Source organism: Trematomus bernacchii, unplaced genomic scaffold, assembly GCF_902827165.1.
Source record: "Trematomus bernacchii unplaced genomic scaffold, fTreBer1.1, whole genome shotgun sequence".
In the NCBI taxonomy this organism is placed as follows: domain Eukaryota; kingdom Metazoa; phylum Chordata; class Actinopteri; order Perciformes; family Nototheniidae; genus Trematomus; species Trematomus bernacchii.
Window position 1 is genome coordinate 204,949 of NW_022987675.1, and position 72,089 is coordinate 277,037.

The 72,089-nt window shown below is 41.6% G+C and overlaps 2 protein-coding genes and 1 pseudogene across 2 annotated transcripts; 1 reads left to right on the top strand and 2 right to left on the bottom strand.

The window, feature by feature from the left end:
• Nucleotides 1-8,351: 8,351 nt before the first annotated feature.
• Nucleotides 8,352-11,805, bottom strand: LOC117487598 (annotated as a pseudogene).
• Nucleotides 11,806-46,508: 34,703 nt separating this feature from the next.
• On the top strand, nucleotides 46,509-54,721 carry LOC117487601 (nuclear GTPase SLIP-GC-like). The gene is made up of 5 exons (XM_034136221.1): nucleotides 46,509-46,613; nucleotides 53,322-53,522; nucleotides 53,602-53,777; nucleotides 54,179-54,272; nucleotides 54,579-54,721. The coding sequence occupies exons 1-5, from the start codon at nucleotides 46,509-46,511 to the stop codon at nucleotides 54,717-54,719; spliced, it is 717 nt and encodes a 238-aa protein (XP_033992112.1). The 3' UTR covers nucleotides 54,720-54,721.
• A 10,323-nt stretch (nucleotides 54,722-65,044) lies between these two features.
• On the bottom strand, nucleotides 65,045-68,516 carry LOC117487599 (tubulin alpha-1B chain-like). The gene is made up of 4 exons (XM_034136220.1): nucleotides 68,406-68,516; nucleotides 66,802-67,027; nucleotides 66,556-66,704; nucleotides 65,045-66,040 (listed from the first exon to the last, which is right to left on the bottom strand). The coding sequence occupies exons 1-4, from the start codon at nucleotides 68,406-68,408 to the stop codon at nucleotides 65,060-65,062; spliced, it is 1,359 nt and encodes a 452-aa protein (XP_033992111.1). The 5' UTR covers nucleotides 68,409-68,516; the 3' UTR covers nucleotides 65,045-65,059.
• Nucleotides 68,517-72,089: the final 3,573 nt, after the last annotated feature.

Sequence of the window (72,089 nt, forward strand, 5' to 3'; positions counted from 1 at the left end):
GCGCCGCCGCTGCGGTGTGAACAGGAAAAACCGGAGCTGGAAAAGCGCCGGTATGAAAGGGGCATTTCAGTAGTTCTTCCCTCTCCGACCCATTTCACCATGATGGCTTTCCTGGCCAGCATTCAGACTGAACAACATCCTCATGATGTTTTAGAGCAGTGGTAATTTATTTCATTCTTCCCTTGAAAAAATAACAAAAATCAAAATACTGTTAAAGAACCGGATCGATAAGCAGTATTTCTAATTGTTTCAATTAGGCCTCATTATTTCACAGTGGCACACGATCATCTGCCAATACAAGCACTTCTGTTCATGTTCAATCCATAATAAAATGTATAATGATATATATTTTTGTCTCGTTATTAGCAAAGAAAATGTAATGTTCGTACAACTATATACAATGAATTCTAACAATCTAAGTGGGAACAGGGTTAGGGGGGACTCGAAAATATTTCCAATCACCCAAGGGGGGCCTGACTGAAAAAGGTTGGGAACCACTGTTTTATGGCGCAGTTCCACTGCAGCGCGGAGCTCGCTTTAAGCGTGCCGTGTCGTGCCGTCCCCTTTTTTGGTTGTGCTTCCACTAGGCCAATTACCGGCGCGGCACGGCGCGGGGCCACTTTTTCACCTCTTTTCTGGCCCTAGAAAATTGTGGTTCTATCGGGGCCAACAAACAGGGCTGAGTCGGGCTGAGTATGCTAAACTAGAGAGAGGAGCGCTGGCAAGAGGGCTAGAACTACAACAAGATGGACATATTTGACCGTGATTTAATTGTAATACACGTTTCAAAATGATGCCGAAGTAACAACATACTGATACCGGTTAGTAAAAACCATGAATTAATGCTTTGTCAAGTCTGCAGACAGACGGCAGGCGAAAAACCTTTTAAAATTCGTGTTTTTCTAGATGGAGATTGGCTAAGCTAACGCAGTATATGCCCCGACCGTCCACACTCACAACAACGGCCTATACAGACATAAATAAAGCAGCGACTGTATTCACCATGACACAGGCAGTCTGTGGTTTGTACTTGTTTAACTTTTGTCGAGTTTCTGAACATATATAAGGAGCTGTGAGCTCTGAGTGCTCACAGCTAACGGCTGTGTTGTGTTTCTGGATTTCTCATTGAAGATGACGTCACGGCTCCGCCTACACTGCGTTACTATAGTAGCTACCCCAGTTCCTAAACTGTAATGGAAGCGCAGCATGAAGTGAGTCGGCCCTGTTAAGGCCCAACGCGGCCAAGCCGTACCGAGCCGTACCGAGTGTGGGCGAGGCCGACCGTGTAGTGGAAATGCGCCATTAGAGTACTAGGGCCATATCCAAGCAGACACAATAGAGGTTCTACTGACACCTGTTGACCGATTGCTGTAGTGATGTTTGCACATGTCGCCCTCCAAAATACTTGAGTTTTGCTGCATTCCTTCATTGCAATGCAGCCTAGTCCCTACATGAGTCTCATATATTGGACAATTCTGTGAGGTCCCCGTCTTATACTTACTATAGATATAAGGAGAATATTATAACTCTTTATATCTGTTCCAAATTGAAATGTTGGAAGGTAGCTTCAAGATATGAACCCAGATACCATCATGCATCACACAGTTAAGCAGAGTACACCAAGATGTTCTCAACCCTCCAAGTTGGTCTGCATTTAGATTGAACATTTCCGAGTTGAATTTGACCAAAACTGATTTTTTCTTTTGTGTAATAAATCAGAGTTCTTACTTAAATCTCAGATCTATGAAGAAAGTTCTGAAGGTTGTCATGAAAATAAATAAAATATATTTTTAAGAAAAATCTGATTTCTGAGATTTTCTTGAAAAAAAAAATAGAAAATCTGAAAAAAAGGTTTAATTTTTTTATCAGAATTCTGACTTTCACTAGTAAAGAAAAAGTTGAGGTCTGACCAAAGTGATTTTTATCTGACTTTAAGTTTCACATGTTCCCACATGTTCCTAACCCTCTTCCATAGACTCTTCTTCCTCTCCATTCTTTGGTGTAAATAAATGCACTTGTGTTCACTTCCCCCCCGACTCTCTCAATGTTATTTGTTGTTGTGTGTTACTGTATCCATTGTTGTCCTAGAGCTTATTGGGGACGTAGCAGTAAAAAAAGAACTACATGCATTTAAAATTCATCTCAACTTAGTGCAGCTTCACTGGAGAGGAGAGGTCATTCATTTTAAGATTGAAAACTAAATAATGAGATTTTCTCTTGCGTCCTCTTAGCTCTTTTATTAACAAGAAAAACTCCAAAATTGTATTTACAGACATGTAAATGTGGCACTCATCTCACATCTTGAAAATAGAAACACAATTTATAACAAACTCAACCTGTTAGCTTTTCTTTTTTATCACTTTTCTTTGAATGTGTTTTCTTTCCTTTTTCAAACTTTCATTAATGCATTCAACACTTTGAGACTTAGTCAAAACTAAAAGACCTATTCAACAAATATTTAGAGCAAAGTTTACATTTTCATGCAGAGAAATCTCAGTTGAGGTTAACAGAAATCCTCCTGAGCAGTGACAGCCTCCATGGCTACACAGACCCAGGAAGGAGCCGGAAGAAAGTCCAACATCTACAGAACAACTCATGAGAAGATGTTCAAGCCCCACCCATCATGTTTGATTGACAGCTGATCTCTGCACAGTGAAGACATGAACAATCAGCTCTGATGGACACACGGTGAGTTTAAGAAGTAGAAGAGTTCCTCCAATGACTTCAGGCTATTTGAGTTTACAAAACTCAGCAGTGTCTCCATCATCACAATCAAGCTGAAGTCCAGCATGTAGTGGCTGAGTGAATGTGGTCTGCACTCTGTGGAGGAGAGTCATGGTTTCAGAGACGCTGTAGAAGGACAGAACACCTGCTCTGTGATCCAGGTACACTCCTACTCTGGAGGACAGAGGACCTGAGACGAGAGTGAGGATTCTGTTGTAAAGAAATGAATAGGGACCACGATTTGTCATTGTATCCAAAGAAACATTCACCCCCTGCTCTGCTGATATTCTTGTTTGCGACTGCTACATCAACTCCTGTCCCTCTCCACTCCACCTCCCAGTAACAACGTCCAGTCAGACTCTCTCTACTCAGAACCTGAAGATAATCAGTGAATCTGTCTGAGTGACTAGTAGTCACTAGTAGTTTGTCTCTGACTGCTGACAGGGCCGCCGTCACGTCCTCAAAGTAGCGCAGAGGACGGATGTTGATGCTGGAGGAGTGTGTAGGTTCACTGAGGGCTGACAGTGAGGGGTAGCTGTGCAGAAACTGGTTGTGATCCTCTGTGTGAGACAGCAGCTTCAGCTCAGAGATCTCCTGCTCCAGCTTCTCCTGAAGCTCTTTGACTCGACTCACTTCTCTCTTCTGCTGGGATCTGAGCTGCTGCTTCACATCAGAGCTTCTTTTCTCCATGAGACGGATCAGCTCAGTGAACATCTTCGTTTTTGTAAAACTACAGTAACAAACTTTCAATGGCCACCAATCTGCAGATCACACACATCCATTTGACAAAAGATGTAACAAAGATGTTTACACTGCCGACAGTCATTATTTTAAACACTATGAACACATTTAACGCAGAATGCTTGCTCATTCATTTGTTTCCCTCCACCACGATGGTTGCCATCTGATGGTCAGATCCTGGGTTGGACCGGCCACTGATGATGGCGATATTCATCACAAGTTGTCCATCAAGGCCTGCCTCGAACTCTTTTGTGTCATTTTGAAGCAAATGAAATGATAGGTTAGCGCATAAGAGATAATGAATTAGGTCGTTGCATACTTTTTAAACTGTCACTCTAATTCAGAGGCATTATTACCAGCTGCTAAAGCCACGCTGCTATTGTTTTCACCTTGTGAGTCTGCGTGTGTGTCATCATGGCAATGTGGTCCTGAAGACACACAGAGGTGCTTTGAGTACTTTGCCTAGTGTTCAAATGCATGTGGACAGATTTATGCAAGTTTTAGTGTTCCTTCTCATCTTTTTTGCAGGTTCCATATAATATTTGAACTGGTTCAGTGAAGAGCACAAGCTACTTGTCAAATTTTACAAAAAATAAAATAAATCACAATAGTAACCAAAGTATTTGTACAATACAAATACCATACCTAACAGGTCTTCCTGCAGGTTTTTCTAGATATAAAACACTGCATGAAATGAGCAACTCTCTGCCTCTACTGCTGTGTTCCCTCTCACAGAACTATCCACAGTTCAAAGGATGCTCCTTTTGGTCAAACTTCAAGGTTTCAGTGAAATATCTCGAGCCAAGAAGATTTACATTCAGAATGTATTCTGCTCATCAAAAACACAATTGGGATTAAAACAAACTAAAAAAGGTGTTGTTTTGTATTCCTTGATGAGAAATGGAGAGATCTAGATGATGGCTTCTCTGGGTCCTTGTTAGTTATTCTTTTGTTCCCACACTAAGTTCTTATTGCATAGATGTCTTTGATGTGGTAAACACTCCAATACCCCTTTCACACCAACGGTGTTTCAGGGCCGGTTCGGTGCTGGTGCTTGAAAAGCACCGGGTTTTCCTGTTCACACCGCAGCGGAGCAGCCTCTAAGCTCCGGAATCCGGTTCGTTTCGAGCACCAAAAAGTTGTCCGTGTAGAAGCAAGAACCGCATACGTCACGCTTACGTCGGAGGGGGGCGAGATTAACCTGAGCTAACACTTAAGGCGAGTACGGCAAATAAAAGTTGTAACAAGCAGTAGTGCTGAGCAAAGTGACTAGAACGCAACCACACACTTGTTAAAAAAACACACTTTATAAAGTCAGGCAACACTAACCAGGCTTCGTGTGATTCTGTTTATTTGTACCTTACTTTGACCATCCGTTCGCTGTTATTGATCATTGTGGAGAGCAGGCAGACGTTTTGTTTGTTATTATAGCAGCTATCGGATGGAATCAATACATGGGCTGCACAGGTTGTCATGTCCGACTATCACAAGTAGAATCATAATGAAAAATACGTCGGTAAAAAGTGCCTGTAGAAAACTGCTTAGCAAGTAGTCAGTTTAGCTTCGGTTGCTATGCTAACATCACCCATGTTATACCAGAGAAACTTTCATAACAGCGTTGTGATGCCAAACAGCGTCAATTCAGACTGACACACATTCACTTAAGGGGAACTGGGGATATGTATCAGCTGCTTGTGTGACAGTCAGACAGTGAATACTTTAGAGCCGTGTGAGCTAACCCGGAGCTAACGGGAGAATACACTCGTGGAAGAGCAGCCGGCACTGCAGCGGTCGGTAAATGCCGCTGACACACATTAATAAACAATGAACCACGGCACTCTGGAGAAAAGTATAAGGTTGGAGAAGTCGTTATTTAATTTAATCTGGCTTCGTATGATTAAAAGCAACACGATCATCGACCCGACGCAGTCCCCGGCCCGTTGTTGTTGTGAGGTGAGCTCCGGCGTTGGAGAGAAACTCAGCGACGTAAACTGTGACGTCATGACGCAGCAGCGGCAGCACCAGTCGGGCTCTGAGCGGTGTGAAAAGAGCCGGCGCTAAACCGAAGAACCGGTTCTGAACCAGAAAAGCTCTAGCACGGAGCTTGAACCGGAGTTGCGTTGGTGTGAAAGGGGCACAAGAAACCAATACAATTCACTTTGATGGTTCATCAAAGGATCTCTCTGCTCTAGATCTTTGCTAACATACATTTATATTGTTAGATAATCAAATGATTTTCCATTTGCTCTTCCTGCCAAACAGGTTCAGGTCTAGGGTGCATCTTTTGAAATGTATAAGGAGTAGTCATTGAGTCGGTATGCTTTGTAATGTCACCAAGGTGCTATTTACTGATTGGTCCCAAAGTGTACCACCCTTATAGAGACCTCATGTTTCAGAATGCTGTGAGTTGCTTCACATTTTAAACTTCTTCATTCTACCTTAAAAGGTAAGAATTATACAAAGACTTGACCTCAAAATACCCACATGATGAGAGGAAAGGACAACTTGAACAGGGAATAGGATTATGGCAAAGGGTTTACATTTCAGACACAAATGCAGTTCAGATTGCATTAAAGAAAAGAAGCATTACATAAATAAAGTAGAGAATGCATTTCCTGCTGAGAATGCTGAGAGATGTCAGCTAGACAAGCAGAGATGCGTGCGACGACCTGGGTCTCTGAGCGGGGAAAGGACAGAATGAATTGGGTGTCGTCAGCGTAGCAGTGGTATAAAAACCATGCGGACTAATGACAGATCCGAGCGAGTTTGTGTACAAGGAGAAGAGGAGGGGACCAAGAACAGAGCCCTGAGGGACACCTGTAGTTAATTGACAAGGGTCGGACTCTCTCCAAGTTACCCTGTAGGTACGGTCTTTGAGGTATGAGGTGAGGAGGGAAAGTGCAGAGCCTGAAACTCCAAGTTCTTGGAGAGTGCGAAGGAGGATCTGATGGTTCACCGTGTCGAATGCAGCAGACAGGTCCAACAGGATGATGACAGAGGAGAGGGAGGCTGCTTTAGCCGTGTGCAGTTCCTCAGAGACAGCAAGGAGAGCAGTTTCTGTGGAGTGACCTGCCTTGAAACCAGACTGGTGCGGATCCACAAGATGGTAAACTGCCTTCCCTGCCCTCATGTCTCATGGTTACCTCTCTTGAAGGGCCCAAACACCATAATGATATGCATGGTCATCCTTCTCAACATTGGCCTGGCCATTCTCTTCGTACACATTTTGTCATGAGACATCGTCCACCTCAGGTCATTAATAAACAAATCAAATGTGATTAAAATAACACAGTATACAAACTTGAGGGAATAGGGAGTCTACTCAAATACAAATGGTGTTTTAATCTGCAGGTCACCACTCTGCAGAAGTGTTGGGAGAGAGACGCCTCGTCCTCAGTTAGGACCAGAGATAAGAAAAGAAGAAGAAGAAGCCTCACGCAGATGGCCGCAGCTTTTCTAAAGGTTGTTGCTGGTGTGACTGTGAGGCTATGTGAAGCTCCTCTCTTTCCAGAGGATTGACAAACTGAAGGACATGAACCTGATTCAGAACGTCTGAATATGAAGATGTTTGCATGTTAAAGTCGGGGCTGGATGGTAGAGTATGTCCTCCGTGCTTACACTGGAGAAGCAGCGCTAAAGAAGTCACATCTTTGCAAAAGAAAAGGATTTTGAACCCTTCATTGGCACACACTGGCTGATTAGACCTGAACGATCATTACACTTTGTCACAAGACGTGTTTGTATTATGAAGAATGTTAATAACATACAAACTGAATATTCTCTCCACTGTGCCTTAAACTTAATTGAGACACTGCAGCAGACGTGTGAAGATTACTGGTATTATTGTTTTAATATCTGCAAGTTTCAACAGAAAACTGCAATCCAACATTAAGCCAGTCTTTTTGTTTTCATCTTGCTGCTGCTCTGTCTCTTCAGACTCCAAAGCATGTCCAGTTACATTTCAGCTAATTGCATTTGAGACTGTGGTGTACTACACTGTGGAACTTTCTCTTTTCACTGGGATTTATATGCATTATTGTCAATTAGCTGCTTTGGTTTGGGAGCTGTAGAAAAGGGGGCAATAGGAAGCTTATGAGAGTCACAGTACTGTATGTTCCTGTTGGGTTTTAAATGAGAGCTGTGTATGTTTTTGTATTGTAGAATCCATTTTGTTTTTCTGTTTTAATGACATTAAATATCTGCTTAATGTCAAGAAAAAGCATTTATTTGTAACCGAACATGGTGAATGATTACAGAACTGAAAATAAAAAAACGTTTACAACACCTGTGAAAACACTCATCTCCTTACAACACTATGTAGCCCTTTTCAATGTTGGCTTTACATGGTTCCTAATGTGTTGCTTTCAGTTTCATTCATTTTCCAGTCTGGGAACAGCAGAACTAAGTCTTTTGAAACACCACCTGTCTGCCAGCATGAGAGCCCCACCCCCCGCCTCACTACTATCCCTCCCTTGGGACAGAGTGAATACCACACCCTATTTGAGATCAGGCCGGGGTTAGGACTCTGTTCTTCTCACGTAAAGCACAAATCCAATCTTAAATAAGTCAATGTAAGATATGCAAATGGTACTCTTGAATCATCTGATGTTGAGAAATCATGTAGTGATTAATCTAGCATTTAACTAGATTGCCATGCCTGGTGTGTTCAGAGAACAGATATATACGTGTTAAACACCACTGCCTCCAAGTGACTGAATTGAGCAATAGCATCTGTGTGAAAACATTTTTGATTGAACTGAGCAAGTGAATACATACAACCCATCTAGGCAGATAGGTCATGTTTAACAGTGTATTCATTGACGAGAGGAAAGCATAGGTTCAGGTTCAGTCAATGAACAACTTTATATTCTTGACATTAATAAAACAGCATGGATCAGAGATCAATAAAGCTCCTCTCCTTCCTCATCCTCATCTTCCAGGCTATCAGCTCCAACCTCCTCGAAATCTTTCTCCAGAGCGGCCATGTCCTCCCTGGCCTCAGAGAACTCTCCCTCCTCCATACCCTCACCCACACACCAGTGCACAAAGGCACGCTTAGCGTACATCAGATCAAACTTGTGGTCCAGCCGAGCCCAGGCCTCTGCAATAGCAGTGGTGTTGCTCAGCATGCACACAGCCCTCTGGACCTTGGACAGGTCTCCACCAGGAACTACAGTGGGCGGCTGGTAGTTGATGCCCACCTTGAAACCAGTGGGGCACCAGTCCACAAACTGGATGGAGCACTTGGTTTTGATGGTGGCAATGGCAGCGTTCACGTCTTTGGGAACGACATCACCACGATACAAAAGGCAGCAGGCCATGTATTTACCGTGGCGTGGGTCGCATTTCACCAACTGATTGGCTGGCTCGAAGCAGGAATTAGTGATTTCTGCCACCGAGAGCTGCTCATGGTAAGCTTTCTCTGCAGAAATAACAGGGGCATAGGTGGCCAGAGGGAAGTGGATACGGGGGTAGGGCACCAAGTTGGTCTGGAACTCTGTCAGATCAACATTGAGGGCACCATCAAAACGAAGGGAGGCAGTGATGGAGGACACAAGTTGACTCATCAACCTGTTCAGGTGTGTGTAAGAGGGACGCTCGATATCAAGGTTTCTACGGCAGATATCATAAATAGCCTCATTATCAACCATGAAGGCACAGTCAGAGTGCTCCAGGGTGGTGTGGGTGGTCAGGATGGCGTTGTAGGGCTCCACCACAGCGGTGGACACCTGGGGAGCTGGGTAGACGGAGAACTCCAGTTTGGACTTCTTGCCGTAGTCGACGGACAGACGCTCCATCAGCAGGGAGGTGAAACCAGAGCCGGTGCCCCCTCCGAAGCTGTGGAACACCAGGAAACCCTGAAGACCGGTGCACTGGTCGGACTGAAAGAAAAAGAGAAAATCATGAAATAATAATAATAAATGTATTTATATAATACAAAGACAGCAGTGCCAAGGGTTCACAGCTAATGATAAAAAAGCGTATTAGTGCACAGCATGTAAACATATAGATTCAATGAAAACAGATCAGAGATAAGAGGGTGCCATACCATGGAGGGCTTTGAATGCGATCAGGAGGATCTTAAACTGAATTCTGCAGGGTGGAGGAAGCCGATGCAAGTGGGCCAGAATCGGGGAAATATGCTCACTTTGAAAGAGTGATACCAGATTGTTATGTCTTGTGTTTGTCTAAAACACTGTACAGCTCTACATTTTAAAACATATACTTCACATATTTATTATTAGTTATGACACTTGGCTTTTGCAATACTTATTTTTGCCATTGACCACAATATGATTGCATACTCCTTGTATGTGAAAACCTACTTAGCAATAAACTGATTCATCTCCATTTAATACTCTTCAGCAAAATTGACTTCTGTTCTAAATGTACTGACCAGCTTTCGGATTCTGTCCATCACCAGGTCGATGACCTCCTTGCCGATGGTGTAGTGTCCTCGGGCGTAGTTGTTGGCAGCATCCTCCTTGCCAGTGATCAGCTGCTCAGGGTGGAACAGCTGGCGGTAAGTCCCCCGTGCGCACCTCATCTAAGGGTAATGAGCATTAGATTATTGAAGGTTTTGAATGACAGAGGGGGGAAAAGGTTTATGATACTTTTATCATTTATAATTAATGAGAATGTACCGATGACAGTGGGCTCCAGGTCAACAAACACTGCTCTGGGGACGTGCTTTCCAGCTCCAGTCTCACTGAAGAAGGTGTTGTAGGAATCGTCCACTCCTCCTGAGATGTTCTGGTCACCAGGCTTCCTGCCGTCCGGCTGGATCCCATGTTCCAGGCAGTAAAGCTCCCAGCAGGCATTGCCAATCTGCACACCAGCCTGACCAACGTGGATTGAGAGGCACTCGCGCTGTAAAAGGGAAAAAAGGTTGTTAAGAAACTATCATAAAAGGAAGCCTAGTGGCTGATTATTGTGCAAAAACATGTGTGTAACATACATTCTAGTGGCATATCATCACATGTGGGAGGACTGCTCTATTACTATTTTAATAAGAACCAAACATCATATCATGATTTAAGTCACCTGACGCACACATTTGTCATCTGAACAGAAAGACAGTTATAATTAAAAACAAAAAGAGGCTAAATACTGTTTATACGTCAAATACCGAAAGCACAATGACGCAGTTGTTGGCAGACAGGTGTCACGATTGGACGTGAATGTGGGCCAGTGTTAAGAGAGGAGACTACGCAATTACATTTTCTGCAACTGTCTCACACGGATTGCGCCACTGCCACACCCCTTTAGGAGACTAGTGGCGTGGCAGGCCAGAACGTAAACACACATAATAATCATCTAATTCGACCTAAATAAAGTAAAAATTGGAACCATGTCTCTCATCTCTCTAATGTGAAGACATTAGAGAAAACACGTCGGTTTGCTATCCTGGCTCCAAAATGGTGGAATGAGCTCCCCATTGACATCAGGACAGCAGAAAGCTTACACATCTTCCGGCGCAGACTGAAAACTCATCTCTTTCGACTCCACTTTGAGCAATAACATTACTAACAAAGCACTTACTAACAAAGGACTGGCTTATCTAAAGCCAGTTGAGTAGCACTTGAAATGTGCTGGCTCTATGAAACCTGATGTACTTATAGGATTCTGTTTTCTTCAAGTTTGTATCTTCTTGGTCGAATGCACTTATTGTAAGTCGCTTTGGATAAAAGCGTCAGCTAAATGCGATGTAATGTAAAGACACTAAACCGAGGTCGACACAAATCCGTCGCAGGAAAAAGAACTCTCGCGAGATTTGGGAAGACAGAGCGTTCATTTTATTTAAATGTCGGCAGCGAGTAATCATTTCAGACAGTACGTTGGAAAAACGCCCTGGTTCACTGAAATTCGGGAAAAAATGTTTTATCTGTGTTAATATCATGTTTTAAATATGAAACCATTAAACCTGGCCACTAATGAGACAGGAAGTATATGTATTTCCAACAATTCGCGCCGATTGTAAATGCTTCACTTCAACATCTTGACTGTGCCGTCGAGTTACACTTAATTTACCAACACCACAGTTAAAACGACTTATTAATGACGAAGCTTGATTTACCAGCTTACACCGCAACATTTTTGTTTCACTATAAAAATGATGAGTCTTCTTTAAAGAGTAAGCGGTTAAAAAACGTTAAGCTGGTTACGTTTTCGCATGATGACAGACGTTCAGAGCGCTGCATTTGGTTAAATACACATCCTCTAAGTGGAGAAAAGCTGTACTATCGTACTCACCATTTTTCTGAAGATGTGAAGACAGAGGGTTTCGATAAAGAAGAGGAAAAGGCAAAGTTATCTCTCACAGCAGGGCCTGTATGAGTCAGTAGCGTGGCGTGGGGAAAAATGTAGGGGAAGCCCATTTTTTTGGGTTGGGTTAATTTATGCAGACACGATTTGTGTTGCTGCACTATCAGGTCCAGAGGGCACCACTGCACTACTTCATCACAACATTGCATCTTTACCTTTGCCCTCTTGCTCGATAAAGTATTGTGGGTCAGAATAGCCATATACATATGCTGGCTTCCATACTGCAATATGCAGTAGGGCAGACTTGTAGGTTTTGCTTAATGACTTAATCTGTTTCTGGCATACCAAATAGTACAGTTGTATGGGTAAGGGAACCCACAGTAATCTCATTGTTCTCCATTGTATTCTGTCCAGTTTTTTGTGTAGTACTTTTAACTGCTGCTTAATAAAGCATGTAATCATAATCCATCCTCATCACAGCCCAGTATATGTGTAATGATGTGTTTTTTAAAGCTTACCATTCAAAACCAAAGAAACACCTTACAAAATGAAGCACATTTAATGTCAATATTATATATATATATACTGTATATAATGTAATTTCTCCTGTACATCAACCAACCAATATATTTAAATAGGATTATTCGATCCATGGACTTGGTTTGTAGTGATAACCCCTGGCAATGACCTAATATTTCATTTTAGTGACCAGCACATATTATGATTTTCCTCTACTGACATTTTGAATCCACAACTCAATATTGATGATTGCTTTCTGTTTACATTTGAATACACAGGGGCAATCCATCATCTGTGTTTACACATCACATACATGTTCGGAACATGATGTTCCTGTTTTATTTGAATCAAAAAGTACTTTTAGAGCATCTTCAGGGCAAGCAGCACTACGTCACATCCTGCCCAAAATGACGGCCCCGCCCACTGAAGAGTGAAAACAAAGCATCAGCGCATCATGTCTAAAAGCTGATATGCACTTAGAAAACTCTGTCAGATCAACATTGAGGGCACCATCAAAACGAAGGGAGGCAGTGATGACCACCACACACTGGATGAACTGGCTTCTGACACATTTGGGTGACAAATGGCGAATGGCATGATCATTGTATCCATGGGAGTAAATGAACAGCTAATTAAAACGCAGCAAAAAAGAGTGAGTAAGGGGGAAACCAAAATCCTAAATCACAAAGCAAGTCCACAGTCCACTGATAAAACCTGAGCGATAATCCCTCTACCCTCCCTCCCTCCACGTCTCGCGCACAGCGGTGCGGACATCGGCAGTCACTTCAGACAGACAGGTAGCAGCACCTCCCACTTTACTGTCCCTTCAGACAGACAGGTAGCAGCACCTCCCACTTTACTGTCCCTTCAGACAGACAGGAAGCAGCACCTCCCACCTTACAGTCCCTTCAGACAGACAGGTAGCAGCACCTCCCACCTTACAGTCCCTTCAGACAGACAGGAAGCAGCACCTCCCACTTTACTGTCCCTTCAGACAGACAGGTAGCAGGACATCCCACCTTACTGTCCCTTCAGACAGACAGGTAGCAGCACCTCCCACTTTACTGTCCCTTCAGACAGACAGGAAGCAGCACCTCCCACCTTACAGTCCCTTCAGACAGACAGGTAGCAGCACCTCCCACCTTACAGTCCCTTCAGACAGACAGGAAGCAGCACCTCCCACTTTACTGTCCCTTCAGACAGACAGGTAGCAGCACCTCCCACCTTACAGTCCCTTCAGACAGACAGGAAGCAGCACCTCCCACTTTACTGTCCCTTCAGACAGACAGGAAGCAGCACCTCCCACTTTACTGTCCCTTCAGACAGACAGGTAGCAGCACCTCCCACTTTACAGTCCCTTCAGACAGACAGGTAGCAGCACCTCCCACCTTACAGTCCCTTCAGACAGACAGGGAGCAGCACCTCCCACTTTACAGTCCCTTCAGACAGACAGGTAGCAGCACCTCCCACTTTACAGTCCCTTCAGACAGACAGGTAGCAGCACCTCCCACTTTACTGTCCCTTCAGACAGACAGGTAGCAGCACCTCCCACCTTACAGTCCCTTCAGACAGACAGGTAGCAGCACCTCCCACTTTACAGTCCCTTCAGACAGACAGGTAGCAGCACCTCCCACTTTACTGTCCCTTCAGACAGACAGGTAGCAGCACCTCCCACCTTACAGTCCCTTCAGACAGACAGGTAGCAGCACCTCCCACTTTACTGTCCCTTCAGACAGACAGGTAGCAGCACCTCCCACCTTACAGTCCCTTCAGACAGACAGGTAGCAGCACCTCCCACCTTACAGTCACTTCAGACAGACAGGTAGCAGCACCTCCCACCTTACAGTCCCTTCAGACAGACAGGTAGCAGCACCTCCCACCTTACAGTCCCTTCAGACAGACAGGTAGCAGCACCTCCCACTTTACTGTCCCTTCAGACAGACAGGTAGCAGCACCTCCCACCTTACAGTCCCTTCAGACAGACAGGAAGCAGCACCTCCCACTTTACTGTCCCTTCAGACAGACAGGTAGCAGCACCTCCCACTTTACAGTCCCTTCAGACAGACAGGTAGCAGCACCTCCCACTTTACTGTCCCTTCAGACAGACAGGTAGCAGCACCTCCCACTTTACTGTCCCTTCAGACAGACAGGTAGCAGCACCTCCCACCTTACAGTCACTTCAGACAGACAGGTAGCAGCACCTCACACCTTACTGTCCCTTCAAACAGACAGGTAGCAGCACCTCCCACCTTACTGTCCCTTCAGACAGACAGGTAGCAGCACCTCCCACCTTACAGTCCCTTCAGACAGACAGGTAGCAGCACCTCCCACTTTACTGTCCCATGTCATGCCGGCTTTTCTTGGCTTGTTTGAAGCTGAGTGGTGATGAACAAATGACTAAACTGCCAGTGCCTCGAGTTTACAGCTAATTAGCCAAAAGACAAAAACAAATATAGCCTAGTTAACTAAGGTAGGCTACTAGCTAATTGATAAGTTAGCTCAAGGTTTAGCTAAGGCAATGTATCATGGGCATACAGGCTAATGTAGCCTACTGTGCTTAAGGGTAGACACTAAAGGTGAATACACTAAAATGTGTATCTAATAACGTCATCACAATTACCATATTGATATGCAAATTAGGCGTTAACTAGTACACTAGTAATAAAGTACCATCTCATTTCTTATCTTATCTTAATTAAAATGGGCTAATTTGCATGCAGTTACCAAGGCATTGCAGGTTAAAAGGATAAAACTAAAAACAAACAAAAAAACATATCAAACTGTACTCTTGTTTATTAACAACTTCTTTTCAAGGTCATATAGTATTTTATACCTGTTTACTTTATTCTCTAGTGTTTTTATAACTATAATGATCATATAAAGATGTGCCTTTACCTCACTGGTTGGAGAAAAAGCTTCTTATATTCGTTAGCATAGCTAGCTAACCAGATGCTAATAACAACAAAGTTATTGACTGTATGTGGCTCCTTCCTGTCTTCCTACTGGGTCTCTCTTGGCTTTGTTCTGGCTATCTTCTAGCTCTATTCAGGTTTTTGGAGTTTTTTTCTAGCTCTATCCCTGATCACTTTCAGAACCTGAAGGCTCTATACGGACTATCTTCTGGTTCTCCTCTGGATCCATCCACTATCTCTTGTCTCTGTCCAGTGAATTACACTTTTGTTACTGGAGCAGGTAAAGCATACAACAGATACTTTCAGCATTATCGGAGCACGAAGTGGACGCTTGGATGAAACACAGCGGACTTCTAAACAATGAACACCCGCAACTTGGAAGAAATAAAGTTGGGTTTTATGCGTTCTAATATTGCAATGCAAACCCATGATGTAATGACAGTAATTAAGAATAATTTAGTCATTGAATGCTCATTTCAGTAGATTTAATCAAACAAAACATAAACATATTGGACATGGCCTCAAGACTGTAACCTCTTCACATTCTGTTCAAATAGTCAATTACTAGCCATATCTCACACATTGCTGTTTTGAATCACTAATATGTGGATGACAGTTGAACTGGATGATGTAACATGTATGCCATCTGCTGGAAAGAAGACGTATCGCTCTGTTGGCGTTGTTTAGACAACAAAAACAGAATGAAGCTCTCATACCATAAACAATCTTTGAGTCCAGACCCCGTCCTGCAGAGAGCACACAACCCAACAGCACGTTGATGGTCTAGCATCACTTTACAAAACGTTTGCATTAAGACACTAAGACTAGCTGGTCCCTTGTAAAGGTGAGTCCACCTTAAATGAGCAGTGGGTGATCAGCAGGTGAAGGGCAGGACACGGGAACTTGGTCCTGAGGAGATGTAACGATTATTAAACAAGAAATAGTCGAGTCAAGGGGTCGAAGAAATGAACATTTGTGATTATTAGCGAGTCGGTTGCAGGTGGGTGAAAACAGGCTTAGGGAGTAACGTATTACATGTAACGGCATCAGGTCATCAGGATACAAAATAGACAAATGTATTCTCTTACCAACACTCTTGTGTCTTTTTCAATGATTACGCCATTTAAATCTTTTGTCACAAACTTTGCAGATCTATTTTTCCTCTCCTGTGTGGATTCTCATGTGTCTCTTTAAATTTCCACTATGTGAAAAAGCTTTCTTACAGACTGAGCAGCTGTGTGGTTTCTCTCGTGTGTGGATTCTCATGTGTTCGTTTAAATTTCCACTATGTGAAAAAGCTTTCTTACAGACTGAGCAGCTGTGTGGTTTCTCTCCTGTGTGGATTCTCATGTGTCTCTTTAAAATTCCACTCTGTGAAAAAGCTTTCTTACAGACTGAGCAGCTGTGTGGTTCCTCTCCTGTGTGGTATCTCATGTGTTCCTTTAAATGTCCACTCTGTGAAAAAGCTTTCTTACAGACTGAGCAGCTGTGTGGTTTCTCTCCTGTGTGGATTCTCATGTGTCTCTTTAAACATCCACTCCGTGAAAAAGCTTTCTTACAGACTGAGCAGCTGTGTGGTTCCTCTCCTGTGTGGATTCTCATGTGTCTCTTTAAACATCCACTCCGTGAAAAAGCTTTCTTACAGACTGAGCAGCTGAATGGTTTCTTTTCAGCACTACGTCGTGGATCACTGACAGATTCTTGTCTATTTTTCAGTGAGTTTGAGCCTGATGCAGGTTCTGTGGACTCCTTCCAATCAGCACTGTCTTCAGTGTCAGGTTCAGAAGAGTCTCCAGTGTCAGGTTCAGAAGAGTCTTCAGTGTCAGGTTCAGAAGAGTCTTCAGTGTCAGGTTCAGAAGAGTCTTCAGTGTCGTCCTCAGTCTTTGGTTGTAAACTGCTCTCTGGATCTGAGCTCCTGGCTGGTTCTGGTCCTCCACAGTCCTCTCCATCAGCTTCTGTTTCCATGTGTTCAGTTTGTCTTTGATGAGGCTGAAAGGACTGAGGTTTCTCTTTATCATCTTCACTCTTCACAGGGTCAGGAATGAAAGTGGACTTGGTGATATCAGCCTCCTCCAGCTCCTGAAGCTGCTCTCCCTCCTGACTGATCCTGAGTTCCTCCTGTTCCTGCTTAATGTGTGGGGGGGGCTCTGGGTCCTCCTGGTCCAGACTGGTGCTCAACTCCTGCTGGTCAGGGAGAAGCTCTTCTTTAACCACCACCAGCTGCTGGACGTCTGCAGGAAACAGGAAACACACAGTCAGAACAAACTGTTAAGTGTTAGCATTTAAAAATCTCATCACCATTACAATGGGAGACATTTTGCAGCCCAAATGAATGCCTTTGTTTTTATATTTTTACATTATCTTTCTTAGTCCCACCTATTGTGTATTTGTGTTGGCTCAAGTCACCTCATGTAGCCCAGCCCCTTTCCACTTCCAGTTCAAAATGAAAAAGGGTTTTTTCTTCTGGCGTAGCACTAGCTGCAATGTAAACAAGGAATTGTATTTGGGATCGTTCACAGATACACTACGCCTACAGTATAGAATTACAATACTCTGTTACAAATTTAAATCCTGCATTCAAACCTTATTTAAAGTGGACCTATCATGCTATATTTGAATAATATAGTGTAGGACCATACCTATATAAGGCATATTTATACTTTTCTTTTTTTTAAATACCAAACAGATCATGCATTTTAGCCATGCCTCATTTCGCTCAATTTGTAAAATGTTAGCTCTGTTTTTGCAAGGGCTGATTCTGTGAGAACAGCACCATCTACAGGCCTGGCATATGTACTACAGCGTCTCCAGTGCTTTCGAACGGCAATGGCCGTGGCTGTCTCCTCCTGATTGGTGGAGTTGGCCCAATAGCCGTAGCGCCACCGTCCTGACGTCAGGACAGTGTTCAAATCTGGATCAGTTTTTATCAGATCTGTTGCAGCCCCTTTTTTTTAGAGATTTGGGTATGGAGGAAAATAGAGAGGGTTGTGTTTTCTGACACTTGGTGAGTTCCCTGGAACACCGGGGACACATCTTCATGTATAAAAGACGTACCAAAGTGCATTTTGCATGATAGGTCCCCTTTAAGTAAAAGTATGCAAGTATTAACAGAACATTTGACGGCACCTTCTTATGTAAAAGTAATGACGGTGCAGTAAAATGTTCCCTGTGAGTATTTCATTTATGTTGTTTCTTGATTATTGTGTATGTTGCATTTTACTGCTGTACATGTTCAAAGTTGCGCTTGTATAAATGATTATAGATGAGGGAACCTGCTCAATATTAAAATATGTGTGTTTTTTATATACAGTACCAGTGTGCAAAAAAGTGCCCGTCCCACCGTCCGGGACGTGTTATTCACAACATCGGACAAGTAGATATTTCAATTGACTTGTCCGACGGACAAGTGACGTTTTTCGCCGCTATTTATTGACAAATCATTGATAAATTGATAAAATAACTCATTCGCAAATTTTCCGTGTCTGTCACTACCTGATCTGCCGCCCTGCCCTATCTGCAGTGCGCATGTGCGAGATGGTCCGCGATATTGCACAACTCCGTACGGCAACCCAACTAGGACACTTGACACAGTGGCATTTGGCAAAGCACATAAAGAAAACTCAGAAAACCGAGAGAGATGAGTTATTGTTGTAACAGAAGTTAAATCCATTTCTCACTTATTCTGACAATGTACTTAAACCCAAATAAAAGAACCCAATAAAAAGAGTTGTTAAATAATAGTGAAGTCACGTTGTAATAACAATAACTCATCTCTCTCGGTGCTTTTCTGTAGTGACAGTGTCCGCCGTTGTTGTTTGCGACCGCTTTACGTTTCCTTTTTGCTCACTTACGTTGTGTCGTAAAACTGTGAAAATGTAAAATACGATGGCGAAGAAGAAGGTTCTAGTGGCCCCAAGAGGGCAACAGAAGATTTCTTTCTTTTCTAAGAAGGTTTGTACACATAATTCTCACAGTTGTAAAATGGTGTGTTAAGTTAACAAGGAAAATAATTGAAATAACTTCTGTCAGAAAATAGTGGATTAAGGGCTTGAAAGGGGGCTCTACAATTTAAGATAAAATAAGATGGACTTTTATTAATCCCTGTGGGGAAATTCAGTAGGCCTAGTTCAAACAGCAACAGGGTAAGGGTGAAAAACAGGACAGCACAGGTTGATAAAATAAAAAATAAAATCGAAGATGCAAATAAAAATAATGAAAAACTATGAAATAAGAAATTAATAAAAAATAATAATAAAAAAGGGGTAGGCCTATGTAAAACACTTTTTTAAAGGGGGGGATTGAAAGGGGGGTCTTTATGTACCAAGGGGCTTGAAAGGGGGCATATCAAATTATTTCAGAAAAAAAACCCAAAAAATGCAGAAAGGTTTGTGGGGAGTCTACGAGTACCTAAAATTCATGTTGACAAAAATCTATAATTTGTCTGCAAGAACAGGAGTCTGAACAAAAGACTGAACATGCTGAAACGAGTCCTCAGAAATGCCCAGAGTGTGAGCAGAACGATGATCCCCCCAGTCACGAGAAAGCCTCTGCTAAAAGGCCATGTTCCGTTATCTCACCAATGGCTGGTCCATCTAAAAAGGCCAAGAGTGACATCGCCCTGACACCCAAGAGGAAAAGAACATTTATTGAGACTTGGAAAACCCAGTTTCCGTGGGTAAGATGTGTGGACGACATCATGTTCTGTGAGGTCTGCAGAGAATATCCATCCATTGCTGACCACAACAGTAAACTGTACGAGGGTGTCACAGGGTCAAAACGCATTGAGACACTTCAGTCACACGAGTCCAGCAAATATCACCTTCTCTGCATTAAAAGGAAAGAGGTCACAGAGAAAGGCACAGGGCCAATGTTTGTGGCTCTCAAGAAGCAGGCAGAACATATGGACGACCAATTGAAACCCATGTTCAACACAGCGTTTTATGTTGCCAAACCAAAGCTGCTTTTCCGTTCGTTTGAGGGCCTCATCGAACTTCAAGAGAAGAATGGCATTAAAATGCCGACACAGTACCGGAACGACAAGGGGTGCAAGGCATTTGTGCAGGCCATTGCAGAAGTCGAGAAGGACAGAGTTTCTGAAGACCTCAAGACTTCAAGATTCTTCGCTCTGATGGGAGATGGATCCACGGATATATCTGTGACAGAACAGGAGAATGTATATGTTAGGTAATTATTATTTTTAATTCTTTTGTAAGTGCATATATTGTCTTTAAGTTACATTTTATCTCCAAAAGGGCCTTTTGTTTATTAATTCACAATCATTTTATTAGTTTTAATTTTCAGTTAACTTAAAAGTTTGTAACAGGTAAAGTATATAAATAAATTGTTTAAAGCAAATGAAGGCGAAGTTGCTTTTTAGTGTTCTTAGTCTTAAAAAAAGGTGAAGGCAACACTGGTGTGGGAAGGTTTATATAAGCCAAATCATTTAAAAAAAAATGTATTGCACTTTATTGATGTACTTTATTTATTTTCTATCTTCAGGTATGTCAAAGATGGACTTCCAACCACAGAGTTCATTGACATCATGGCTGTAAAGTCAGCTGATGCTAATGGTGTGCTGGCAGCCCTCCTCGAGGCACTACATCATGTCGACCTAACAGATGGAGACATAAAGAAGAACATAATAGCCTGCACATTTGATGGTGCCAGCGTTAACCAAGGTGCCAAGGGAGGAGTTATTGTGAAGTTGCGGGAATGGTTGGGGCATGTGCTCATTTCGATTTGGTGTGCTCCACATAAGCTGGAGCTGTCGCTCCTAGATGCCACCAAAGCCACTGACTTCATTGACATCGTAGAGAAAGGAGTGGACCCCATCTACAGATTCTACTATGGATCTGGTAAACGTAGGAGGGAGGTGAATGCCATATCAGCCGTTATAGACGAGGATCCTGTCTATTTCTCAGCACCCTGTGGCACTAGGTGGATGGCGTCAAGACTCCGGGCATACAAGGCTGTAATAAAAAATTACAACTCCGTCATCCTACACATGGAAGAGGCTTCAAACAGAAAAACAGAAGAAGGAGCTAAGTGTGTGGGGTACTTGAAGGTACTGAAGTCTGCAAAGTTTGTTGATGGGCTCCACTTTATGGTAGATGGCTTAGAAGTGTTGGCCAACGTGAGTCTGGCATTCCAGAGTAATGATCTGTTCATTTATGATGTTGATGTAAAGTTGTGTGAGGCCAAGATCAAGTTGGAAGGCCTTAAGCATAATAGAGGTGATGTCTACACTGCCTACATGGCAACCTGCAAGGATGGCAAGTTTGACAGTAAGAACAATGGACACATCACTTCACTGAAAGGAACAGGTATTCCAGAAACAGTGAAGAATTCCTTCTTGGAGAATTCTGTGAAGTTCCTAGAAAAGAGATTTTCCTTCCTGAAGGATACCCCTTTCAGTGATTTCCATGTTCTTGACCCCAGGAACGTCCCAAGATCAGATGCACAACTAGCTGCATATGGTGATGTTCAGGTGATGAACATGGTGACCCACTTCGAGTCCGTTCTCAGTGAGGAGGAGGTAACCAACATCCCTAGACAGTGGCCAGCTCTCAAGGCCAGACTGAAGTACAGGCAGAGGCAGCCCCCCAAGGAGGTCATAAGTGACCTGCTCACTGAGAACCACCCAGATGTGAAGGACGTCCTGGTTCTGGTGTACATCATGGTCACCCTTTCTCCCTCCTCTGCTGCCGTGGAGCGTGGATTTTCCCTCATGAACCTCATAAAAACATCCAGAAAATCCCAGATGACCAATGAAACTCTGGGGTCACTCATGAGGGTCAGCCACATCACCACCACAGTGGCAGAGTTTGACCCAGAGCCAGCCATCCAGAAATGGAAAACATCTGCTAAGACCAAGAGGTATGTCAAGGCTGCCCCAAAGCCTGCTGCAGTGAGTGAACAGCAACTTACCTGTGCCTGCTGCCCCACAGCCATCTCGGGAGACAGCTGCAGTGAACAACCACCCTGAGCCTGCAGCCATACATTTCTGCTAGCACGTCTACTAGTCCCACAGAGGAGAAAACATTATATTGTTAGTACTTAGTTGTTTTATCTTATTATTTTATATCTGACATTCATTTGATGTGCCTTGATGGTAGAAGTTCAGAAACCAGACACTGTGAACAATATGAACAAATAAACAATAAAATGTTACCTACAGTAACCCAGATTCTTGTATGCTTTATGTTGATATTTAATCATATTTAAAAAAGGTGCAGCAATGCATGCACAAAGTATAGCTATGGACAAGTGAAAAATGTATTCGGACAAGTAAATTGCCAAACTCACTTGTCCATGGACAAGTACTCTCTAAAACTTTTTCTCACACTGAGTACCAGTCAAAAGTTTGGACACCTTCTCATTCAATGTTTTTTATTTAAATGTGTTTCTACTTTATAGATTAATACTGAAGACATCAAAACTATGAAAGAACACATATGGAATTATCTAGTGAACAAAAAAGTGTTAAAAAAATCAAGAATATGATTTTTATTTTAGATTCTTCAAAGTAGCCCCCTTTTGCCTTGATGACAGCTTTGCACACTCTAGGCTTCTCTCAGTCAGCTTCATGAGGTCGTCACCTGGAATGGTTTTCAATGAACACGTGTGCCTTGTCAAGAGTCAATGTGTGGAATGACTTGCCTTCTTAATGTGTTTGAGACCATCAGTTGTGTTGAGCAGAGGTAGAGTTAGTGCACAGTGGAAAGCCCTATTTGACTGCTGTTGTAATCCATATTATAGCAAGAACCACTCAACCCAGTAAAGAGAAGCGACCGTCCATCATCACTTTAAGAAATGAAGGCCAGTCGATCCGGAAAATGTCAAGAACTTTGAATGTATCCTCAAGTGCAGTCGCAAAAACCATTGAATGCTATGATGAGACTGGCTCTCATGAGGACCCCCCGGGAAAGGAAGAGCAAGAGTTACCTCTGCTCAGAGGATAAATACATCAGAGTTACCAGCCTCAGAAACCGCAAATTAAAGCACCTCAGATTAGAGCTCACATAGATGATCACAGAGCTCAAGGAGCAGACAATCTTAACATCCACTGTTCAGAGGAGACTGCGTGAATCAGGCCTTCATGCAGGGCTCGAGCTTAAGGACCTCCCGTCGTCCCGGGGCCGAAGAAAATCGGGTTGGGGAGGATACAAATTAATTTTGGGACGAATTTGGGACGAGAGTTAAAATAAAAATACCCTGCTAACTCTACTACGAACGGCGATGAAAATGAAACTGACTGCACGTTTTGTGTAGCACACAGTTATTAAACCTCCTTGTCAACATAAACACACACAAAGCATTTAGCAACCCGCGAAATACACACACACACAGTACGTAGCTACAGCTGTCAGCCAGCCGCACAGCTGTGATGTAACTACAATTTTTTTACCCCGGAGCGGTGCGGAGAAACGAAACTTAACTTATGAAGCAGCTTTTGACGACGCGCTATGCATGGGGCACCCTAGAGGGGGTTTCCAGACATGTCATTGCAGCTGAGATGAGAACTCTCCATCGCATTTAGTCCTTAGCAATATGCTGCGCCTCTCCCCATGTAGGGATGGGTACCGAGCCCCGGTATTAAACGGGCCCCGGGCCGGAATTATTAAAGACAGTGGTGCCAACAGTGGTCTTTTTATCGGTACTGGAGACATTTAAAACATACATGTCATATGTATTATTGCTACATGAACATTATATTGCAGTTTTAGTTTCGCCAACTCCTTTTCTAATATGCAATAAGACTACAAAATGCGTCTATGATGTATTTTCCAATCCAGACGAGAGAGCTCTCTCCCCCGTCTGTATGCAAGGGGGCGGGGCAGTTTGTAAAGGTCTCCTGACTGTGTTACAGACTGTCATCCTGGTTAGTGGTTACTCTTGGTTCTGTCTTCTGTCTTCAGGACAGAGTGTTGGATTTTTTTGTTAATCGGATGGGACTTGATTGGATTCAATATTAGAGTAACTTTCTCGCTTGTGTGTTTTTTTTAAATATATTTGGCCTTTGTTTCTGTGTTTGACTGATTTACTCAAATAAAAAGGTTGATGAATTATCATCTAATGATTTGTATGATGTTTTATTTATGTTAAAGGTCACTTTGAATGATTTTAACTAATGATAATGTAGAAAAACAAATATTTTAAATTCGGGACGGTCCACATTCATTTCGGGACGGCTTCGATTGTATTTCGGGACGGTTCCGGGAGGATGGTGAAAAAAGTTAGTCGAGAGCCCTGCCTTCATGGTCCAATTGCTGCAAAGATCCACTACTGAGGACGAACAACAAGAAGAAGAGAATTGTGTGGGCCAAGAAACACAAGGACTGGACATTAGACCAGTGGAAATCTGTACTTCGAATTTGCTTCGAGATTTGTCTTGGCAGATGAGAAGCGCTATATAAATTAAATGTATTATTACTTTGGTCTGATGAGTCCAAATTGAGATTTTTGGTACACACACACACACACACACACACACACACACACACACACACACACACACACACACACACACACACACACACACACACACACACACACACACACACACACACACACACACACACACACACACACACACACACACACACACACACACACACACACACACACACACACACACACACACACACACACACGTATGAGAGAGGTTCCAGGTTGAATTGAGGCGAATATTTGTAATGTTCAGAGGTTGTTGTGTTTAATATTCATGAGAATATTTGTCATTGTTCAAATGACAATAAACAAACATAATAATGTGATAATAAAGTGCTACTGAAGAGTTTAAAGTGTTAATGGAGAGTAAAGGGAACAGACCTGCTCTGTGTATCCGAAGCTGAGGCTGTAAAACAGCGTCCAGTAGTTTCTGGAGTCTCTTGTTCTCCTCTTTGGAAAGAGACAGCTCCTCCTCGAGCTCTGCCATTGTTTGTTCAAACAGAGCAAATATCTCTTCAGTAGTGAGTCGCTGCTTCTTCAACGACAGCAGCATTTGGACTTTACTCATGTTTCCTAGATCACCTTTTCCTGCAGACTCCGTTAAACACACCGTTTCTCTCTCCATCAAACTCTCAATCTGACTAGTGTTGCTAACGTGTTTCCAGCTAGCATGCTAAGCTAGCTCCGATAGTCCGAGGTAAACGCTCCAGAAAAAAGAGCACAGAGTCCATTCGGAGGTTTATCCAGACACACAGATGATGGATCAGTAGTGCTGGAGCTCACACACACTTTCTCAGGAACACAGAGAGAGAGAACCGTAGCGACGAGACGCCACATGGACCAGGTTCTTCTTCTTCTTCTTCTCTCGGTTTTTGGCGGATTGCAAACAACTTTAAGGTGCATACCGCCACCTACTGTACAAGAGTGTGTATCACCATATCATCCTCATCATCATCATTCCTTCTCCTTTTCCAAGTGAAACTGGTATTGCTATTTCCTTCTGTAACGCCTCTTTTGCTAACTTATCAGCATGCTCATTCCCTTGAACCCCCTCATGTGCAGGCACCCAGCATAACTGCACATCTATTCCCCTCCTCTGAAGTCTCAGTAAGCAATGGTTAAGTTCAATGATTAAATCTTCTAACTGTTATTGTCGACTGTGTAGTGATCACTAATTTACTCATGTTACATAATTCACTCATGGAACTCCGGGTTGGGGGTATTGTTTCCGCACGGACACATATGTTGACTGTACCTACTGTATACCTACTGTGTGCCCTCTTTTCTCTTCTTCCCTTCTCTTCCCGGACTTCAAGCCAGCAACATGTGCTTTTCTGCTGCTCAATAAAGCACTTCTGTCGGGAAACATTCGACCTTCCATCCAGACAGAGTTTCATTATCTCCAGATTCAATACCTCAGTGTCTTCCACATGGAGAGGGGGGGGGGGGTCCTCCCCGACCCATTTCACCATGATGGCTTTCCTGGCCAGCATTCAGACTGAACAACATCCTCATGATGTTTTAGAGCAGTGGTTCCCAACCTGGGGGGGGGGGGGGGGGGGGGGGGGAACACGAGCGATCTGTCCATCAGCTGGCCAAAAGGCATCATATTCATACGGAGAAATGCACCGTTTTCAACTTGCCCCAATTACGTTTAGAGTGGGAGAAGTACTCAGATCAAGTACTTGAGTCAAAGGGGACCTATCATGCAAAATGCACTTTTGTACGTCTTTTATACATGAATATGTGTCCCCGGTGTTCCAGGGAACTCACCAAGTGTCAGAAAACACAACCCTCTCTATTTTCCTCCATACCCAAATCTCTAAAAAAAGGGGCTGCAACAGATCTGATAAAAACTGATCCAGATTTGAACACTGTCCTGACGTCAGGACGGTGGCGCTACGGCTATTGGGCCAACTCTCCACCTATCAGGGGAATGTGGGGTTGGGCCACGGCCGGCCATTGCCGCTCGAAAGCGCTGGAGACGCTGTAGTACATATGCCAGGCCTGTAAGTGGCGCTGTAGTCTGCCACAAAAGCAGCGAAGAAGACTTCCCGCCCATAGTTACCATGGTTACCCTTCTGTTTATTCTCCGCTGTGGCTTTTTTTCTCCCTCCCCGAGGCAAGCGTTTGCTCTCACTGCTTTAATTCAATGCAATCCCTCCCCGTCGAGGCAAGCACTGTAATTCTCTCCGGTTAGTCCACCAGCAGATGACAAACACCCACCTCTCCGCCTCTTCCAAGGAACGAGGGGACCGTGCGGCAGAGTTTCAGTTTCAGTTTGTTTCGCCGGTCAAGATGTCCGTTAAAGTTTAAATCTTCCGGACAAAATTAGAAAAGTGCCGGTCAAAGGTCTTCTTTGTTATTTATTGAGCTTTAAAACAAATGAATAACGACTCTATATAATAAAACACGGAGGACGGAGATCTCTTTTTCTCCCCCTCTTCTGACAGCCCAGCAGCTGATCAGAGCACGTCTCCCCTCTCCTGCAGGGGGGCGTGGTCAGCAGAATCAGACCCGTAGACAGCAAACAGCACATAGAGCGAAATGAGGCATGGCTAAAATGCATGATCTGTTTGGTATTTTGAAAACAGAAACGTATAAATATACCTTATATAGGTATGGCCCTACAATATATCATTTAAATATAGCATGATAGGTCCACTTTAAGTAAAAGTAGTATACTGCAGGGAAGCTTGTGAAATTACTCCAGGTGTAACTAAAGTCTGATTTAAGAGTTGATTATATTTCACATCATTAATCCACATCTGTAAAGTAACTAAAGGTATTAAATATATATAGAGGAGCAGAATTACAAAGAAGCAAAAGTGGAAATACTTAAAGGGCCCATGTCATGGCCATTTCCACTGATCATAATTACATTGTTGAGGTATACTAAAATAGATATATACTGTGCAATTTTCCAAACTCACATTGGTTTCGCATACAGCATCTCTGTCAAGTATGTGTATTCAGCAGTATTCACTCTCTCCACTTAACGACTCGTTGGAGCTCTGTGAGCCTAGTGTGCTCCGATTGGTCAGCTCGGCCACTCTGTTCTGATTAGTCAACCACCAGAGAGGCTCCGCCCATGTCTAACAGTGCTTTTTCCGGCTGCTCTCAGCGGAACATCAGTCTTATAATGGCGTCGGTACAGTCGTATATTTTATACGCTAACTAACCAAACTGTACCTACAACTGTTGTTATAGAAGAGTGTGACGGCCCCAGGGCCTTTGTCTTACGATGGGGTGGAGCTGAAGAGGCTAATCAGCGCGATCACGGACACCTGGCCGGAGCCGAGGTGCTAGCCAGCTGTCCGGAGTCACACGGCGGCCCCTCTCTCTCTCCAAAGCGGCTCAGCGATCCTCTCCCCTCGACCACCTATCTCTGCATTTACCACAATAAATGTGCCGTGGTTTTGTAAACTCGTGTATGTCTCCTTGTCTTTCCGTTGTGGCCTACGAGCCGGTCATAACAAAGAGTAAGTTATTTTTACCCGTTATAAACTACTACTGTTTGATGAGAAATCAAATCATGGTTTGCTATATATGAATGATATGTTATAGGAGCAAATAATTCAGGGAAGAAAGGATAGGCCTACTAAGTATTTCCATTAAACTTTATTTTTAGAAATGTACAAAATGAACGTAAATATACATATATACACGGTATATCGTCAATTACTCCCTGTTGTCGGCATCTTGCCTATAGCAGCCGGGGCTTTTTAGGACGATGCATCAGTGTGGTAGTCCCGTCATGTATTGTCCGGCAGGACCTGGCTGGACGAAATCAAATGCAAATCACAAAATATTAGAGAAACTTAGTTGTTTTAGATTCGTTAGTAGTAGTTGTGGTAGGAGTGTGGATCTATCTAATCAATCTAATGAACAGCTTGCCAGCTAATATGCTAACCTAGCTTTGTTTTCCTTGGTAGCTAACACGATATGAACGTTAGCTCGGAGGAACGGCAACTATAATGTAGAGTAATACAACTACTATGAACAAAAGCTAGGGGTTCATATTAGGCTAGCAATAACGTGTTTATAATTGCAATCTTATACGGGTAGTCTGCTACGTTCGGTCATACATTGTAACGGTCATGAATACATTGTTTTTGCGCTAGCATGTATAGCTAGCTTCGTTAGCTATACATGCAGTATGTACATGTACTGTCAAAATGTACGGCAAATCACCCGGAGTATACTGTATGAGCTGAGCTTGTTTAGTGTAATAAAACCACTATGAACAAAAGCTAGTGATTCATATTAGGCTAGCAAGAACGTGTTTTACAGAGCAAACCCATGTCTAGCTCCGTTGGTTAGCTCGGTAGCATACACGCTACGCCAGCTATAATGTAATTACGTTTCGCGACTGACCGTACGGCAAATCACCCGGAGTATACTGTCTATGAGTATTTCGTGTGTGAATGCAGACATTCTCCTGCTAGGAGATACATGTATGCAAGGCCATCTGCTGATATTAGAGTTGATATATGGAAACGCTAGCAACTTAGTTAGCACAGTTAGCACTGTGTCAATGGCTTAGCAGTCCGACACAGTTTATACATTTAAACAGTCTTGTTTGATAAATACACAAATAACAATGCAAACTTACAGGTTGTGTACCCGAATCTTCCCCTGCTCCAAACGGTCCAAACAAGCTGTGCATATCCGGCCTCAAACTGGGCAATGTTTTCGAAGCTTTCATCTGTGAAATGCCGGTTCTTCGAACTTCTGAAGGAACAGTGTTAAAAATAAATTTCAACCACTGACTTCGTCGTTGTTAGGATGCGTGGAAAGGGTAGGACCCAAATGCAGACTACAAAAAAAGGTAAAAAGGTCTCGAAACAAAAAGCGAGCTTTATTTTAAAAGCTGAACAAAAACATGGCATGAAACACATAGGTTGTACAAAAACTGACCGTGACCAACATGGAGGGAGACAGGAGAGACAACCGTGACTGACATGGAGGGAGACAGGAAAAACCAACAATGAACCGACAGGGGAACACAGGAAGAGACAAGACTAAATACAGGGAGGGGTAATCACAAGACAAGACACAGCTGGGGTAAGAGAGGCAGAAACACAAGGGCAACAGGTGAACACAATCAGACAATCAGACACACCAGGGAAACTAACGACAGGAAGGCAAACACAGGAAGAAGGAACAGAGAAGACACAAGGAGGAAAACATTTCAAAACAAAAGGTGGAAAATGAAAACATAAATACAAAACCGTAACAGTCGTGGTTCTTCCGTCGGTAGGACAAACAGCTCAGATTTCTCCTCACATTTCAGGAAACAGGTCCTTGGCATTGGCATGACTGGATCGATTGTGAACTGAACCAGAGCTTCCAACAGTAAATGTTAGGCTGGCAAAGGGTGCGGCCAGCGCCGCTGGGTGTGGCCATAGCTCTTCGGGATTGGTCCATTTCGTTCCGGTTACCGCATGACATCATGCGGTACCCAGAAGAATCAAATGGGCAGTGACGTATCTCCAACGAGGCGTTTTGGGGAGGTATTTTCTGTGTTAGAGTTTTACTCGCTACAGGGTGTACTTTGAGGGTTTTGACTCTGCACACCGTTTACATGCATAAAAACCTTCATAACACACAAGGGGACGGGTAATAACCGGAAAAGCATGACATGGGAGCTTTAAGTACCTCAATATAAGTACAGTACTTGAGTAAATCTACTTAGTTACTACCACCACTGCAGGTATGTCATGTGTGCTAGCAGCCCATAATCCACACTATACATACAAGAAATCAATGTTAATTCTGTTTCCAATTTATTTCATTCTTCCCTTAAAAAAATAACAAAAATCAAAATATTGTTAAAGAACCGGATCGATAAGCAGTATTTGTAATTGTTTCAATTAGGCCTCATTATTTCACAGTGGCACACGATCATCTGCCAATACAAGCACTTCTGTTCATGTTCAATCCATAATAAAATATATAATGATATATATTTTTGTCTTGTTATTAGCAGAGAAAATGTAATGTTCGTACAACTATATACATTGAATTCTAACAATCTAAGTGGGAACGGGGTTAGGGGGGGCTCGAAAATATTTCCAATCACCCAAGGGGGGCCTGACTGAAAAAGGTTGGGAACCACTGTTTTAGAGGACTAGGGCCATATCCAAGCAGACACAATAGAGGTTCTACTGACACCTGTTGACCGATTGCTGTAGTGATGTTTGCACATGTTGCCCTCCAAAATACTTGAGTTTTGCTGCATTCCTTTATTGCAATGCAGCCTAGTCCCTACATGAGTCTCACATATTGGACAATTCTGTGAGGTCCCCGTCTTATACTTACTATAGATATAAGGAGACTATTATAACTCTTTATATCTGTTCCAAATTGAAATGTTGGAAGGTAGCTTCAAGATATGAACCCAGATACCATCATGCATCACATGAAGAGCAGCTGATTTGAAAAAACAAACTCGAGAGACGGCTGAGTGACCGCAGTGCAGAATCGCTGTATAGTTTAAATCTCCTAACAAATAATGTTGTCCATTTTAGACACAGGCCTATTATATTTACAGCCCTTAATAACATTCATTTTCTGGGCTCAATATGTGTCTTGGCCGTTTTCGTTGTGATCGCTAAATTCACCTCGTTTATAATATTATCACCGTTCCAAGCAAACGAGGGCTTTTGTTTTGAAATCACTTCCGCGAGTTTCGCCCCGCCCCTCGCTCCAATGAGCATTAGACCATTTAGTAAGGTAAAACAACAAAAACGAAAAGGCCTCTCAGATGCTCTTCCGCTAACTTGTGTAATAAAGAAAAACAAATGGACCGTAGATACACGGATTAGGGCGACACCATCTGGTCACAACTTTAAATATTTGACCATGTTTATGTGCAAATGAAGAACCTTTTTCCTTAAGGCAAGGCAAGGCAAGGCAAGGCAAGGCAAGTTTATTTATATAGCACATTTCAACACAAGGCAATTCAAAGTGCTTTACAAAAATGGAAGACATTAAGAAAATGGCATTTAAAATCAGTCATTAAAAAGAAAAGATAATAAAATAAACATTAAAAGAAAAAATACATGGATAAAAGTTACAGTGCAGTTTAAGATGTTAATAGTTCAATTAAAAGCAGCGGCAAAAAGAAAAGTCTTCAGCCTGGATTTAAAAGTAGTAAGAGTTGCAGCGGACCTGCAGGTTTCTGGGAGTTTGTTCCAGATATTTGGAGCATAATAACTGAACGCTGCTTTACCATGTTTAGTTCTGACTCTGGGGACAGAAAGCTGACCAGTCCCTGAAGACCTGAGAGTTCTGGATGGTTCATAATTTAGCAGTAGGTCAGACATGTATTTTGGGCCTAAACCATTCAAAGCTTTATAAACCAGCAGCAGTATTTTGAAATCTATTCTTTGACACACCGGAAGCCAGTGTAAGGACTTCAGAACAGGAGTGATGTGATCCACTTTCTTAGTGTTTGTGAGGACTCGAGCAGCAGCGTTCTGAATCAGCTGCAGCTTTCTAATAGATTCTTTAGTGAGACCTGTAAAGACACCATTACAGTAGTCGAGTCTACTGAAGATAAAAGCATGGACAAGTTTTTCCAAATCCTGCTGTGACATTAGTCTTTTAATCCTAGGTATGTTCTTTAGGTGATAGTAGGCTGATTTAGTAACTGTTTTAATGTGACTTTTGAAACTCAGGTCAGAGTCCATGACTACACCTAGATTTCTGGCTTTATCTGTTGTTTTGAACATTGCAGACTGAAGCTCAGCGCTAACTTGTATACGTTCTGCCTTGGCTCCAAAAACCATTACCTCAGTTTTATCTTAGTTTAATTGGAGAAAGTTCTGACACATCCAGTCATTGATTTGTTCAATGCACTTACTCAGTGTTTGAATTGGAGCATAATCTCCTGGTGAAATTGTTACGTAAATGTGTCATCCGCATAGCTATGGTAACTTATTTTGTTGTTTTTCATTATCTGAGCCAGTGGTAGCATGTAGATGTTAAAGAAAAGAGGCCCCAAGATGGAGCCTTGAGGTACCCCACATGTCATATTTGTCAACTCAGATGTGTATTTACCTATAGAAACAAAGTTTTTTCTGTCCTTTAAGTAGGACTCAAACCAATTTAGAACTGTTGCCGAAAGTCCCACCCAGTTTTCTAGTCGGTCTAGTAATATGTTGTGGTCAACAGTGTCAAACGCAGCACTGAGATCTAATAATACTAACACTGAAGTTCTGCCACTGTCTGTGTTTAAGTGGATGTCATTGAAGACCTTTACAAGAGCAGTCTCAGTGCTGTGGTTTGGACGAAAGCCTGACTGGAACACATCGAAAGAGTTATTTAAATGCAAGAAGTTACTCAACTGTTGAAAAACTACTTTTTCAATGATTTTACCTAGAAATGGCAGGTTTGATATGGGCCTGTAATTGTTCATTACTGAAGCATCTAGATTATTCTTTTTTAAGAGCGGTTTAATGACTGCAGTTTTCAGGGCCTCTGGAAAAATACCTGAGTGAAGAGATGCGTTTACTATATGAAGTAGATCTGAGGCCATGCAATGAAAAACATTTTTTTTAAATCCTGTTGGAATAATATCAAGGCAGCAGGAGGAGGATTTCAGAAGTTGAATAATGTCCTCTAGGTCTTTATCATTAATCTGATGGAATTGTGTCATGGTGTTTGAATTGATATTAGGTGGACACAGGGACAACACATTTGCTGTACCTGATGCAGAGGCACTGACTGCTTGTCTAATTTTCTGAATGTTGTCAGTGAAGAAGGAGGCAAAATCATTGCATGCCCTGGTGGATAGAAATTCAGATGCTACTGACACTGGGGGGTTAGTTAGTCTGTTGACGGTAGCAAACAAGGCACGTGCGTTGTTTTTGTTTTGGTAATGATGTCAGAGAAGAAAGACTGTCGTGCGTTTTTCAATTCCAAATTATAAAGGCCAAGTCTCTCTTTATAGATTTCAAAGTGAACCTGGAGATTTGTTTTTCGCCACCTACGTTCAGCTTTTCGACACTCTCTTTTTTCTGTTCTCACGGTCATGGCCTTTCTCCATGGAGATATTTTCTTGCCAATCACTTCCTTTAACTTAGTTGGAGCAATGGCATCTATAACATTTTTAATTTTTGAATTAAAATGATCTACTAGCTCATTTACTGAGATGTTAGCAGGGGAGAGTGTGGATGAAAAATTATGAGTAAACATTTCCCTAGTATTTTCAGTTAAATATCGCTTTGTGGTTACCTCTTTCTGAACATTTTTGTGAACAGAAATAGAGCTCTCAAAGAAAACACAGGAATGATCAGAGAGTGCAACATCAGTCACCACAACCTTTGAGATATTCAGACCCTTTGAGATAATTAAGTCCAGAGTGTGCCCCTTATTGTGCGTGGGCTCCGCCACATGCTGAGTCAGTCCATAGTTATCAAGAACACAAAACAGTTCTTTAGCCCCTCTGTCCTGGGGGTTGTCAACATGGATGTTAAAATCACCAACAATGACTAGACGGTCAAAGTCAATACACACTATAGACAGCAGTTCAGTAAAATCATCAAAAAAGCTTGCACAGTATTTGGGTGGTCTATAGATATTTAGGAACAGAGCTCGAGAGGAGCATTTCAGCTGAAGGGCCACATATTCAAAAGAAGCAAAGTCCCCATAAGATGTCTTCCTGCATTGAAGGGAATCATTGAACAAAATAGCAACTCCACCCCCTTTCTTATGCATTCTTTCCTGACTCATAAAACTAAAGTTGGGAGGGGTTGATTCGATAAGAACAGCTGCACTGTTATTTTGTTCAATCCAAGTTTCCGTTAAAAACATAAAATCGAGATTGTGCTCAGTGATAAAATCATTGATTAAAAATGTTTTTCCTGCCAAAGACCTGACATTTAATAAAGCTAGTTTAAGTTTGTTAAATACACTATCAGTAAGATTTTTTGTGACAAGCTGTGGCTGACATGGAATCACTGCTAAATTTGATAACCTCACACAAACGTTTGAGCACTTCCTGTTTCTAAGCTGATTCACCGCGCTTAATCTATTACCTATCAACCTTAAGTGAGACTCTTTTCTTTTCTGACTTTATGGGTATTTCACTTTATATTCAAGGTGGGGTAGGTCATTTTGGAGAAACCAGCTCGAGTGCGTTGGAATTTGAAAATACACAGCCGGAAAAAATCTGCCACTTCCTTACAGAGCCCCTCCTCCAACACACACGAACGTGCACATGACCAATGAGGGCACGAGATAAGTTTGTGCACAGATGGAAGGCTGACAGGCAGGTAGGCCATCCAGTTATTTTAGCCGGGCCGGCTAAAATGATTGGTCGTGCTTTTTTCAGTACTACAGCTTCCACAGATGACATTTTTGCATGGATTTTTTTGTCAAAGCACTTAAGATATTCATTGCTATCGGGATGTTAAGAGCATTCCATGGAATATAACAAAAAGTGTATCTCGAGCCGGTTTCTCAAACTTACCTACCCCACCTTTAAATACATAACAATACGAGTGCAGAACATCTAATACACTTCACTATGAATCCAGAACAATACAACTGCAGGAGTATGGATAAAGCGAGATGTTTGCATGCATTTTGAGCCGATTTGGGCAGAATCCAGCAGAGTGGATCGTGCTGTTCATCCTATAGAGTGGCGAAGTCACGCCCATCTACTTGCGGTCCATGGGACCTTATTTCGGAAAAATGATGCATTGAAGTCAATGGGGAGAGAAAACGTATCTTTCGATCCCGTTTGAATTGTGCCATGAATTACACATATGATGTTTGTCAATTTTAAACAATTATTTTCATGTCAAAAAAGTCACAGTTTGTCGTAAAACTGTTGAAATATAAGACTATGAAAAATACGCAACTAGAAAGACTACAAATCCCAGAGTCGCGTAAGTGATGTCACAATTGTTTTCCTCCACTAAGAGATAGCTAAAATCAGCGCCATATAGATATAATCTATCTATATGGCGCTGGCTAAGATAAGATAACTTTAACAAGATGCCTGTGTGCTTAGTACCAGGTTGTTATCATACCAGCAATGGGTCTTGCTCGTTCTTTCGCTTCCCGTCTGATGAAAGGACCAGGAGTGGCTTGATCAAGTTAGCTACATAGCTAGTAGCTAGCACGTTAGTTAGCATTACAGCCTTGTCATTTTTATTAGCCTTAACATGAAGTAACATTAAGTAACCCAAAATGTTAAACAGTAAGAGTAGTAGTCATATTTCGTGAACCCTTACTGTCACCGGTGTGATCATTCTATAATACACAATTTAATCCCAGGGCAGAAAGGCTAATGCTAACGCTACATTAGCATCGGCGATCTTTTGCACTTCATGCTATCTGCACAAATGGTTGACATTAAACATTAAAAAGACCAGGCAGTACAGAGAGAATCAAAGGAAGGCAGGCAGGCAGGCAGGCAGCTTTGCATGACATTCATAGTGAGGGTAGTCAATCCTTTTTTTGACAAGACAGCAGTGACGGCCATCTTGGTGACGTGTGTTATTGTGCGAGACGGGAGATGTAGTTCATTTAGCGTTTCACACAAACAAATGTGTTACTTCACAGTTTTACGACATATATTATTTTTTTTGACTTAAATTGACAAACATCATATGTGTAATTCGTGGCACAATTCAAAGGGGATCGAAAGATAATCTTTCTCTCTCCTTTGACTTCAATACATAATTTTTCCGAAATAAGGTCCCATGGAGGTCCACCGGAAGGGGAGGGACTTCGCCACTCTATGTAATCTATATGTATAGAAAAAAAGTCTAAATATTTAAGATAAAGCTGTGAAACAATCTCAATAATTGGCAGCAAAAATGTAAGATTTTTTTAATGCATAAAAGGATACATGTTGAGATAGGAAGTTATAATATCTTAAGAGAAGAGCTTGAATATTAAAAAATAAAGAATACAAACTCTTGTGGCTCCTTCCTGTCTTCCTACTGGGTCTTTCTTGGCTTTGTTCTGGCTATCTTCTAGCTCTATTCAGGTTTTTGGAGTTTTTTTCTAGCTCTATCCCTGATCATTTTCAGAACCTGAAGGCTCTATACCAGGGGTACTCAAACTTTTTTATTAAAGGTCCAGTTGTGAACTTTATACAAGGTCACTGGTCCGGATCAATGCCAGTAAAGTCCCCCCCCCCCCCCCCCCCCCCCGAGCGGAGAAACGAAACTGAAATTAAGAAGCAGTTTCTTGGCGCTCTATGCATGGAGTTTCCCGACATGTCGTTGCAGTAAATGAAAGGGTGTTTCATGTTGTCGTTGCTGTGGACCTTCTTAATCTACCTTCTTTGGGGTCCGCCTTCTGGTCCAAGCATTTGCCTGCCTTGCCTGTCGGTAAACGGCGCCCCTGTATACACACACACATTCAATACATACATACAGTATGTCAAGGTAAACTTGCAGTTAACTTGCGGTCTGCTATGCGTGTCACGCTCGCGCACACAAGTAAATATATATGCACGTTTATTCTCACAACGCGTCAGACACAAGACGCGCGTATATGATGATGTACATTAATTTATCAGAATCAGATTTTTTTTTTTTTTTTTTTAATAATGGGACACAGGGTTCGGTCCGGATTGATTTGCAGTTCGGTCCGGATCCGGACCTTGGTCCGGAGTTTGAGAAGCCCTGCTCTATACGGACTATCTTCTGGTTCTCCTCTGGATCCATCCACTATCTCTTGTCTCTGTCCAGTGAATTACACTTTTGTTACTGGAGCAGGTAAAGCATACAACAGATACTTTCAGCATTATCGGAGCACGAAGTGGACGCTTGGATGAAACACAGCGGACTTCTAAACAATGAACACCTGCAACTTGGAAGAAATAAAGTTGGGTTTTATGCGTTCTAATATTGCAATGCAAACCCATGATGTAATGACAGTAATTAAGAATAATTTAGTCATTGAATGCTCATTTCAGTAGATTTAATCAAACAAAACATAAACATATTGGACATGGCCTCAAGACTGTAACCTCTTCACATTCTGTTGAAATAGTCAATTACTAGCCATATCTCACACATTGCTGTTTTGAATCACTAATATGTGGATGACAGTTGAACTGGATGATGTAACATGTATGCCATCTGCTGGAAAGAAGACGTATCGCTCTGTTGGCATTGTTTAGACAACAAAAACAGAATGAAGCTCTCATACCATAAACAATCTTTGAGTCCAGACCCCGTCCTGCAGAGAGCACACAACCCAACAGCACGTTGATGGTCTAGCATCACTTTACAAAACGTTTGCATTAAGACACTAAGACTAGCTGGTCCCTTGTAAAGGTGAGTCCACCTTAAATGAGCAGTGGGTGATCAGCAGGTGAAGGGCAGGACACGGGAACTTGGTCCTGAGGAGATGTAACGATTATTAAACAAGAAATAGTCGAGTCAAGGGGTCGAAGAAATTAACATTTGTGATTATTAGCGAATCGGTTGCAGGTGGGTGAAAACAGGCTTAGGGAGTAACGTATTACATGTAACGGCATCAGGTCATCAGGATACAAAATAGACAAATGTATTCCCTTACCAACACTCTTGTGTCTTTTTCAACGATTACGCCATTTAAATCTTTTGTCACAAACTTTGCAGATCTATTTTTCCTATCCTGTGTGGCTTCTCATGTTTCTCTTTAAATTTCCAGTCCGTGAAAAAGCTTTCTTACAGACTGAGCAGCTGTGTGAGAGGACTGAGGTTTCTCTTTATCATCTTCACTCTTCACAGGGTCAGGAGTGAAAGTGGACTTGGTGATATCAGCCTCCTCCAGCTCCTGAAGCTGCTCTCCCTCCTGACTGATCCTGAGTTCCTCCTGTTCCTGCTTAATGTGCGGGGGGGGCTCTGGGTCCTCCTGGTCCAGACTGGTGCTCAAGTCCTGCTGGTCAGGGAGAAGCTCTTCTTTAACCACCACCAGCTGCTGGACGTCTGCAGGAAACAGGAAACACACAGTCAGAACAAACTGTTAAGTGTTAGCATTTAAAAATCTCATCACCATTACAATGGGAGACATTTTGCAGCCATAATTAATGCCTTTGTTTTTATATTTTCACATTATCTTTCTTAGTCCCACCTATTGTGTATTTGTGTTGGCTCAAGTCACCTCATGTAGCCCAGCCCCTTTCCACTTCCAGTTCAAAATGAAAAAGGGTTTTTTCTTCTGGCGTAGCACTAGCTGCAATGTAAACAAGGAATTGTATTTGGGATCGTTCACAGATACACTACGCCTACAGTATAGAATTACAATACTCTGTTACAAATTTAAATCCTGCATTCAAACCTTATTTAAGTAAAAGTATGCAAGTATTAACAGAACATTTGACGGCACCTTCTTATGTAAAAGTAATGACGGTGCAGTAAAATGTTCCCTGTGAGTATTTAATTTTTGTTGTTTCTTGATTATTTTGTATGTTGCATTTTACTGCTGTACATGTTCAAAGTTGCGCTTGTATAAATGATTATAGACAGGTGTGCACATAACTTTTTGAGTGAGTTACTCAGATGAGTACCAGGAGACAGCGTTTGGTACTCACCCCACATGAAGCGTGGTGTTAATAAGTGCAGTCTTCCTCACTGTCCTCCTCAGTGTCTCCTTCACTGTCCTCTATTTACACTTCTTGCATGCTAGATGATGAAGATGATGAAGATGCACCTCCCTGTCTCTTTGTAAGCCTCCAATTTGCTTTCTCCAAAACTTGTTGCCAAAAATGTTTAGTCCTTGCATTTCCTGAGGCCAAGTTGAAGGATCAAATACTAAGAAATTATCACATGACTTGAAGTCATATCTGATTTCAGAGGTGGGAAGTAACAAAGTACACTTATTCAAGTACTGTACTTAGGTACAATTTAAGATACTTGTAGTTTACTTGAGTATTTCTATTTTATGCTACTTTGTACTTCTACTCCACTACAGTTCAGAGGTAAATCATGTACTTTTCTTCCACTACATTTATTTAATACCTTTAGTTACTTTACAGATGTGGATGAATGATGTGAAAATATAATCAAGTGTTAAATCAGACTTTAGTTCCACCTGGAGTAAATCCACAAGCTACCCTGCAGTATACAAAGTCATTCAAACTAATTTTTAAACACTTTAATGATCAATAATTATAAAACATATCATATACATTATTATGAAATGGACCAATCTGCAAAATGACTACTTTTACTGTCGCTACTTTCACTAGATTTTGATGATAATACTTTTCTAATTTTACTTGAGTAACACTTCTTCCACCTCTGTCTGATTTAAAACTCTTCCATTAACAGCCTGAGTAAGTTTGCAGCTGTGTGTTTTACTCCACTTTGTTGTAAATAAAACTGCAGCAGCTTGACCACAGAGCGTGAACGTTGTGATCAGCTGATTTTGCGCAGTTCTCCAGTGTGTGCGCGGGGCACAGAATGTGCACAGGGGAGTCTCCCACCGCAGCCAGTTGACGTAGTTTTGGTACAATTCTGTTGTACACACCGACGTTAACAGCAGCTCCGTCTGTGCACACGGCGACCAACTCTGTCGTCCAGTGATCTAAGCCTCTGCCTCCTGTGAAGCTTCACAGGTCCGTCGGTTATGCCCTGCGCGGCACGGCCAGCACCCAGTTCAATCAGTCATAGAAAGTCTGAAGATTTTATCAGGGAGCGAAACGGCAAAGTGGCTGCTTAATGTCTTTGTTTTTTTTGGACATGTCTAATAATTTACTCCACTGAGTATTGACAAGAAACATGTGTAGGCGAAATATGTGTTTTGTTTTGATGACCTATCAGGTACGCAAAGGCGCGTTGTGACACAAGTGACGTTACGCATTTCAGATTGTTGCCGCGCATGCGTACCTGCGTACCAGTTATGTGCACCCCTGATTATAGATGAGGGAACCTGCTCAATATTAAAATATGTGTGTTTTTTATATACAGTACCAGTCAAAAGTTTGGACACCTTCTCATTCAATGTTTTTTGTTTATTTAAATGTGTTTCTACTTTATAGATTAATACTGAAGACATCAAAACTATGAAAGAACACATATGGAATTATCTAGTGAACAAAAAAGTGTTAAAAAATCAAGAATATGATTTTTATTTTAGATTCTTCAAAGTAGCCCCCTTTTGCCTTGATGACAGCTTTGCACACTCTAGGCTTCTCTCAGTCAGCTTCATGAGGTCGTCACCTGGAATGGTTTTCAATGAACACGTGTGCCTTGTCAAGAGTCAATGTGTGGAACAGTGGTTGCGTTAGACTTTTTCGTTGTCTGTCATTTTGACGGACAGGATCGTAACATTTCCGTCATAATCCATTATTACCCGTCATTTTATTTTTCATGTTTTAATGATGAGACATATTTAATATTTATGTTTGGGTACTAAGCAGCAAATGTTCATTCATTCCTTTTTTTTATGATTCATACAGAACTTTTAAGGGCATGGAGAAAAAAAAAGATGAACAGAGACACCGACCGTGCGGTCACTTTTCATGTCGAAACGAATATGAATGATTTATTTTTTCCTTGCCACTTGCTTGTCCCTCTGCTGCTGGCTGAACGTTGTCAGTGTTAGTCTTACTGGCTTGTCCTTCATCCTCCACTGCATCAATCGCTCTTCTTTCACCTCGTTTATCCACACCATCACAATTACTGGGCTTATTAAAAAAGCTTCGGACACTCAGCTGCCGTGACATTTTGCGATTGCTAAAGCCGGTTAAACAACGAGGTAATCAACGAGGTCAAATACAAGACTAGACAATAGCTACTTAATATGCACACACTCGCCACCAACTGGACAGGGGTGTGAATTACTAAATAATAGTTAAAGTAGAGTACAGTAGATCGCCCTCAGTCGACCTGGCCATAAGGATGTAATATAATGTGGGCCGCTGGTGGACATTTTGGCGCTGTTCCGAGTTGTGTTCTAATCTGTCAAAATGACGGACTGCTTTCAGAGTTTTCCGTCATTCTTGGAAAAATTACGTCATAGACGGAAAATATTCGGTTAACGCGACCTCTGGTGTGGAATGACTTGCCTTCTTAATGTGTTTGAGACCATCAGTTGTGTTGAGCAGAGGTAGAGTTAGTGCACAGTGGAAAGCCCTATTTGACTGCTGTTGTAATCCATATTATAGCAAGAACCACTCAACCCAGTAAAGAGAAGCGACCGTCCATCATCACTTTAAGAAATGAAGGCCAGTCGATCTGGAAAATATCAAGAACTTTGAATGTATCCTCAAGTGCAGTCGCAAAAACATCGAATGCTATAGGCGCGTTCACACCGGAGTACTTTGGAGTACTTTTCCCACAATAGTTCATCAGAACTACGATATATTTGCGTTCACACCAAAAAGCCCCAGGAACTAAAGTAGTTCAAATTAGTTCGTCTGACCCGCTTTTCAGTCCCTGCTAGAGAGCAGAGACTGTCGTGGGAGAAAATAGTTCGTACGTCTGATTGGCTGTGCGGAATGCAAACCACGCCCGTTTGACTCTGAATTTTTTTTTGTAAGCGGCCATTGTATTTGCTCGCTTCGGGCAGCGCACCTGAAGAGATTACTTTTGTGAAAGCAGTTATTATAGCAACACTAAATAAATCATCGGAGCGGTGGAGTGATGAGGATGTTTCGGCGCTTCTGGCGATTTACTCGGAGGACGCGAAGCGCCGCATTCAGAAGCTTCTACTGAATGCAGTTTCCGTGGCTCAGCAAAGTTAGCAGACCTGGCAAAGTCATGTCGGGACGACTACGAAGGTAAAATAAAATACATGCACTGCACTGTTTTAATCTGCACAATACTGGTCTTAGATGTACTTCTATTTGCTCAGTAGATCGAGCTAGCCATGCTAGAACTAGCTATAATAGGTCCAAGCTGGCTAACAACATCTAGCTAGCTAGCTATTCTCAGCCGTGCCCGCTATGAACACGTTTTGACTTGTGAATAAGTGTGCAATGTTCTGTAATTTGCTTCACTAACTCATGGCACTAATCGTGTGTTTCCGGCGAGGTGTTTCTCTAAGGATTAGAAACTAGTTTTCCCCTCCGGGATAAAACGATAATATAACGTTAGCAATTAGCATGCTAGCTGGACATAATGCTACCTCTAACAATACATTGTAGTTGCTATAATGTCAAGTCATTTGCAACATTCATTCTACATGTTAATGGTAAAAGCTTAAACAGTTGATTACCTGCATGCCACAAAGACTGATGTTCTAATATTTTTGCACATTTAAGTAGAAATGTAATTGCAATTCTATTTATTTTTCCTTTTTTTTATTGATTGTTATAATTGTACAAGGCCATGTTATGTTAGATGTCAATCCACTTACACTGTAACTACTCTGGCCTTGAAAGAAGGTTACACATCTAACCGATGTCCACTAATCCCTATAAAACAAAGTTCAAGCATACATTAAGCACAAAACAATACATTTTGTACACTGTCCCTGCCTGCACCATGTCCAATGTTGTCTCGTTGTTGCGATTAAACTGATCTTGTATATTGCATATTTCACCTTAGGAAAGTGGGCACGCGATGACAGCTTCCTTGTCACCATCATGGCGATGGACCGCCGTGCCATGGTCAGCAAGGAGAATGAGGACCTGCGTGCCAAGGAGATGCACGACGAACGGCTGCTGCCTTCACACAAGGCCCAAGAATCGGACGACTAGCTGCTCATGGTGCCAGGTGGAGCAACAAAATACCTTTCAGGCTGGGCTTCTGGCAGTGCTAAGCGAGCTGATTAAATCCAACAGGCCTTCAATACAAAAATTAAGAAAAACTTGTCGTCGTTGATAAACTGTACAATGACTTGTTGGGAGGCGTGTGGTGCAGTGGTCTGGTGCGTTGGTGTTCGGATCAGGGGAGCACAGGTTCAAACCCCACTGCAGTCAGGATGTCGTTGTGTCCCTGGGCAAGACCCTTCACCCCAAATTGCCTACACCTGTGACAGTTAATTTTGTATTATTGTGATTATATATATATATATGCCACTGTTATTAATACTGACACCTAACTTTGCACTAAGGTGTGTCTGCTGCTGAGCCTACCTATTGATATTATATATATATATATATATATATATATATATATATATATATATATATATATATATATATATTGCCACTGTTATTATATTGTTTTGATACTACTGACACTTATTGATCTGCTGCTGATAAATAAAAGAGAACCTCCATGCACGGCACTAGCATCATGACTGTCTTTGTTTAAACCAGCAGCAGTGCAGCGGTACACAGACTAACCTGTGTGTGTGTAACGTAGTTCTTCAGGTGTGTATGCTTAACATGTATGTATTTATCACAGTAAAGATGGTATACAAAAGCTTTCAAGAGCTTTCAACCTCATCCCATTGTCTTTAACACACATTTAACATAATAATATACTCATATTAATATACAAATATACAGTATGAGTACTGTTTTGATACTGTACTGACATTTAATCTTTGCACTAAGGTGTGTCTACACTATTGTAATTGTGTCTGTTGACTGTGGTAAATAAAAGAGAGAACCAAATGCACTGTACAAAAGATCAGCTTTATTGTCAATTTACAATTTCCATGCTGTTCAGATGCCTCAAGGGCTGTGCGCGTGTCTTGCCCCGCGGCGATTTTTTTAGGTTGCGTCTCCCCAACGTTGCTGCCAGGCGAATACAGAGGAGTTGAAAAGAGCCCTTGGACATTCGGAAATCTTTGATCCACTGCACATTGGTGTACGTTGGCACCACCTTCTCCCACCAGGCCGATGTTCTATTGTTCACCCAGAGAGAGCACGGGACACGACGCGTTCCGTAGTATTCGCATATCTGAAACACATACAAAGACACAAATTAGCCCTACATAACTCCATAAATCCTACATTAGATAGTATTAATGTGATTTAATGAACGTACCATTGCTGTTCTTTGGGCGTGATAACGGTCATCATGCTCAGCTGTCCTACGGCGAAACATGTCCATAGCGTGTGCTTTTCGTGGTCCAATCCTTTTGTTAAGGCTTCTTAACCGCCTTCGCCTCCGACTCAGCATTTCTATTGCATTTGAATGGTCGATCTGTATTTGTATTTGTGGCTGAGTTATTGGCTTAAATAACTCAGTTACGAAGCTGTATAACACGACCAACAAAACTCCAACTCCATACCGTGTCTGAGGTCGGAAGGTAAACAGAAGCATACAGCGGAAGAGGACGTTTTTTTTCTTCTTCTTCTCTCGGTTTTTTGGCGAATTGCAACTTTACGGTGCATACCGCCACCTACTGTACTCGCCGTGAAGTTGTTTGCGGCCTGCCAGTAAACCCAAAGCAGAAGAAGAAGAAGTGACGTCAGCGGCTCATTTGCCTAATCCACCCCCAGGAACTCATTTTGGTGTGAACGCGATCTGCTTTAGTTCATCAGAACTAAAAGAGCTCTCATGAACTAAAGTTCTCATGAACTACTGTGGGAAAAGTACTTGGTGTGAACGCCTCTTATGATGAGACTGGCTCTCATGAGGACCCCCCCGGGAAAGGAAGAGCAAGAGTTACCTCTGCTCAGAGTATAAATACATCAGAGTTACCAGCCTCAGAAACCGCAAATTAAAGCACCTCAGATTAGAGCTCACATAGATGATCACAGAGCTCAAGGAGCAGACAATCTTAACATCCACTGTTCAGAGGAGACTGCGTGAATCAGGCCTTCATGGTCCACTTGCTGCAAAGATCCACTACTGAGGATCAGGCTTGGATTTTCGTCATTTTAGGGGCAAGGCCATTTGGCCTTTGGTGTCACACATTTTTTCAGGGCACAAAGGCCATTGAGGGAAACATTTGGATTTTGGAGCTTACAAATAAATAACACATGAATGACATGGAAAACAAATCACTTTTTAATATCAATAACGTCAAACATTATATCATCATATAGGCCTATGCCTCCTTAGTATTACCGTATATAAAATGAAATGAATAATTAGTGTTTGGTATTTTTTCCATCTACTACTTCTCCCATTCACAAATCCAAAATCAAATCAAAAAATCTAACATTCTATTAATATCTAACAAATATATTCCATTTCAGAGCAGAAGAAACAGCCTTCAAGGGTCCAACTCTGCACATACATCATTCAGCAGGGCACAGTGAAGCTCAAACATTCAACTATATGAACAAGCAATACTTTGAAATGCAAAAGTGTGTGTGTGTGTGTGTGTGTGTGTGTGTGTGTGTGTGTGTGTGTGTGTGTGTGTGTGTGTGTGTGTGTCTTTAATCAACTCCTCACTGCTCCTCATATCTGTTCAGAAACTAGACAGAAGTTAAACTGTACAAACCACAGACTGTCTGTGTCATGGTGAATACAGTCGCTGCTTTAATTCTGTCTTTAGGACGTTGTTGTGAGTTTGGACGGAGCAGATACATGTTAGTTTCTGATCTGATCGAATGGAGATCGCTCCATTCAGAGAACACGCATTTAAAAGTTTTTCGCCTGCCGTCTTGTCTGCACACTTGTCAAAGCATGGTTTTTACTAACCGTTGTCAGTATGTAGTTACTTCGGCATCATTTTGAAACGTGTATTACATTTAAATCACGGTCAAATAGGTTAATTTTGTCGTAGTTGGTTTCCACCACAGTATTTACATGGATATCAGCCCCGCCCCCTCTCCAGCGCGTCCTGTTTGAATGACAGGAGTAAACACAGCTGACAGCCGCGGTGAAACTCCAGCGGTTAGAGCGATGAGAATATTCGCATCGCGTCCGTTGTGAACGCAGCATAATGCAGTTCAGAAACCACTGTTCTGACGCTTTTAAAGTAACTTCGAAATGTTAACAGTATCAGGGGCACACAGGCCATGGTGGCCGTAGGACGTACAATTATTTTCGGGGCTTCACGGCCAGACCGAGGGGCAATGACGGCATGGCCGTCGGTGAAAATCCTACCCTGCTGAGGATGAACAACAACAAGAAGAGAGTTGTGTGGGCCAAGAAACACAAGGACTGGACATTAGACCAGTGGAAATCTGTACTTCGAATTTGCTTCGAGATTTGTCTTGGCAGATGAGAAGCGCTATATAAATTAAATGTATTAATTTATTATTACTTTGGTCTGATGAGTCCAAATTAGAGATTTTTGGTTCCAACCTCTGTGTCTTTGTGAGACGCAGAGAAGGTGAGCGGATGGTTTCTGCATGAGTGGTTCCCACTGTGAAGCATGGAGGAGGAGGTGAGATGGTGGGGGGGGGGGGGCTTTGCTGGTGTCACTGTTGGTGATTTATTCAGAATTCAAGGCACCCTTAACCAGCATGGCTACCACAGCATTCTGCAGTAGCCAGCAAAATATAAATCATATTCTGGATTTTTTAACACTTTTTTGTTTACTAGATAATTCCATGTGTTCTTTTATAGTTTTGACGTCTTCAGTATAAATCTACAAAGTAGAACCAACAACGCAAATTAGCTTTGCGTTGCTTTAATAATGATGTAGTCATCCCTATAGTAAGTATGGTATCAACAAATAAAAGTTAGCAAGCAGAGCAGTTTCAATTTGAAAGATAGGGACTTTATTAACAAAATAAAATACATTGTTCACAGAATATGAATATGAATAACTTAAATGTAAAAAATTGACAAGAACAATTTCAGGCCCGAAACAGAAATGGTTGGGCAATGAAATTAAGGGAAAAAGTGTCCCAACCCCTATATATATATATATATATATATATATATATATAAACACATTTCACATTCATATACTTACAACCCATGTATACCAAGTCAGAGATGCAAACTTTGACAAGTTTGAGCCTGGTCTTCTCGGTAAGAATGCCATTAGTTTGCAGTTCATGAAATACTTCTGGAATTTTCTTCTTAAGTAGATCAGTTAGGCCATTCAGAAGAACTGGTTCTTGTGTAGGCTGAACAAAACAATAAGAGCAAGCACAGCACAAAGTAAAGTTCTGGCCTGTGTGATTTTTTGAAACACAATTTAACAAGCATGGTAAATGTATACCTGAGTTTGACAGACTTCTCTTAGGACAGGCTGAAGATCCGGTGCTTCAGAAAAGTACACTTGGAATCTGTCAAAGTTACTGATGTTCTCACTTCTATCAATATCTATAAACTCTTGGAAGTCTGTGTTGTATTTTAAAATCCTATCAAGGACAAATCCAAATTCACCTTCCAGGAGATGGTTTGTGCTTTGGACACTGTAGATTTTTCTTTTAATTTCCTTTCCATTCTTAAATGAAATTGCTAGGACTTTAACAAATTCCTGCTGCTCATTCCCGCTTCCTGTAATTATAAGAAAAAGACAAATTCATCCTGATGTTGACTGATCATATTATGCCAGATTAAATTAAATGCCATCATCTATCATCTTCTAGTTAAACCCATTAATACACACCTTATATAAGTTATAAGCAGTATGGTAATTTTAAGTTAATTAACTTCACCCATAAAGACAACTTCTAGAGAAGCACAGGGGAGATTCTGCTCAGCCTCCAGTGGCGTTTTCTCCTGGAGGCTGGGTATTTCTTTATATTTTTTATTTGTATTAAAAAACATCTCTCCGCTGTTGTCAGTGAGTATTTTACAAAGACTGAAACAGCGCCCCTCTTAATTAATGTGTGGTGAAACACAGTATTGCACGCTACACTCACTCTACACCCGCAGTCCGCTGTGTCAGGGACATGTCAAGGAAAGCCCGCCGGCCTTCCCTTCCGATTATTTGATTGGTCGGAAGGCGGGCTTTCCTTCCGACCAATCAAATCGTGCCTGACGTGCCATGCGTGACGCTGCGTCTCACATACACAAGTTGCCGTAGCGACAAGAGGAAGATATGAAATTTCCCTTCTACATAATATAATATTTGCAAGTATAGAGTAGTGGCTGATGTTTTTAGTCAGAAACAGGTAAACTGTAGTGTACACTTACTACTAATAAATAACTTTAGTGCGAGTTACTTATTTGCACTGTAAGAGACTGTATATCAACGCAGCCTCTGTCGGTCTTCTCACTCGCACTTTCTCGCCACATCTGGCCGAACAATGAAACCTAGCCAAATTAGCTAGATAGCATTAAACATATAGCTGCTAATGCTATTGTTATGACATTAGGTTATAAATAATATATATAATGCCAATGCCAATATAATGCCAATTGAAGAATGATGGTCACAGAAAAGAGTGTAAGCTACATTAAGTTAAGATAAAATAAATATAATAAAAAAGAAGAACGGCCTAAAGGAAAATAATTGTCATCCAGGCAGCTAAACTCAAACAATAGTTAGCTGTTCAACATTGGCAAAACATATTTATTTAAGTTAAAAAATATTTATTTAGACCCCTAGCTTGCTCACATTATGACAATATATCTGCTCACTTTGTTAAAAACGTTTTGTTTCTGTATAACTTACCTAGAGTTAGACTCTCCTCCGCTGACATCCATCCTCCACAGCAGCCAGAGGTGAAATGGCAGTTGGGACATTTGATGGACAGTTGGTCGGACAGTTGAAAAATGATACATTTGAAATAACTCAACCGTGATTGGGCAGGACAGTGGATACACTAATGTGTTGACTATGTGCATTTTTTTTTTATATGTACACACATGTGTGTGTAAAATAGTTCAGAAATTACACTGAATGTGTTGAATTGCCTTTGACACAGCAGTGTGTTAAAAAAATGACACATTAATTCTAGGAGTGTAATACTTTTACAAACACTATAGTAATAATATGCATTCATTATGACAATATCATACTATTACTATAGGAGTGTTCTATAGTGTGTTCAAAAAACAACTACAGAAACACTAAATATTATACTATAGTAGTGTTATGGAATAATTCTTCTAGATATCTAACCTTTTGCTCGGTGACGTTTTATGATCTACTCTGACGTCTGTTATCTCCTTTAAGGAAAGGCCTTGGTGCCATATGTGTTGTTGTCACCAGTTTGTGACCGGTCAACTTGTCTGGCACGAATGGTAATTGTTGTGAGAACACTGAGGCACTTCTTTATCGGTGTTTGTGGACTCTAAGATGTGAAATCTTTGAGGCCATGAGTGTCGGACGCAGGTGGTTCAGTGTTCCCAGCTGTTTAGTCTACTCCTTCAGAGATGTTGATTACTCTCTGTGAACCAGTTAAAAGGTCTAGCATAGAGAGAGGCTCTTCAGAATTGACGTGGCAACTCTCCCGTGAAGTCAGAACCTCTGACTCATTGACTTGTGATGTGAATCCTCCGGCCGATACTCTGAAATAAACCCATCAGTGTTTGACATCAAAGCTCCAACTCTCACCGTGTCTCCTTCCTGAGTCGGTGACTCCATGCATTGCTACACAGAAGTTTCCCCCACAAGTAGTACTATTTAAAATAATATAGTCTTAATACGGAAACACCAAAAAAACACTATAGTAATACTTTTACAAACACTATATAATAATATGCATTCACTATGACAATATCATGCTATTACTATAGGAGTGGTCTATAGTGTGTTCAAAAAACAACTACAGTACAGAAACACTAAATATTATACTATAGTTATACTATTTAAAATAATATAGGAATACTACAAAGATCTAGATACATAGTATTACTATTGAAATATTATAGGGCTACTATAGCTAGTAAAATGGCACTACAGAAAAAACTATAGTAATACGATAGCTGGTAAAAAATACTATAGAACACTACAAACTTACTATATATATATATATATCGGATACTATACAACTCTTATAGTATACTATAGTTCATTTACACACACACACACACCACACACACACACACACACACACACACACACACACACACACACACACACACACACACACACACACACACACACACACACACACACACACACACACACACACACACACACACACACACACACACACACACACACACACACACACACACACACACACACACACACACACACACACACACACACACACACACACACACACACACACACACACACACACACACACACACACACACAGTATTATTGTATGAGAGAGGTTCCAGGTTGAATTGAGGCGAATATTTGTAATGTTCAGAGGTTGTTGTGTTTAATATTCATGAGAATATTTGTCATTGTTCAAATGATAATAAACAAACATATAAAGCATATTTGTCCACTCATATGTTGATAAGAGTATTCAAAACTTGAAAAATATCCCTCTAAAGGTACATTTAGAACAGATACAAAATGTGCGATTAATTTGCGATTAACTATGGACAATCATGCGATTAAATATTTTAATCGACTGACAGCCCTAATATATATATATATACACAGAATATATTATAAATACATGTTGGCAATAATTGATTGAGATTTTACATTCAGTAAATTAAATGGCATATTATTCAATGTATGTATTTTTAAAAATATATTTATTTTGGTAGGTTTGCTCTTCCGTAATAATTATAATAAGGTACATCTGTGTAATAATACTTACATACTTTTACTTAATTAAGATATGAATGCAGTACTTTAACTTGTAATGGAGTATTTTCACAGTGTGGTGTTTGTACTTTTACTTCAGGATGTACGACCTGCAGCACGTGCTGATAAAGTGTCTAAAGTGTTATTAATGTGATAATAAAGTGTTACTGAAGAGTTTAAAGTGTTAATGGAGAGTAAAGGGAACATACCTGCTCTGTGTATCCGAAGCTGAGGCTGTAAAACAGCGTCCAGTAGTGTCTGGAGTCTCTTGTTCTCCTCGTTGGAAAGAGACAGCTCCTCCTCGAGCTCTGCTATTGTTTGTTCAAACGACAGCAGCATTTGGACTTTACTCATGTTTCCTAGATCACCTTTCCCTGCAGACTCCGTTAAACACACCGTTTCTCTCTCCATCAAACTCTCAATCTGACTACTGTTGCTAACGTGTTTCCAGCTAGCATGCTAAGCTAGCTCCTATAGTCCGAGGTAAACGCTCCAGAAAAAAGAGCACAGAGTCCATTCAGATGTTTATCCAGACACACAGATGATGGATCAGTAGTGCTGGAGCTCACACACACTTTCTCAGGAACACAGAGAGAGAGAACCGTAGCGACGAGACGCCAAATGGATCCAGGTTCTTCTTCTTCTTCTTCTCTCGGTTTTTGGCGGATTGCAAACAACTTTAAGGTGCATACCGCCACCTACTGTACAAGAGTGTGTATCACCATATCATCCTCATCATCATCATTCCTTCTCCTTTTCCAAGTGAAACTGGTATTGCTATTTCCTTCTGTAATGCCTCTTTTGCTAACTTATCAGCATGCTCATTCCCTTGAACCCCCTCTTGTGCAGGCACCCAGCATAACTGCACATCTATTCTCCTCCTCTGAAGTCTCAGTAAGCAATGGTTAAGTTCAATGATTAAATCTTCTAACTGTTATTGTCGACTGTGTCGTGATCACTAATTTACTCATGTTACATAATTCACTCATGGAACTACGGGTTGGGGGTATTGTTTCCGCACGGACACATATGTTGACTGTACCTACTGTATACCTACTGTGTGCCCTCTTTTCTCTTCTTCCCTTCTCTTCCCGGACTTCAAGCCAGCAACATGTGCTTTTCTGCTGCTCAATAAAGCACTTCTGTAGGGAAACATTCGACCTTCCATCCAGACAGAGTTTCATTATCTCCAGATTCAATACCTCAGTGTCTTCCACATGGAGAGGGGGGGGGGGTCCTCCCCAACCCATTTCACCCTGATGGCTTTCCCGGCCAGCATTCAGGCTGAACAACATCCTCATGATGTTTTAGAGCAGTGGTTCTCAACCTGGGGGGGGGGGGGTGCGCGGAAACACAAGCGATCTGTCCATCAGCTGGCCAAAAGGCATCATATTCATGCGGAGAAATGCACCGTTTTCAACTTCCTTAAATCAGAGCTCTGTTGCCCCAATTACGTTTAGAGTGGGAGAAGTACTCAGATCAAGTACTTAAAGGGGACCTATCATGCAAAATGCACTTTTGTACGTCTTTTATACATGAATATGTGTCCCCGGTGTTCCAGGGAACTCACCAAGTGTCAGAAAACACAACCCTCTCTATTTTCCTCCAACCCCAAATCTCTAAAAAAGGGGCTGCAACGGATCTGATAAAAACGGATCCAGATTTGAACATTGTCCTGACGTCAGGACGGTGGCGCTACGGCTATTGGGCCAACTCTCCACCTATCAGAGGAATGTGGGGTTGGGCCACGGCCGGCCATTGCCGCTCGAAAGCGCTGGAGACGCTGTAGTACATATGCCAGGCCTGTAAGTGGCGCTGTAGTCTGCCACAAAAGAAGCGAAGAAGACTTCCCGCCCATAGTTACCATGGTTACCCTTCTGTTTATTCTCCGCTGTGGCTTTTTTTCTCCCTCCCCGAGGCAAGCGTTTGCTCCCGCTGCTTTAATTCAATGCAATCCCTCCCCGTCGAGGCAAGCACTGTAATTCTCTCCGGTTAGTCCACCAGCAGATGACAAACACCCACCTCTCCGCCTCTTCCAAGGAACGAGGGGACCGTGCGGCAGAGTTTCAGTTTCAGTTTCTATTGCCGGTCAAGATGTCCGTTAAAGTTTAAATCTTCCGGACAAAATTAGAAAAGTGCCGGTCAAAGGTCTTCTTTGTTATTTATTGAGCTTTAAAACAAATGAATAATGACTCTGAAACACGGAGGACGGAGATCTATCTATCTAAAGAAATGGCCTTGCATTGCTTCTTGTTTTATTATTTATTTTAGGCTGAAGACTTATCTGCAAAATGTGTCAAATACACTGGAAGTGAGTCAAAAGAGGTAGATGCTAAAGACGTGAAGAAGTGCTTTTGGCCACTGGTGAAGTGTGTGACTGTCAGGGGGCCAAAGAAGGGTCTTCTCCAGCACGTCACACTTGTGGATCTTCCTGGAACAAGTAACAAGACCAGAGACACAATGTGGAAAAAGGTGATTTATCCACACGCAATGCTGATTATTGTGGAACACTGACAACGTAACCGTTATTATTTTCTGTATTCCCCTCCAGGTTGTTGGAAGTTGTTCTACTGTGTGGATTGTGGCTGAGATCAATCGAGCAGCTTCTGAAAAAGAATCCTGGGAGATCCTGGAAGAATCCTGCAGCCTCATGGGAAATGGTCGAGAGTGTCAGCAGATTCATTTGATCTGCACCAAGTCTGATAGTCTTGGAGGTTCAGATGATCAGTAAGTGGTTTAAGATGCAAAAGTACACAGTTAAATGTACCATCCAATTTAGACACTGATGGCCAAGAGGAGAAACCATGGAAACATTGATTACGTTTACAGGCACATTAGTATCCTGGTTTGGATGGTATTCAGGGATATAATGTTCACTTGAAACAGGATCAACCAGGGTATCCATGATCATAACAGTATCCGTGTTTCTAAAATGCCTGCATTGATTCCTCAACATCTCAGCCATTTATTTCTGTCCTAATGTTGTTGCTTCACAAACACTTAGTGATGCTGGATGAAGCTATGTGATCATTGGTCATTGAAAGCAAGATGGAGATGCGTAGTGATATCATATCCTGGAATATATATGCAGTTCATGTCATTCTTCAAATACAAATCTTTTCCTATAGGTCAGCAGCTGATGTTCGTGCTCTGATACTAAAACAAAACGAGCAAGCCAAGATAGACGTGAAGGCAGAATTCAGCAAACTAAAAGACGTTAAGGTGAGTTATATTGAATACAAAAACACAAATATTGTCCCAAACTGCAAACCTGCTTTGATATTGAAACTCTTTTGTTGTTGAAACAATTCAGTGAGGAATGTTTCAAAGTTTTCACAGTGAGCTCCAAAGAGTTGATGAAAAAGAAACGTCTGGATCCAGATGACACATGTGATTCAATTCTCCATCAGTGAGCCAGGAATGACTAAATGAAAATGCTTTGATCTCTTCTAATAAATATGTAGAGATACTAATTGAGTATAACATGTAAAGTCAAGAATGTAATTAAGTATGATACATTTTTTACAGGAATTCCTGCAAGATCTCAACGACTGGCAGACATGGAACTATGTGTCTGGAGCTCTGGGGGTTCTCTCTCTGATTCAGGCAGCCAGCAGCAGAGAGAGAGGAACATCAAGTAACAACATCTTTCACTGTCTTTCATATTGACAGAAATAATAACATTCATCGAAAAGAAGTAAGCTGCATACACTAACATGTTGTGTACAAATGGTAAAGTGATGTTACCCGTGGAGCCAACAAGGTATTGGATGAGCTGAGTGTGTGTTGCTTCAGAGAGGATGCATTGCTACAGTTTACTCAAAGCTTTTGTACTTTTTGCTTGAAACACAAAGCCCCATATTGAATGATGGTTGTATTGCTTTAACTAATGAATGTGTTGTGTATGGTTTCAGGCTGACATTAAGACGGCTGTGTCCATAGGACTTGAAGAGAAGCTGAGTCATGAACTTGATCAAGTCAGGGAACCCATGGACCCTTATGGCTTTTGAAAGATGTCTCAGTGGGGGGGTTAAAACATCAAAGAGTTCATGTGAAGAAGTCTTAAAGTCGGTCCTTTATCCTGTAAGTATTTCAGTTGGAATTAAATCAAAACGACTCATTTAGCATAAAATATGGATCTGTCTCTTAAAGGGCCCATGTCATGGCCATTTCCACTGATCATAATTACATTGTTGAGGTATACTAAAATAGATTTATACTGTGCAATTTTCCAAACTCACATTGGTTTCGCATACAGCATCTCTGTCAAGCATGTGTATTCAGCAGTATTCACTTTCTCCACTAAACGACTCGTTGGAGCTCTTGCCCCCCCCCTCCCTGTGAGCCTAGTGTGCTCCGATTGGTCAGCTCGGCCACTCGTTCTGATTAGTCAACCACCAGAGAGGCTGCGCCCATGTCTAATGGCGCATTTCCATTGCAGCGCGTAGCTCGCTTTAAGCGTGCCGTGTCGTGCCGTCCCCTTTTTTGGTTGTGCTTCCACTAGGCCTCGTTCCGGCGCGGCACGGCGCGGGGCCACTTTTTCCCCTCTTTTCTGGCCCTAGAAAATTGTGGTTCTATCGGGGCCAACAAACAGGGCTGAGTCGGGCTGAGTATGCTAAACTAGAGAGAGGAGCGCTGGCAAGAGGGCTAGAACTACAACAAGATGGACATATTTGACCGTGATTTAATTGTAATACACGTTTCAAAATGATGCCGAAGTAACAACATACTGATACCGGTTAGTAAAAACCATGAATTAATGCTTTGTCAAGTCTGCAGACAGACGGCAGGCGAAAAACCTTTTAAAATTCGTGTTTTTCTAGATGGAGATTGGCTAAGCTAACGCAGTATATGCCCCGACCGTCCACACTCACAACAACGGCCTATACAGACATAAATAAAGCAGCGACTGTATTCACCATGACACAGGCAGTCTGTGGTGTGTACTTGTTTAACTTTTGTCGAGTTTCTGAACATATATAAGGAGCTGTGAGCTCTGAGTGCTCACAGCTAACGGCTGTGTTGTGTTTCTGGATTTCTCATTGAAGATGACGTCACGGCTCCGCCTACACTGCGTTACTATAGTAACTACCCCAGTTCCTAAACTGTAATGGAAGCGCAGCATGAAGTGAGTCGGCCCTGTTAAGGCCCAACGCGGCCAAGCCGTACCGAGCCGTACCGAGTGTGGCCGAGGCCGACCGTGTAGTGGAAATGCGCCATTACAGTGCTTTTCCCGGCTGCTCTCAGCGTAACATCAGTCTTATCATGGCGTCAGCACAGCCGTATATTTTATATACATATATATTTTTAACTGTTGTTATAGAAGAGTGTGACGGCCCCAGGGCCTTTGTCTTACGATGGGGTGGAGCTGAAGAGGCTAATCAGCACGATCACGGACACCTCCGGACACTACGGCCCCAGTCTCTCTCCAAAGCGGCTGCAGGAAGACTAACTCTGCGATCCTCTCAACCACCTATCTGCATTTACCACAATAAATGTGCCGTGGTTTTGTAAACTCGTGTATGTCTCCTTGTCTTTGTGGCCTACGAGCCGCTCATAACAAAGAGTAAGTTATTTTTACCCGTTATAAACTACTACTGTTTGATGAGAAATCAAATCATGGTTTGCTATATATGAATTCAGGGAAGAAAGGATAGGCCTACTAAGTATTTCCATTCAACTTTATTTTTAGAAATGTACAAAATGAACATAAATATACATATATACACGGTATATCATCCATTCCTCCTCCTTGCATCTTGCCTGCGCACAGTCGGTGCGGTGCCTTTTAGCACGACGCCTCAGTAGTAGTTGAAGTGCCTTTTAGCACGTCATGGATTGTCCGCCAGGATCTGGCTGGACGAAATCAAATGCAAATCACAAAATATTAGAGAAACTTAGTTGTTTTACATTCGTTAGTAGTAGTTGTGTAATGAACAGCTTGCCTGCTAATATGCTAACCTAGCTTTGTTTACCTTGGTAGCTAACACGATATGAACGTTAGCTTGGAGGAAAGGCAACTATAATGCAGTGTAATAAAACTACTATGAACAAAAGCTAGTGGTTCATATTAGGCTAGCAATAACGTGTTTATAATTGCAATCGTATACGGGTATTCTGCTACCATACAATGTAACTTGCATGAATACATTGTTTTGCGCTAGCATACAGCTAGCCTCGTTAGCTACATGCAGTATATGTACGGTCACAATGTACGGTAAATCACAGTACAGTATACTGTATGAGTATTCCGTGTGTGTGACTGCAGACATTCTCCTGCTATGAGATACATGTATGCAAGGCCATCTGCTGATATTAGAGTTGATATATGGAAACTCTAGCAACTTAGTTAGCACAGTTAGCACTGTGTCAATGGCTTAGCAGTCCAACACAGTTTACACATTTAAACAGTCTTGTTTGATAAATACACAAATAACAATGCAAACTTACAGGTTGTATACCCAGATCTTCCCCTGCTCCAAACGGTCCAAACAAGCTGTGCATATCCGGCCTCAAACTGGGCAATGTTTTGGAAGCTTTCGTCTGTGAAATGCCGGTTCTTCGAACCTCTGGAGGAGGAACACGCCGCTGCTGGTGTGGCCATAGCTCTTCGGGATTGGTCCATTTCGTTCCGGGTACCGCATGACATCAGGCGGTACCCGGAACTAAATGGAAGACTCAAATGGGCAGTGACGTATCTCCAACGAGGCGTTTTGGGGAGGTATTTTCTGTGTTAGAGTTTTACTCGCTACAGGGTGTACTTTGAGGGTTTTGACTCTGCACACCGTTTACATGCATAAAAACCTTCATAACACACAAGGGGACGGGTAATAACCGGAAAAGCATGACATGGGAGCTTTAAATATTATGGACCCCAGCATACAGCTTCCTGCCGACTGCCAGCCAGTTGCCTGCCTAAGACCTGCCAAAGACCAGTATTCAGGAATGTTAGGCCCTCCCACTATTCTCCAATTTCAGGGTTTAACCAGGAGATGGCGCTATATATTAAATAACTAAGACTTAGTTTTTCACAATAGAAAATGCAGATATTATATAAAAAACTAAAGTTAAAATCTTGTTTGTAATGCCCCAAGAGCAATAACATCTTGTCACAAGCTTTTTGGAAGAAAAAGACTGACCCAAGAGACCTGTAGTTGACTAATTACAGGCCTCAATAAAGTTCTGCCATTGGTTGTGAAAAACAACGGTGGACATAGTGGAAAGTGAAATTGACATTGTCGAATTTAATAAAAATACAAAATAATGTATCTGTGTACGTGTTTTACTATGTGATCTGCACTTATCAAACATCTAATTAAAGAATGGTAGCTGTACCTCTCAAACAACCTAAACTAGTTATAAATGTTTAAATGTTTAAAAACTCTGCCCGGTTCACCGACCCCCCTCTGAGTGAATACCCAAGATATCTTGGTTTGATTTGGAGAAGGCTTTTAAAGTATACTAACTCTAACTCTATTGTATACTAACTCTTCCCGTCAAGAATATGAATAGAACTTAGATAGATCACTTTACATTTCTGCAAATGAATAGCTTAGCTACTTGGCACTAAGAGTACAGATATGTCTACCCTTTCTTTTCAGAGTGTAATATCTGCATTTTCTCTTTTGGTTTGAATAGGAGAAGGGCAATGCTTATTATTGCAATATACAACTACACAAAAATAATAATTTTTTTATTTACTATATCAGTACTTTATATGCACTCATTTCATAATAATACAGAGGCAAACTCTATACCTAAAAATAATTATTTAAAAAAAAATCCTCACAGAACCCCATATTTCGCTGTTAACGCAGTTGCAGGTGGGAATTATAAGACCGTGACACATCGAAGGCTGAAGGACAACACTAGAACTGTGTAACTTTTTTTCAATAAAATATTAAAGTCTTCCAGTCCGTGTCTTTTCCTGAAAGTGTGTTATGTAGCACCCTATGTTGTTAAAAATTGTCAATTTATACCTATTTCCGCCCAGCGGGTCATATTGACCCCACCCTTTTTCATATAAACATGACGTGTTGCTATAGCAACGCCTTTTGTCTACTGCGGTTCCTTATAGATTGAGAGATAGATTGAGAGAGAGAGAGATAGATGGATAGATATATTGATAGATAGTTATAGATAGAGAGAGAGAGAGAGAGAGAGAGAGAGAGAGAGAGAGAGAGAGAGAGAGAGAGAGAGAGAGAGAGAGAGAGAGAGAGAGAGAGAGAGAGAGAGAGAGATAGAGACAGTCTGTAGTGAAGGAGTGCGCTCCCGCTCACGGGAGACTGCTCGCGCTGCGCTCCGCAGCAAACAGCTGTGGGGCGAGTTGAAAGTACCTTATGCTGGCCGCGGTGTCTAAATAATGCTTCCGGGCCAGCGGGCCATTTATAATGTCGAGCCCTGAGATTATATTGGTATACGTTTCATCCCTGTGCTTTGATGAAGCCTAATTTGATAAAGTTTCAAATTAATTTCTGAAATATTTCGTTAATAAATATTTCATGAGTAATATAGTTGTCTTTGTCACATTTTATTTGGCATTAGTAAATAATTATGCACATTTACAGATATTTTACATGATATGAGTGATAACACGTGTTATAAGGGCTATTTCGCACAATAGGTGTGCCTTGAGATTTTTACTTGTCCTTTGGTGTGCCTTGGGCACAAAAAGTTTGGGAACCACTGCTGTAGAGAAATGTAAACGTTCACCATCCCCCACCCGCCTACTGTATGTTGCTTTTTGACATGTAAATGGTTAACTACCCCCCTCTGAGTGAATACCTGTTGTATCTGTCCGGGGCTAAGCCCATAGGACGATGCTCTGATGTCATCACCCTCGCACATTGGTCATATGTTTACAAAAAACGATGTTAACACTTTCTCGTTCTTAATATATGCTATATTTAGGGTCGATATGTGTTGAATTTACTTTAAAATAGCAGATCACTGTGATTCACTTCTCCGCGGCTCCTCCGTGCAGAGAGGCCCCCCCCGTTGACAATTCACGAGCGTCTAACTCTCTCCCCCCTGTGAAGAGATATCACAGGGGGGGGTTGGGACACACACATTCCGATGGCCAATTCGTTTTAAACAAAGAGTAGGCTATACTCAACTAACGTTCATATTTCATATTACTGTTTTGCCTGGCTGGACCTGTAATTTACAGGAAAGGAGTGCACGCTACTAAAGAGACACGCTACCATGGAAACCAAACAATGGTGTTGCTGTATTGAAGTCCGAGTGGAAACAGTCATATTTGGAGCGTTATGTTAGAATGAAACAGCGAGGTCGTGACTCACAAAAAAAAAGTGTTACTTCACTAACTGTAAGCTTGTCACTCAGAGTAACCTACAGTTAACTTAACTGTTGGAAAAGAAAGATCAGAGGGGGAGAGAGCTGTGATGGGCCATTAGGAGTGTGAACACACAGCTGAGAGCTGCCGTTTCATTCTGACTGTTTAAAAAACGGTAACAACGGACTATTTTTCTTAGCGGATGCATGTAAATTTAAATCAATAGATACAACTATTTTTTAAATCAATAAAAATATTTTCTAAATCCATAAAAGCATTTTAATTAATATTGGGAGTCATGTCGTTACTTTGTGGCCATGTAATAAGCGGGATAATTTGCAGCGACTTGGTCATTATGGGGAAAAATAACACCCAGGGATCAAGATCCCTCCGCGACGCGACGCGGAGGGATCAGTAATTTTTAGTGAATTACTGAGTTTAGGCACGTTAATAACATTTTAATGAAGTTGAATACAGTATATTCATATTTGTCAGTGATTTCATGTCAATTCGGCGAACATAAACGATTAAATTAGGATTAAAAATCGAGAGCCGGCTGCTGTTCGTTACGGCAACCCAACTAGGACACTGACACAGTGGCTTTTGGCAAAGCACACAAAGAAAACAAAAAAAAACCGAGAGAGATGAGTTATTGTTATTACAACGTGACTTCACTATTATTTAACAACTATTTTTATTGGGTTCTTTTATTTGGGGTTAAGTACATTGTCAGAATAAGTGAGAAATGGATTTAACTTCTGTTAGACAGCTATCATACTGAATAAATATTTATGCAAAAATGTATGGCATTAATAATGTATATCTAATTACATTTAAAAATGTATGGCATTAATAATGTATATCTAATTACATTAACTGTGAATGTCTTTCATTTTATTTAAAATGAAATAAAATTACATAAAACATTTTCCATAAAAAAGTTGATTCAAGAACAAATCAGTACTTTTCTTATATGACTATTATTGCTAAATTTGAAAGGTCTTTACCAGCTTTGGAATTATATATATATATATATATATATATATATATATATATATATATATATATATATATATATATATATATATATATATATATATATAGCACCTTCTGCCATCCCATCTCTACTGACATATGGATCTTAACAAAGGTCCGCTATACATTAGTACCAGATATACTGTACACGGACATTTTAGTGAACCAGACCAGCTGTTTCCGCCGGGTCTTCGCTTCCCGGGCATCACGTTGTTTACAAGTGTGTTCAGATGCTAAATAAAAGTTTAGCTTGTACTTTTGATACCCCGCCTCTCGGCACCACAACATCCAGTTTACTGTATTTCACATGAGCGATGTCGAACATTGAAAAGTCCTTATAAAATCTCTGTTATTAGATCAGTACTTTTGTTATATGACTATTATTGACTTGAACACTGAGAATGTATTTATTAACTTCAGACATTTGAAATATTTGAAATCAGATGAAAACAAACTGTAACGGAGCCTGCCGTGTTATCTATGATTACTATGCCTTACTGTACATTCATAATTTCAGCCGGAGGTAGGTGGTAGGCGTTGCGGAGGAGCAGATTGCGAGTGAGGTGCCTGTTCTAAACGAACTATTCCAGCTGTTATAAAGCATTAAATAAAAAGTAAGCAAGGAATACAGAATGTTTCGTTACGTAACTTTGTTGAGAATATGGTCATGTACATGTAATACATGGGATCATTTGCAGCGACTTGGTCATTGTGGGGAAAAATAACACCCATCCTGATCGTTTCAATGAAGTTGAATACAGAATATTCATATTTGTCAGTGATTTCATGTCAATTCGGCGAACATAAACATCAATGATGATGATTAAATTAGGATTAAAAATCGGGAGAGCCGGCTCGTTCGTTTTTTCCGACTAAACAACATTATTTAAATGATTACATGTCTTATTTAGCACAGACTATGATCCTATCCGTGACATATGGATCTTAACAACAAAGAAGTTGATTTCACATGACTCCAGTGTGGAACCCCACTGCACCCCCTGGTGGATCAATGATCCATTGCAGCTGGCTTCACAATAATTAAATGTATTTATCACGGGGGCGGTATCAAGTCAGACTGGGGGCCGGCCGGCCATCACGGAAAGTGCACGAACCGATCACGACCCTCGCACTTTAAACTGTCCAAAATAAGATGCTTCATCTGTACTAAACACATCAAACCCTGTGTTGGATCAATTGTGTTTTACAATACATTGAAATACATTATTGAAATACAAATGTGGTAAGGCCTTCTGAATGTAAGCATTTATTTGTGTTCATACGTTTTAGAAATGAAGGAGAAAGAGAACCATTCAACGGGGTCATCAATACATTTCCACTTGGCACAGAGGAGGAGATGAGGAAGGAGTGCGGAAATGTCAAACTGCAGCTGACATTTCTCAAGAGGTCAAGACCCTATTCATTAGTCCATAATCAAACATGTTTGTCCAGGCCAGGGAGACTGTAGTGGAGGGGTGATCAATAGAATACATATTGATCAGTCAGCATATTCATACACATTGTACTGGAATAACTCAATATGAGCTGGAGATGGCTTTGAAGAATGACCTGCAGCTGTAAAGCGGACCCTGTCCCAGTTCATGAGGAAACTCTCAAGATGACAATAGAATATTCTGATATTGGGCAAAGTGCACCCCCTGCTGGTGAACACGTGCTATCACTTTGAATCATGTACTGCTTTTCCAGGTACAATCTGGAACAAAGAATCAAGGGAAAGATGAGCATAGTCTGTAACATGTTCTTTTTCAAAGATGTTGATATTTGCTTCACATTCTCTCTCTAAGGAAGAAAAGATGAAAACAAACCTCAAGAAACTCCTCCGTGAGCGTAAGAGAAGGATCTCCAGCAGCCTGACAACAACAATGGAGGAGACCATGAAAGAATGCTCTGACAGGAAGACAGAAGATCACTACAGACATAGAAATACACCTCTACACATTTTGATGTCAACATGTTTCAGTTTGATGTAGGAGCAAAAGAAATGAAAGGAGAAGGCACGCTGAAAAACATGAGGGGAACGATTGAAATGCACGTTCATGGTTCAAAAGACGTCATGTTTGATAAGGCTGAAGACGCCATGATGAAACAGCTGAGAGACCTGATGCTTTGTCACATTTGATATTTCCTCCTGCAGTCAAATGAAACTAGGAACACTGCAACACAAACATACATGTGCACACATGTCAGTGTTCAGTGATCAATATTTCAATGCTGATTTAGTGGGAGATCCCGGAGAAAGTGGAGAGCACGATGCAGGAATCAATCCAGCTGTCACTCAAAACAATTGGTGTCTCCATCCCAGGTGAAGGAGACACATCACAAACAATACTGTACATTTCATCCTCATTTAAAATACATTTCCATTAGTGTATTAAATGAATCCACTTGTTTGAAACAATATGTTTTGGGTTTTTAGATGTAAGTGCTGAGCTTGAGATGGTGAAGAACTTCTACAATGAACTGACCGAAGGCCCAGATGATGATGCAGTTCTTTGTTGTTTATTGGAAAGTTAATAACATACAAACTGAATATTCTCTCCACTGTGCCTTAAACTTGATTGAGACACTGCAGCAGACGTGTGAAGATTACTGGTATTATTGTTTTAATATCTGCAAGTTTCAACAGAAAACTGCAATCCAACATTAAGCCAGTCTTTTTGTTTTCATCTTGCTGCTGCTCTGTCTCTTCAGACTCCAAAGCAGGTCCAGTTACATTTCAGCTAATTGCATTTGAGACTGTGGTGTACTACACTGTGGAACTTTCTCTTTTCACTGGGATTTATATGCATTATTGTCAATTAGCTGCTTTGGTTTGGGAGCTGTAGAAAAGGGGGCAATAGGAAGCTTATGAGAGTCACAGTACTGTATGTTCCTGTTGGGTTTTAAATGAGAGCTGTGTATGTTTTTGTATTGTAGAATCCATTTTGTTTTTCTGTTTTAATGACATTAAATATCTGCTTAATGTCAAGAAAAAGCATTTATTTGTAACCGAACATGGTGAATGATTACAGAACTGAAAATAAAAAAACGTTTCCAACACCTGTGAAAACACTCATCTCCTTAAAACACTATGTAGCCCTTTTCAATGTTGGCTTTACATGGTTCCTAATGTATTGCTTTCAGTTTCATTCAATTTCCAGTCTGGGAACAGCAGAACTAAGTCTTTTGAAACACCACCTGTCTGCCAGCATGAGAGCCCCACCCCCCCCGCCTCACTACTATCCCTCCCTTGGGCCAGAGTGAATACCACACCCTATTTGAGATCAGGCCGGGTTTGGGACTCTGTTCTTCTCACGTAAAGCACAAATCCAATCTTAAATAAGTCAATGTAAGATATGCAAATGGTACTCTTGAATCATCTGATGTTGAGAAATCATGTAGTGATTAATCTAGCATTTAACTAGATTGCCACGCCTGGTGTGTTCAGAGAACAGATATATACGTGTTAAACACCACTGCCTCCAAGTGACTGAATTGAGCAATAGCATCTATGTGAAAACATTTTTGATTGAACTGAGCAAGTGAATACATACAACCCATCTAGGCAGATAGGTCATGTTTAACAGTGTATTCATTGACGAGAGGAAAGCATAGGTTCAGGTTCAGTCAATGAACAACTTTATTTTCTTGACATTAATAAAACAGCATGGATCAGAGATCAATAAAGCTCCTCTCCTTCCTCATCCTCATCTTCCAGGCTATCAGCTCCAACCTCCTCGAAATCTTTCTCCAGAGCGGCCATGTCCTCCCTGGCCTCAGAGAACTCTCCCTCCTCCATACCCTCACCCACACACCAGTGCACAAAGGCACGCTTAGCGTACATCAGATCAAACTTGTGGTCCAGCCGAGCCCAGGCCTCTGCAATAGCAGTGGTGTTGCTCAGCATGCACACAGCCCTCTGGACCTTGGCCAGGTCTCCACCAGGAACTACAGTGGGCGGCTGGTAGTTGATGCCCACCTTGAAACCAGTGGGGCACCAGTCCACAAACTGGATGGAGCACTTGGTTTTGATGGTGGCAATGGCAGCGTTCACGTCTTTGGGAACGACATCACCACGATACAAAAGGCAGCAGGCCATGTATTTACCGTGGCGTGGGTCGCATTTCACCAACTGATTGGCTGGCTCGAAGCAGGAATTAGTGATTTCTGCCACCGAGAGCTGCTCATGGTAAGCTTTCTCTGCAGAAATAACAGGGGCATAGGTGGCCAGAGGGAAGTGGATACGGGGGTAGGGCACCAAGTTGGTCTGGAACTCTGTCAGATCAACATTGAGGGCACCATCAAAACGAAGGGAGGCAGTGATGGAGGACACAAGTTGACTCATCAACCTGTTCAGGTTTGTGTAAGAGGGACGCTCGATATCAAGGTTTCTACGGCAGATATCATAAATAGCCTCATTATCAACCATGAAGGCACAGTCAGAGTGCTCCAGGGTGGTGTGGGTGGTCAGGATGGCGTTGTAGGGCTCCACCACAGCGGTGGACACCTGGGGAGCTGGGTAGACGGAGAACTCCAGTTTGGACTTCTTGCCGTAGTCGACGGACAGACGCTCCATCAGCAGGGAGGTGAAACCAGAGCCGGTGCCCCCTCCGAAGCTGTGGAACACCAGGAAACCCTGAAGACCGGTGCACTGGTCGGACTGAAAGAAAAAGAGAAAATCATGAAATAATAATAATAAATGTATTTATATAATACAAAGACAGCAGTGCCAAGGGTTCACAGCTAATGATAAAAAAGCGTATTAGTGCACAGCATGTAAACATATAGATTCAATGAAAACAGATCAGAGATAAGAGGGTGCCATACCATGGAGGGCTTTGAATGCGATCAGGAGGATCTTAAACTGAATTCTGCAGGGTGGAGGAAGCCGATGCAAGTGGGCCAGAATCGGGGAAATATGCTCACTTTGAAAGAGTGATACCAGATTGTTATGTCTTGTGTTTGTCTAAAACACTGAACAGCTCTACATTTTAAAACATATACTTCACATATTTATTATTAGTTATGACACTTGGCTTTTGCAATACTTATTTTTGCCATTCACCACAATATGATTGCATACTCCTTGTATGTGAAAACCTACTTAGCAATAAACTGATTCATCTCCATTTAATACTCTTCAGCAAAATTGACTTCTGTTCTAAATGTAAGGACCAGCTTTCGGATTCTGTCCATCACCAGGTCGATGACCTCCTTGCCGATGGTGTAGTGTCCTCGGGCGTAGTTGTTGGCAGCATCCTCCTTGCCAGTGATCAGCTGCTCAGGGTGGAACAGCTGGCGGTAAGTCCCCGTGCGCACCTCATCTAAGGGTAATGAGCATTACATTATTGAAGGTTTTGAATGACAGAGGGGGGAAAAGGTTTATGATACTTTTATCATTTATAATGAATGAGAATGTACCGATGACAGTGGGCTCCAGGTCAACAAACACTGCTCTGGGGACGTGCTTTCCAGCTCCAGTCTCACTGAAGAAGGTGTTGTAGGAATCGTCCACTCCTCCTGAGATGTTCTGGTCACCAGGCTTCCTGCCGTCCGGCTGGATCCCATGTTCCAGGCAGTAAAGCTCCCAGCAGGCATTGCCAATCTGCACACCAGCCTGACCAACGTGGATTGAGAGGCACTCGCGCTGTAAAAGGGAAAAAAGGTTGTTAAGAAACTATCATAAAAGGAAGCCTAGTGGCTGATTCTTGTGCAAAAACATGTGTGTAACATACATTCTAGTGGCATATCATCACATGTGGGAGGACTGCTCTATTACTATTTTAATAAGAACCAAACATCATATCATGATTTTAGTCACCTGACGCACACATTTGTCATCTGAACAGAAAGACAGTTATAATTAAAAACAAAAAGAGGCTAAATACTGTTTATACGTCAAATACCGAAAGCACAATGACGCAGTTGTTGGCAGACAGGTGGCACGATTGGACGTGAATGTTGGCCAGTGTTAAGAGAGGAGACGCATTTACATTTTCTGCAACTGTCTCACACGGATTGCGCCACTGCCACACCCCTTTAGGAGACTAGTGGCGTGGCAGGCCAGAACGTAAACATACATAATAATCATCTAATTCGACCTAAATAAAGTAAAAATTGGAACCATGTCTCTCATCTCTCTAATGTGAAGACATTAGAGAAAACACGTGGGTTTGCTATCCTGGCTCCAAAATGGTGGAATGAGCTCCCCATTGACATCAGGACAGCAGAAAGCTTACACATCTTCCGGCGCAGACTGAAAACTCATCTCTTTCGACTCCACTTTGAGCAATAACATTACTAACAAAGCACTTACTAACAAAGGACTGGCTTATCTAAAGCCAGTTGAGTAGCACTTGAAATGTGTTGGCTCTATGAAACCTGATGTACTTATAGGATTCTGTTTTCTTCAAGTTTGTATCTTCTTGGTCGAATGCACTTATTGTAAGTCGCTTTGGATAAAAGCGTCAGCTAAATGCAATGTAATGTAAAGACACTAAACCGAGGTAGACACAAATCCGTCGCAGGAAAAAGAACTCTCGCGAGATTTGGGGAGACAGAGCGTTCATTTTATTTAAATGTCGGCAGCGAGTAATCATTTCAGACAGTACGTTGGAAAAACGCCCTGGTTCACTGAAATTCGGAGACATTTTTTTATCTGTGTTAATATCATGTTTTAAATATGAAACCATTAAACCTGGCCACTAATGAGACAGGAAGTATATGTATTTCCAACAATTCGGCCGATTGTAAATGCTTCACTTCAACATCTTGACTGTGCCGTCGAGTTACACTTAATTTACCAACACCACAGTTAAAACGACTTATTAATGACGAAGCTTGATTTACCAGCATACACCGCAAAATGTTTGTTTCATTATAAAAATGATGCGTCTTCTTTAAAGAGTAAGCGGTTAAAAAACGTTAAGCTGGTTACGTTTTCGCATGATGACAGACGTCCAGAGCGCTGCATTTGGTTAAATACACATCCTCTAAGTGGAGAAAAGCTGTACTATCGTACTCACCATTTTTCTGAAGATGTGAAGACAGAGGGTTTCGATAAAGAAGAGGAAAAGGCAAAGTTATCTCTCACAGCAGGGCCTGTATGAGTCCAGGGTAAGAAGTAACAGGTGTATTTTTTCTAGGCGGGGCTATTTATACTATCTTACGCGGCGCAATTGCTGCGGAATCTGATTGGATGAAAAGACAAGTGGGTCCACTTCTGATTGGTTGAATTCTTTATAATTTTTTTTAAAGAAACTTTATTGAGCACATGGAAAACAAGAACACTGGCTAACAAAATTCTTGTTCAAAAGCGGAATCACCCCACCCAAGAACGTCAGTCCCATGGATGTACTGGGAAAACGTGGTTATTGCTGAACATTAATAAATAGACGTAGTAGAATAATACAACACATGCGTATTACTATACAAGAACGTTTAGCAAATAAGATAAGAAAAAAAGATTGGCATATTCAGACTTTTGACGTTCATATTTGAATTACGATAAATATATATATATATATTTAAGTCATTTTCAAACATATCTTTGTCTGACATGAGTAATATTGTCATTGTTTATTGGTAAATATCATTCATTGTATCAACTGCAGGAAATAGTAAGCCCTCCTTTTATATTCTTTATAACTGACTCTGACAATAGCTTGTTTATTATTGTTTTAAATTATGCCATTTCTTTCTCTTTTGTATCTTTATGCGTAGTTATAAAGAACGTAACTATTTATTTCAATGTAAGATTTTTTATTAAATCTCAATTGGTATTATGCATTATGCAATTTGTGTTGCTGCACTATCAGGTCCAGAGGGCACCACTGCACTACTTCATCACAACATTGCATCTTTACCTTTGCCCTCTTGCTCGAAGTATTGTGGGTCAGAATAGCCATATACATATGCTGGCTTCCATACTGCAATATGCAGTAGGGCAGACTTGTAGGTTTTGCTTAATGATTTAATCTGTTTCTGGCATACCAAATAGTACAGTTGTATGGGTAAGGGAACCCACAGTAATCTGATTGTTCTCCATTGTATTCTGTCCAGTTTTTGTGTAGTACTTTTAACTGCTGCTTAATAAAGCATGTAATCATAATCCATCCTCATCACAGCCCAGTATATGTGTAATGATGTGTTTTTTAAAGCTTACCATTCAAAACCAAAGAAACACCTTGCAAAATAAAGCATATTCAATGTCAATATTATATATATATATACTGTATATAATATAATTTCTCCTGTACATCAACCAACCAATATATTTAAATAGGATTATTCGATCCATGGACTTGGTTTGTAGTGATAACCCCTGGCAATGACCTAATATTTCATTTTAGTGACCAGCACATATTATGATTTTCCTCTACTGACATTTTGAATCCACAACTCTATATTGATGATTGCTTTCTGTTTACATTTGAATACACAGGGGCAATCCATCATCTGCGTTTACACATCACATACATGTTCGGAACATGATGTTCCTGTTTTATTTTAATCAAAAAGTACTTTTAGAGCATCTTCAGGGCAAGCAGCACTACGTCACATCCTGCCCAAAATGACGGCCCTGCCCACTGAAGAGTGAAAACAAAGCATCAGCGCATCATGTCTAAAAGCTGATATGCACTTAGAAAACTCTGTCAGATGAACATTGAGGGCACCATCAAAACGAAGGGAGGCAGTGATGACCACCACACACTGGATGAACTGGCTTCTGACACATTTGGGTGACAAATGGCGAATGGCATGATCATTGTAACCATGGGAGTAAATTAACAGCTAATTAAAACGCAGCAAAAAATAGTGAGTAAGGGGGAAACCAAAATCCTAAATCACAAAGCAAGTCCACAGTCCACTGATAAAACCTGAGCGATAATCCCTCTACCCTCCCTCCCTCCACGTCTCGCGCACAGCGGTGCGGACATCGGCAGTCACTTCAGACAGACAGGTAGCAGCACCTCCCACCTTACAGTCCCTTCAGACAGACAGGTAGCAGCACCTCCCACCTTACAGTCCCTTCAGATAGACAGGAAGCAGCACCTCCCACCTTACAGTCCCTTCAGATAGACAGGAAGCAGCACCTCCCACCTTACAGTCCCTTCAGACAGACAGGTAGCAGCACCTCCCACCTTACAGTCCCTTCAGACAGACAGGTAGCAGCACCTCCCACTTTACTGTCCCTTCAGACAGACAGGTAGCAGCACCTCCCACTTTACTGTCCCTTCAGACAGACAGGTAGCAGCACCTCCCACCTTACTGTCCCTTCAGACAGACAGGTAGCAGCACCTCCCACTTTACTGTCCCTTCAGACAGACGGGTAGCAGCACCTCCCACTTTACTGTCCCTTCAGACAGACAGGTAGCAGCACCTCCCACCTTACAGTCCCTTCAGACAGACAGGTAGCAGCACCTCCCACTTTACTGTCCCTTCAGACAGACAGGTAGCAGCACCTCCCACCTTACTGTCCCTTCAGACAGACAGGTAGCAGCACCTCCCACTTTACTGTCCCTTCAGACAGACAGGGAGCAGCACCTCCCACTTTACTGTCCCTTCAGACAGACAGGTAGCAGCACCTCCCACTTTACTGTCCCTTCAGACAGACAGGTAGCAGCACCTCCCACTTTACTGTCCCTTCAGACAGACAGGTAGCAGCACCTCCCACCTTACAGTCTCTTCAGACAGACAGGTAGCAGCACCTCCCACTTTACTGTCCCATGTCATGCCGGCTTTTCTTGGCTTGTTTGAAGCTGAGTGGTGATGAACAAATGACTAAACTGCCAGTGCCTCGAGTTTACAGCTAATTAGCCAAAAGACAAAAACAAATATAGCCTAGTTAACTAAGGTAGGCTACTAGCTAATTGATAAGTTAGCTCAAGGTTTAGCTAAGGCAACGTATCATGGGCATACAGGCTAATGTAGCCTACTGTACTTAAGGGTAGACACTAAAGGTGAATAAACTAAAATGTGTATCTAATAACGTCATCACAATTACCATATTGATATGCAAATTAGGCGTTAACTAGTACACTAGTAATAAAGTACTATCTCATTTCTTATCTTATCTTAATTAAAATGGGCTAATTTGCATGCAGTTACCAAGGCATTGCAGGTTAAAAGGATAAAACTAAAAACAAACAAAAAAACATATCACCCAGTGGCGAGCCATCAGGGCCCTCTAGGCCCTCTGTGAGGGCCTAACATATTCTAAAAAATAATATTTAAAAACATTTAAAAAATATATATTTTTAAATATATATTTTTTTTATATTATTGTTATATTTTTCATTAGTTTTACCGAAAAAAAACTTGATTTAATTATATTTAAAATAACATTTCCAAAGAAATAAATCCTTCGAATCTGCCTGTTCAGTCTCTGTTGAATGTGAAGGGTTACATGAAAGAAGCTCGTCTGGCCCTCTCTGCGATTCACAGAGGGCCCGCTATAGTAACTGAACGAGAGAGTAATGTCAAATGACAGTACAATTGACCAATCATATCTTCCCTCTAAATGGGTGGGTTTTATTATCACGGACTTTATGACAAGTTCCGCCCGCTGTGAAACGTTTCTTGTTTCCATAGCAACAACAACTTCCTGTCAACAGCGTGAACTCGCCTTCAAAATAAAAGCATGCCAAATTACACTTAAGACATACAACTGCAACGAAAGTAACAAACACAATGCAATATCATTTTCA

Bases quoted from the DNA above. Each gene is read 5' to 3' on its own strand.
- LOC117487601 (XM_034136221.1), top strand. From the start codon at position 46,509: ATGGCCGTCGGTGAAAATCCTACCCTGCTGAGGATGAACAACAACAAG. The intron at 53,778-54,178 runs GTAAGTGGTTTA...CTTTTCCTATAG, and splicing joins CTTGGAGGTTCAGATGATCA to GTCAGCAGCTGATGTTCGTG. The intron at 54,273-54,578 runs GTGAGTTATATT...CATTTTTTACAG, and splicing joins GCAAACTAAAAGACGTTAAG to GAATTCCTGCAAGATCTCAA.
- LOC117487599 (XM_034136220.1), bottom strand. The intron at 66,705-66,801 runs GTACATTCTCAT...CATTACCCTTAG, and splicing joins CCTGGAGCCCACTGTCATCG to ATGAGGTGCGCACGGGGACT. The intron at 66,041-66,555 runs GTCCTTACATTT...TTTTTCTTTCAG, and splicing joins TGGACAGAATCCGAAAGCTG to TCCGACCAGTGCACCGGTCT.